We start from the raw sequence: 65,035 nt of genomic DNA, 5'->3' as shown, positions 1-65,035 counted from the left end.
ACCTTGGGCGTACAGGTATGTCCTGGTGATAACGAGCTGTGCCCACGAGATCACCATTAGGAGCTTGGCTTACATGACAGGCGAGCCTCGGCTGTCATAGCCAGGGCTAGTCCCCGCAACGTTTAACCCCCATATTGCCACGATCAGAGCATTTAGAGGGCTGGAAGAAGGAGTGCATTCCCATCACATTGGTGTCCCTGCGACTTCTTCACAAGGGCCTGATCGTTGCCATGGCGATACAAGGTCACCATGATGGCCTCCAGGTCCCCTAACTACGGAAAGCCAGGAGCATGATCTCAAAGGATGTCAGTGCAGCACTGACAGATATAATGTATTGCAATACAATATATCAGCTATCAGAGCCATAAAAGTTAATGTTCCATATAGTAATTAACCCCCTTCAGCCCCAAGCCTATTTTGACCCTAAAGACCAGGCCATTTTTTGCAATTCTGACCAGTGTCACTTTATGAGGTTATAACTCTGGAACGCTTCAGCGGATCCCGGTGATTCTGAGATTGTTTTTTCGTGACATATTGGGCTTCATGTTAGTGGTAAATTTAGGCCGATATTTTTTGCATTTCTTTGTGAAAAAAACGGAAATTTCGCGAAAATTTTGAAAATTTTGTAATTTTCAAACTTTGAATTTTTATGCTCTAAAACCAACGAGACATATGACACAAAATAATTAATAAATAACATTTCCCACATGTCTACTTTACATCAGAACAATTTTGGGAAAAAAAAAAAATTTAAGGGAAGTTATAGGGGTTCAAAGTTTATGAGCAATTTCTCATTTTTACAACAAAATTTACAAAGCCACTTTTTTTAGGGACCACATCACATTTGAAGCAATTTTGAAAGGTCTACATGACACAGAACACCCAAAAGTGACACCATTCCAAAAACGGCACCCCTCAGGCTACTCAAAACCACATTCAAGAAGGTTATTAACCCTTCAGGTGCTTCACAGTAACTAAAGCAATGTGGAAGGAAAAACAAAAATGTTAATTTAGCCTCAAATATTGCATATGAACAAGGGTAGCAGGATTAAATGAACCCCCAAAATTTGTTGGGCAATTTCTACTGAACACGCAGATACCTCATATGTGGCGAAAAACCACTGTTTGGGCGCACGGCAGGACTAGGAAGGGAAGGAGTGCCATTTGACTTTTTTGAACAGAAAATTAGCTGGAATCGTTAGCCTCACCATGTTGCGTTTGGAGAGCCCCTGAGGTGCCGAAACAGTGGAGCTCCCCCACATGTGACCCCATTTTGGAAACTAGACCCCTCATGGAATTTATCTAGATGTTTATTGAGCACTTTGAGCCTCTGGGGGCTTCACAAAAGTTAATAGAGTTGAGCCGTGAAAATAAAAAAAAACTTTTTTTTTTACCACAAAATTGTTACTTCAACCAGGTAGCTTTTTTTTCACAAGGGTATCAGGAAAAATTGCACCATAAAATGTATTGTGCAATTCCTCCTGAGTACGCAGATACCTCATATGTGGTGGAACTCAAATGTTTGGGCGCACAGCAGGGCTCGGAGGCAAGGAGTGTCATTTGACGTTTCAAACGCAAAATTGTCTGGGACAATTAGCGTATTCCATGCTGTTTGGAGACCCCCTGAGGTGCCGAAACAGTGGAGCTCCCCCACATGTGACCCCATTTTGGAAACTAGACCCCCATGGCATAGAAAAAAAAACAGCGGAAGATGGGGGGGGGCGGCAGATGGGGCGGCAGCAGATGGGGGGGCAGCGGCATATAAAGGGAGCATCTGTGATTGTGAGACGGCGGCTGGGATAGGGTGGGGGCGGATGGGAGAGGGCGCAGTGGATGCAGGAGCGGCAGAGGATGGGGGGAGGGGGCGGGTGGGGGGGATGGGTGGGAAGGGGAGTGGGAGGTGAGATTGGGGATAGTTACCCTACAGGATGGATCTAGGCAGCTGGATCACAGGAGATGAAGGAGGCAGCAGATCGGGGAGGGTGAGAGGTGGGGAAGGGAGCGCAGCGCAGATCATGGAGGAGACAGGTGAGCAGAGCACAGATCACGGGGGTGAGAGGTGAGGGAGAGCGGACAGCAGATCACGGGGGTGACAGGTGAGGGAGCACAGATCACGGGGGTGAGAGGTGAGAGAGCGCAGATCACGGGGGAGACAGGTGAGCAGAGCACAGATCACGGGGGTGAGAGGTGGAGGGAGAGTGGACAGCAGATCACGGGGGTGACAGGGGAGGGAGCACAGATCACGGGGGTGACAGGGGAGGGAGCGCAGATCACGGCGGTGACAGGGGAGGGAGCGCAGATCACGGCGGTGACAGGGGAGGGAGCGCAGATCACGGCGGTGACAGGGGAGGGAGCGCAGATCACTGCGGTGACAGGGGAGGGAGCGCAGATCACGGCGGTGACAGGGGAGGGAGCGCACATCACGGCGGTGACAGGGGAGGGAGCGCACATCACGGCGGTGACAGGGGAGGGAGCGCACATCACGGCGGTGACAGGGGAGGGAGCGCACATCACGGCGGTGACAGGGGAGGGAGCGCACATCACGGCGGTGACAGGGGAGGGAGCGCACATCACGGCGGTGACAGGGGAGGGAGCGCACATCACGGCGGTGACAGGGGAGGGAGCGCACATCACGGCGGTGACAGGGGAGGGGGCGGGTAGCTGACCACGGGGGTGAGAGGTGGGGGGAGCGTGCAGCACATCACGGAGGGGAGGGGGCGAGCAGCACATCACGGAGGGGAGAAGGCGAGCAGCACATCACGGAGGGGAGAAGGCGAGCAGCACATCACGGAGGGGAGGGGAGGGGGTGAGCAGCACATCACGGAGGGGAGGGGAGGGGGCGAGCAGCACATCACGGAGGGGAGGGGGTGATCAGCACATCACGGAGGGGAGGGGAGGGGGCGAGCAGCACATCACGGAGGGGAGGGGAGGGGGCGAGCAGCACATCACGGAGGGGAGGGGGCGAGCACCGATCACGAGGGGGGGGGGGCCGGGCAGCAGATCGGAGGGAGCGGTGGCACTATGACAGATGGAGGAGGACAGGGTGCACGATCCCAGTCCTCCTCCATCTGTCATAGTGCCACCGCTCCCTCCGATCTGCTGCACGGAGGTGAGGGGCCGAGCAGCAGATTGGGGGGAGCGGTGGCACTGTGGCAGATGGAGGGCGGCAGCGGATCGGGAGGTGTGGGGGTGAGGGTGTGGGCAGGAGATCGGGGAGACAGGTGGCAGATCGCGGAGGGCAGCGGCGGATCGGGACGCTTTTCGTACAGTGCAATGGCAGCGCGGCAACGTCCGGGTCCCATGCTCCGGTCTCATAACAGCATGGGACCGGAGCTTGTCGCCCTGCCATTGCACTGTGTACACTCACTGTGTGTGCTGGCGTGCTGCAGGGACGATGACGGGGGCGGTCACCGGCAACAGGTCCACTGTGATTGGAGAAATCGGTCACAAGGCCGATCTCTCCAATCAGAGCATTGGAGCTGGGGGAGGGTGATCCAGTGAGGTCACCCAGCTCCAGCCAATGGCCAGTGCTACAGCTGCACTGGCCAGGGCTGGATTTCAATGTTTCAGTCATTTTAAATGGCTGCAACATTACAGTGGCTGTGATTTGGTTGAGCGGCGTTCGTCAGCCAATCACAGCCTCCGTAGGTCCGGGGAGGAGGCACCACCCCTCCTAAGGTCAGGAACAGGTCCCCTCCTCCCCGAATCTGCGGTTTTTGTTAACATATTGCAGTCACCGGAGGCTCCGGTGCCGCGATTCCGCCATGACGGAAAGATCCGTCCTTGGTCGTTAAGGCCCAGGGCACAAGGACGGATCTTTCCGTCCATGGTCGTGAAGGGGTTAAGTAAAAAAAAAGTAAAACAAAAATTGCACAAATATTTTTCCAAAATCATAAAATAAAGAAAAATTCTACCAATAAGAAAAAAGAACACATACAGTATTTGATATTGTTGCGTCCAGAACAACTCGATCTATAAAACTATCACACTAGTTAACCACTTCAGTGAACATATATACATGTATATAAAAAAAAAGTAGCAAAAACTACGATATGTCTTTTCATTACACAGCTGATAAAAAGGCGGATAAAAAGGCACACGTAAATAAAAATGGTATAGCTGAAAACACCATCTTGTCCCACAAAAAACACGCTACCATAGAGCTTCATCAGTGAAAAAATGAAAAAGCTATAGCTCACACAATACAGCAATGCAAAAACGATTTCTTTTTCTATAACATAGCTTTTATGGTGTAAAAGAGGCAAAACATAAAAAAAATAAATGTGGTATCGCTGTAATGGTACTGACCTGAAAAAAACTGTCTTATCACTTTTAGGACATGGTGAACAATGTAAAAAAAACAATTTCTGAATTGCTGTTTCATCTACATTTTACCTCATGAAAAGTGGAATAGAAAGCAATCAAAAAATTGTTTGGCCCAAAATGGTGCCAATTAAAACTCCAACTCATCCTGCAAAAAACAAGCCCCCACATGACTCTGTCGGCAGAAATATAAAAAACTAGAGCCTTCAAATACGGCAATGCAAAAAAACTTTATGTTGTAACAAAGTGTTCTTTAAGTGTGATAATAGCCAAATAAAGCTGCCCTATTAATTTTACCACAAGGTGAACGGCATAAAAAATAGTAATAAAGCCAATTCTTCATCTGCTGTTAATGTGTTCATTCTGCCTCCCAAAGATTGTAGTACGGCGAGGCTCACATTTATCATGGTCTCTATGCTGAGCTCTTACATCGGGCATTACGTGTAAATCTCTGAAAAACGTGATTCAGACAAAATTTCCAAAGGAAAATTCACTGTAATGAGGCAGACTGAGTCACTTCAAACTCCTGTTTGGCCTGTGGTCCGGCATAACCTTGTATACAGCTTAATTCATACCTACTTCGCAAAGTTTAATTTGCCAAATTTCTAGAGTAAGGTAATCTTCTCTGATGAGTCTAATTTTCAGCTTTGCCCAACACCTGGTCGTCTAATGGTTAGATGGAGACCTGGAGAGGCATACAAGCCACAGTATCTTTACCCACTGTGAAATTTGGTGGAGGATCGGAGATGATCTGGGGATGCTTCAGCAAGGCTGGAATTGGGAAGATTAAACGATTAAACTTTGCAAAGTACGTATGAATCAAGTCACATACAAGGTTATCCTAGAAAAACAGTTGCTTCCTTCTGCTCAGGCAATGTTCCCCAACTCTGAGGACTGCTTTTTCCAGCAGGAAAATGCACCATGCCACACAGCTAGATCAATCAATGTGTGGATGAAGGACCACCACATCAAAACCCTGTCATGGCCAGCCCAATCTCCAGACCTTAACACCATTGAAAACCTCTGGGATGTAATCAAGAGGAATATGGATAGTCACAACCCATCAAACAAAGAAGAACTGTTTACATTTTTGCACCAGGAGTGGCATTAGGTCACCCAAAACAGTGTGATAGACTGGTGGAAAGCATGCCAAGACACATGAAACTGGGATTAAAAATCATGGTTATTCCACAAAACATTGATTTATGAACTCTTCCTGAGTTAAAACATTAGCAAGACAAAACAATCACTGATCTCAGGGAGACCAGCCAGAGAAAACACTGCCGGCAGCTAGCAAAGGCGCTCAACACAGTGAAATCCTAGCCTTGTCATATCTTTAAACTCATCAAAAAGTTGGATATTGACTAAAAGGGCCACTTAATATGGTGGTTATGGTGGTCTCCTTAAAAAGAGGATACCTGGCCTTGGTATTTCCCTTGTCATATCTTTAAACTCATCAAAGAGTTGGATATTGACTAAAAGGGCCACTTAATATGGGGGTTATGGTGGTCTCCTTAAAAAGAGCCGCTCCTTAGCTAGATCCTTCCCGGAGGGATATCTGGCCTTTTTCTGTGTCGAGACTCCTAACAGAGGCTCCACGGACCTTTTTTGAGTTAACAGATTATTAGTATTGCTGTTTCTAAATGATTATGAACTTGTTTTTTTGCATTATTTGAGATCTGAAAGCAATGCATTGTTTTGTTATTTTGACCATTTCTCATTTTCAGAAAATAAATACAAAATGTATAGCCTGGAAATTCGGGGACATGTTGTCAGTAGTTTATAGAATAAAAGAACAATTTACATTTTACTCAAAAAAATATCTATAAAGAGAAAAAGCAGAAAACTGACAAATATATATACAGTTTAACTACCCACAAATACCACATTATATCATCATCCAGACAACATCATATATATGTAATCACTCTGTGACTCCCCTAGAGAAACCACTAAGATGTCTTTGTCTTAAAACTTCATTTTATTACAATATCATTAAAATCAATAACAATATGTGTTTGGCAAAAATAGGGCAGTGAAAATCACAAGTGTGAATCCCTCCTAACAGAGAAGGGGTGATTGCGGGCACACCAAGACATCAGTACAGGGTAATTAGTAATAACAACACATCCCTGCACCGCTATACTGTCAATCACACAGTCCGTTTTATCAGAATAAAGACAGAGTATTAAATATATTTCACAGGCTATGGATTACTGGCACAGCGGTATCAGGCACAGATTATCATGGTCCATTTACTTAGTTCAGTGCAGTATATTTAAGATGGAAAGTACAATACACACATCAATAGCGGGGTTTTTTTTAAAAAATTAAAGTAGACTACAATAATCAATTTAATTTATCTATTCCAACCACATTGGGGTTAACGCCAGCAAAAGTTCACCTAATAAACCACCCATATGGCACTGTATTATCAGCGTTTTTTTCCCCCAAGGCAAACCCAGCCTCTACCACATGAAAACTCAATGAGACCACATGAAATTCAATCCAACACTGTACAGACCTGACTGATATACCAAGGACGCCCGCAGCCGCCTCGACGCGTTTCACTAGCTGCTTCTTCTGGAGGCAGGTGTACTTACATAATGTCCGGAGGTCCTTTTATACCCGTGTCTAATGGATATCTGGGACAGGTGATGTGAAGCGAACACATGTTTCCTTTTCGGCGCGGACGCCACCATGACACCAGGATACCGGAAATGACCCAGCGCTTTGTTCCGGTTGCGGTGCGGAACTGTCAGTCACAGAGACCATGGCAACATAATGCCACGGTCGCCGCGCATGCGCAGTCCGCCGCCGCTTTACCGTACTAGGGCGCTGGGAATCCCGTGTCAGGTTTGGCCGCGCTCAACATGTGTCACGCTACACTATCTGATAGAATACAGCCTGTATAGCGATATAACCTCTAATAAGTCACACCACATGCTGTGAAACAATAACCAGCAAGATATAACATGGGTGACGCTGGAAAATCTTATGGCACACTATCAATATAAATTCTAATAATTTCTACTAGAATTCAACACCCCTTAGGGATTAACCCCACAATACCTAGTGTTCTATAACAAACACGGGGTGTTTTAACCATAATAGAAATAGTGAAAAGAGGCCAATCAACATCTTCAATGCATTAATTCAGATCCCATAGGTGTTAATACATACCAAATATGGACACAAATGATCTATCCATATATATCTCACAGGATTATTATGCCCAACATGTTCGTTCACAGAGATAGACTAAGCATAAATAAATAGTATATAGTCCATATTGGCCAGTGTATAGAAGATGTTGATTATTGTCTTCCAAAGCTGTTTCCAAATATCCTTGATATCCATTTCCCATATGCATGGGTTGCTGGTAGACTCATCCACTTGGCCCCAGACATCATAGATCGTCATAATCAGCACCTCTCTTCCTCCACAGTAATGTCAAAGATATATGTTCTAAAACTCAATAGAGAGAAGAGGGGTGAAATTAGTACACCTATCAGAAACATTTATTAGTCCCCTACCAATACAATATAACAATCATCATTATTGAGAAAACTAATAAAAATATTAAAACTAAAATGCAAGTCTCTCCTGACCAGGAGCCGGCACCAGACCTATAGGAACGCGTTAAAACCAAAACTTTCATTTAAGCCATCCGGAGATACCGTGCCCAGTCGGTATATCCATCGGCTTTCAAGCCGAGCCAGGGATTTTCCTATATCCCCGCCACGCCTATCCACTCTAATTTGGTCAATGGCTTTCACCAAAAATAGCCTGGAATCAGAGTTATGAAACTCTTTAAAGTGGCGGGGAATAGTTTTCAATTTTCCGTTGTCCAAGGCCTCCTTAGAGTTCTTGATGTCTCGGACATGTTCACCAACCCGGGTCTTGAGTTCCCGGGTGGTCATGCCGATGTATAATAAATTACATGGGCATGAGGCCTGATAAACAACTGCTTTAGAGTTACAACTCAGGTATAGCCTGATGTCGTACTCCCTATCTTCCCTAGCGCCCTTGAAAGTCCTGGCTTTGCGCATGTTCGCACATGCCTTACACAATCCACACGGGAAGAAGCCCACTGTTCCTGTTTTCATCTGTCTATTATCCCTTGCCCCATAATGGCTACGTACCAGATGACCTTTAATATTTCTGGCTCTGCGTGCAGTCATGAGAGGGTATGTTGACAAATTTCTACCCAAAATTGGATCAGTTTTTAAAATGTTCCAATGCTTCTTGAGAATCCCGCCTATATCCCTCCAGCGATTGTTATAGGTGGTAATCAATCGCACCTCATTTCCCTTGCATGGTTTTGATTCAAGGTTATTGGGATAAAGAAGGGACTCCCTGGTACACAATCTTGCTCGATCAAAGCCACGTCTTACCATCCTCTTACTATACCCTCGACATATAAATCTTTCAGATAAATCATTAGCTTGTTCAGAAAAGGCCCTCTCAGTGGAGCAAATTCTCCTAGTCCTCAAGAACTGCGCCACCGGGATGCCCCTAATAGTTGCCGGGGTATGAGAGGATTTCGCATGTAACAGGGCATTCGTAGCTGTGGGTTTACGGTATATTTCGGTTTCCAATATTCCCCGATCAGTAACTCTAATCTTTATGTCCAAAAAGTCTATTTCATGGCCATATTTATGTGTAAGGAAGATGTTACTTTCATTTTGGTTTAGTCTGTCTATAAATCCAGTCAACTCCTTGGGGGGCCCCTCCCACAGGAACCAGATGTCATCGATATACCTCATCCAATTATGTACTCTACCGATATCGACATCTGGTTCCGTGAGGAAAATCTGTCGCTCCCAGGCCCCCAAAAAAAGATTTGCATAGGCCGGGGCACAAGCCGCACCCATGGCGGTGCCCCGCCTCTGGATATAGACCGACCCCCCAAAAGTGAACACGTTGTGTGTTAGTACGTATTCCAACAGGGTAAGGAGCAGTTCTATTAGTGCCCTGTCAAGGTTACTGGAGTCCAGAAAATAGGCCACTGCCTTGAGGCCATCATGGTGGCTTATTGACGTGTATAAACTTTCCACGTCCGTGGTCACCATGATGGTCCCTTTATCCAAAATGATGTTATCCAACCTCCTGAGGGCCTCCGTAGTGTCTTTTATATATGATGGAAGGGAGGCGGCCAGAGGCTTCAGATAAAAATCCAGCATCTGGCACACCCCCTCACACAGTCCATCTATACCCGACACTATGGGGCGTCCAGGAGGGTTGGATTGATTTTTGTGCAGCTTGGGTATCAAATAAAAGGTGGGCATCCTGGGATGCTTAATCAATAAGCAATCCAACAGTTTTTGGGAATTATCCCATTTGTACAAGCCTCTTCCAGGATCCCCACCAATTGAATTTGAAACTCCTGTGTAGGATCAGCATATAATTTTTTATAACAAATTTGGTTCCCAAGCTGTTTATTGGCCTCTCTCTCGTACATGATGTTTGGCCAGATGACAAGGTTGCCACCCTTGTCAGCTGGCTTAAACTGGACATCAGTCCACTCCTTCATTTCTTCCAGGGCTTTACGCTCCCGCACACTTAGATTAGAAAACCTATTAGGTTTCCCATTCAAACCCTCAATATCCTTAGTGACCATCTTTACAAAAATGTCCAATGCAGGACACATACTAAGAGAAGGGAACTTCTTGGACCTAGAGTACATATGGACTGGAAACTTACTTATACATGCTCCTGAGGACTCTTCAGCTAAGGCCTCTAATGCTTCTATCGCCTCTTCCTCCCTTTCCACTTCGGTGGGCCCACCTATAGTGGGTTGGGCAAAGATGCGTTTAAACAGCAATTTCCGAGCGAACAAGTGTACATCTTTGATGGCCGTAAACGTATCCAACTGCATGGTAGGGGCAAATGAAAGACCCCTCTCAAGCAGCTGGATATGGGCCTCAGACAGTATATAATTAGAAAGGTTGATTACCTTGAATTGGTCTGTCCTCTCCTTTACTGCCTGAAAGAGGGGAGCCGTTCTCCTAACCCCACCTGACCTTGTGTTGATACTGCTGACTGATGGTAATTCATCTTCTGATTGTTCAGCCTCACTGGCAGTGGTTATCGATGAGAATGATCCTATTTGCGTCCTACCCCTCTTAGATGGCCCTGCTTTAAATTGCCATCTGAAGATTTTTTTGCTCGCATAATCAGACACGTCGCGCTGGTATTTTTTAGACTTGGTCAAACTAATCTCCTTCTCCCACTTTTGCATGTCCTTCTCTACTTCTTCAAGAAATTTCTTAACCGTATCAGGGGGGAGATCTTTCTGTAGGTTATTAGTTAATTCCATCATCTCAGTGTCCAATGTAACCAGCGCCACTTTATTTTTGTCAATTATTATCTGTAGAAAAGCCTTCGAGCATATGGTTGCTGCTTCCTCCCATCTGTTGATGTAACTCTCTTCCTCAAGAGGGAAGGAGGGATATGTTTGAATCCTATTAAGGGAGTGGGAGAAGGAGATTAGTTTGACCAAGTCTAAAAAATACCAGCGCGACGTGTCTGATTATGCGAGCAAAAAAATCTTCAGATGGCAATTTAAAGCAGGGCCATCTAAGAGGGGTAGGACGCAAATAGGATCATTCTCATCGATAACCACTGCCAGTGAGGCTGAACAATCAGAAGATGAATTACCATCAGTCAGCAGTATCAACACAAGGTCAGGTGGGGTTAGGAGAACGGCTCCCCTCTTTCAGGCAGTAAAGGAGAGGACAGACCAATTCAAGGTAATCAACCTTTCTAATTATATACTGTCTGAGGCCCATATCCAGCTGCTTGAGAGGGGTCTTTCATTTGCCCCTACCATGCAGTTGGATACGTTTACGGCCATCAAAGATGTACACTTGTTCGCTCGGAAATTGCTGTTTAAACGCATCTTTGCCCAACCCACTATAGGTGGGCCCACCGAAGTGGAAAGGGAGGAAGAGGCGATAGAAGCATTAGAGGCCTTAGCTGAAGAGTCCTCAGGAGCATGTATAAGTAAGTTTCCAGTCCATATGTACTCTAGGTCCAAGAAGTTCCCTTCTCTTAGTATGTGTCCTGCATTGGACATTTTTGTAAAGATGGTCACTAAGGATATTGAGGGTTTGAATGGGAAACCTAATAGGTTTTCTAATCTAAGTGTGCGGGAGCGTAAAGCCCTGGAAGAAATGAAGGAGTGGACTGATGTCCAGTTTAAGCCAGCTGACAAGGGTGGCAACCTTGTCATCTGGCCAAACATCATGTACGAGAGAGAGGCCAATAAACAGCTTGGGAACCAAATTTGTTATAAAAAATTATATGCTGATCCTACACAGGAGTTTCAAATTCAATTGGTGGGGATCCTGGAAGAGGCTTGTACAAATGGGATAATTCCCAAAAAACTGTTGGATTGCTTATTGATTAAGCATCCCAGGATGCCCACCTTTTATTTGATACCCAAGCTGCACAAAAATCAATCCAACCCTCCTGGACGCCCCATAGTGTCGGGTATAGATGGACTGTGTGAGGGGGTGTGCCAGATGCTGGATTTTTATCTGAAGCCTCTGGCCGCCTCCCTTCCATCATATATAAAAGACACTACGGAGGCCCTCAGGAGGTTGGATAACATCATTTTGGATAAAGGGACCATCATGGTGACCACGGACGTGGAAAGTTTATACACGTCAATAAGCCACCATGATGGCCTCAAGGCAGTGGCCTATTTTCTGGACTCCAGTAACCTTGACAGGGCACTAATAGAACTGCTCCTTACCCTGTTGGAATACGTACTAACACACAACGTGTTCACTTTTGGGGGGTCGGTCTATATCCAGAGGCGGGGCACCGCCATGGGTGCGGCTTGTGCCCCGGCCTATGCAAATCTTTTTTTGGGGGCCTGGGAGCGACAGATTTTCCTCACGGAACCAGATGTCGATATCGGTAGAGTACATAATTGGATGAGGTATATCGATGACATCTGGTTCCTGTGGGAGGGGCCCCCCAAGGAGTTGACTGGATTTATAGACAGACTAAACCAAAATGAAAGTAACATCTTCCTTACACATAAATATGGCCATGAAATAGACTTTTTGGACATAAAGATTAGAGTTACTGATCGGGGAATATTGGAAACCGAAATATACCGTAAACCCACAGCTACGAATGCCCTGTTACATGCGAAATCCTCTCATACCCCGGCAACTATTAGGGGCATCCCGGTGGCGCAGTTCTTGAGGACTAGGAGAATTTGCTCCACTGAGAGGGCCTTTTCTGAACAAGCTAATGATTTATCTGAAAGATTTATATGTCGAGGGTATAGTAAGAGGATGGTAAGACGTGGCTTTGATCGAGCAAGATTGTGTACCAGGGAGTCCCTTCTTTATCCCAATAACCTTGAATCAAAACCATGCAAGGGAAATGAGGTGCGATTGATTACCACCTATAACAATCGCTGGAGGGATATAGGCGGGATTCTCAAGAAGCATTGGAACATTTTAAAAACTGATCCAATTTTGGGTAGAAATTTGTCAACATACCCTCTCATGACTGCACGCAGAGCCAGAAATATTAAAGATCATCTGGTACGTAGCCATTATGGGGCAAGGGATAATAGACAGATGAAAACAGGAACAGTGGGCTTCTTCCCGTGTGGATTGTGTAAGGCATGTGCGAACATGCGCAAAGCCAGGACTTTCAAGGGCGCTAGGGAAGATAGGGAGTACGACATCAGGCTATACCTGAGTTGTAACTCTAAAGCAGTTGTTTATCAGGCCTCATGCCCATGTAATTTATTATACATCGGCATGACCACCCGGGAACTCAAGACCCGGGTTGGTGAACATGTCCGAGACATCAAGAACTCTAAGGAGGCCTTGGACAACGGAAAATTGAAAACTATTCCCCGCCACTTTAAAGAGTTTCATAACTCTGATTCCAGGCTATTTTTGGTGAAAGCCATTGACCAAATTAGAGTGGATAGGCGTGGCGGGGATATAGGAAAATCCCTGGCTCGGCTTGAAAGCCGATGGATATACCGACTGGGCACGGTATCTCCGGATGGCTTAAATGAAAGTTTTGGTTTTAACGCGTTCCTATAGGTCTGGTGCCGGCTCCTGGTCAGGAGAGACTTGCATTTTAGTTTTAATATTTTTATTAGTTTTCTCAATAATGATGATTGTTATATTGTATTGGTAGGGGACTAATAAATGTTTCTGATAGGTGTACTAATTTCACCCCTCTTCTCTCTATTGAGTTTTAGAACATATATCTTTGACATTACTGTGGAGGAAGAGAGGTGCTGATTATGACGATCTATGATGTCTGGGGCCAAGTGGATGAGTCTACCAGCAACCCATGCATATGGGAAATGGATATCAAGGATATTTGGAAACAGCTTTGGAAGACAATAATCAACATCTTCTATACACTGGCCAATATGGACTATATACTATTTATTTATGCTTAGTCTATCTCTGTGAACGAACATGTTGGGCATAATAATCCTGTGAGATATATATGGATAGATCATTTGTGTCCATATTTGGTATGTATTAACACCTATGGGATCTGAATTAATGCATTGAAGATGTTGATTGGCCTCTTTTCACTATTTCTATTATGGTTAAAACACCCCGTGTTTGTTATAGAACACTAGGTATTGTGGGGTTAATCCCTAAGGGGTGTTGAATTCTAGTAGAAATTATTAGAATTTATATTGATAGTGTGCCATAAGATTTTCCAGCGTCACCCATGTTATATCTTGCTGGTTATTGTTTCACAGCATGTGGTGTGACTTATTAGAGGTTATATCGCTATACAGGCTGTATTCTATCAGATAGTGTAGCGTGACACATGTTGAGCGCGGCCAAACCTGACACGGGATTCCCAGCGCCCTAGTACGGTAAAGCGGCGGCGGACTGCGCATGCGCGGCGACCGTGGCATTATGTTGCCATGGTCTCTGTGACTGACAGTTCCGCACCGCAACCGGAACAAAGCGCTGGGTCATTTCCGGTATCCTGGTGTCATGGTGGCGTCCGCGCCGAAAAGGAAACATGTGTTCGCTTCACATCACCTGTCCCAGATATCCATTAGACACGGGTATAAAAGGACCTCCGGACATTATGTAAGTACACCTGCCTCCAGAAGAAGCAGCTAGTGAAACGCGTCGAGGCGGCTGCGGGCGTCCTTGGTATATCAGTCAGGTCTGTACAGTGTTGGATTGAATTTCATGTGGTCTCATTGAGTTTTCATGTGGTAGAGGCTGGGTTTGCCTTGGGGGAAAAAAACGCTGATAATACAGTGCCATATGGGTGGTTTATTAGGTGAACTTTTGCTGGCGTTAACCCCAATGTGGTTGGAATAGATAAATTAAATTGATTATTGTAGTCTACTTTAATTTTTTAAAAAAAACCCCGCTATTGATGTGTGTATTGTACTTTCCATCTTAAATATACTGCACTGAACTAAGTAAATGGACCATGATAATCTGTGCCTGATACCGCTGTGCCAGTAATCCATAGCCTGTGAAATATATTTAATACTCTGTCTTTATTCTGATAAAACGGACTGTGTGATTGACAGTATAGCGGTGCAGGGATGTGTTGTTATTACTAATTACCCTGTACTGATGTCTTGGTGTGCCCGCAATCACCCCTTCTCTGTTAGGAGGGATTCACACTTGTGATTTTCACTGCCCTATTTTTGCCAAACACATATTGTTATTGATTTTAATGATATTGTAATAAAATGAAGTTTTAAGACAAAGAAATATATATACAGTGCCTACAAGTAGTATTCAACCTCCTGCAGATTTAGCAGGTTTACACATTCGGAATTAACTTGGCATTGTGACATTTGGACTGTAGATCAGCCTGGAATTGTGAAATGCACTGCAGCAAAAAAGAATGTTATTTCTTTTTTTTTTTTTTTTTTTAAATTGTGAAAAGTTTATTCAGAGGGTCATTTATTATTCAACCCCTCAAACCACCAGAATTCTGTTTGGTTCCCGTAAAGTATTAAGAAGTATTTCAGGCCAAAGAACAATGAGCTTCACATGTTTGGATTAATTATCTCTTTTTCCAGCCTTTTCTGACTAATTAAGACCCTCCCCAAACTTGTGAACAGCACTCATACTTGGTCAACATGGGAAAGACAAAGGAGCATTCCAAGGCCATCAGAGACAAGATCGTGGAGGGTCACAAGGCTGGCAAGGGGTACAAAACCCTTTCCAAGGAGTTGGGCCTACCTGTCTCCACTGTTGGGAGCATCATCCGGAAGTGGAAGGCTTATGGAACTACTGTTAGCCTTCCACGGCCTGGACAGCCTTTGAAAGTTTCCACCCGTGCTGAGGCCAGGCTTGTCCGAAGAACAACAAGGAAGGAGCTCCGGGAAGATCTCATGGCAGTGGGGACATTGGTTTCAGTCAATACCATAAGTAACGTACTCCACCGCAATGGCCTCCGTTCCAGACGAGCCCGTAAGGTACCTTTACTTTCAAAGCGTCATGTCAAGGCTCATCTACAGTTTGCTCATGATCACTTGGAGGACTCTGAGACAGACTGGTTCAAGGTTCTCTGGTCTGATGAGACCAAGATCGAGATCTTTGGTGCCAACCACACACGTAACGTTTGGAGACTGGATGGCACTGCATACGACCCCAAGAATGCCATCCCTACAGTCAAGCATGGTGGTGGCAGCATCATGCTGTGGGGCTGTTTCTCAGCCAAGGGGTCTGGCCATCTGGTCCGCATCCATGGGAAGATGGATAGCACGGCCTACCTGAAGATTTTGGCCAAGAACCTCCGCTCCTCCATCAAGGATCTTAAGATGGGTCGTCATTTCATCTTCCAATAAGACAACGACCCAAAGCACACAGCCAAGAAAACCAAGGACTGGTTCAAGAGGGAAAAAATCAAGGTGTGGCAGTGGCCTAGTCAGTCTCCTGACCTTAACCCAATTGAAAACTTGTGGAAGGAGCTCAAGATTAAAGTCCACATGAGACACCCAAAGAACCTAGATAACTTGGAGAAGATCTGCATGGAGGACTGGGCCAAGATAACTCCAGAGATCTGTGCCGGCCTGATCAGGTCTTATAAAAGACGATTATTAGCTGTAATTGCAAACAAGGGTTATTCCACAAAATATTAAACCTAGGGGTTGAATAATAATTGACCCATACTTTTATGTTGAAAATGTATTAAAATTTAACTGAGCAACATAACTTGTTGGTTTGTAAGATTTATGCATCTGTTAATAAATCCTGCTCTTGTTTGAAGTTTGCAGGCTCTAACTTATTTGCATCTTATCAAACCTGCTAAATCTGCAGGGGGTTGAACACTACTTGTAGGCACTGTGTATATATATATATATATATATATATATATATATATATATATATAAAATACATATAATTTTTTTTTTAAGGAGGAATAAAAAAAACACCAGAAGGTCTAAGGACAAACTATAATTCCATCAGTAAACGGTATTCCCCAAATTCCATTACATGTGCTGTGTGATAAGGGATTCAATATTGAACTAGCGGAAGGAACTCCAGGAGCTCTAAAGATTCATGGGTGAGGGAGTACAAAATACTTACCTTGCCTCAGGCATTGGCAACCCATACTGCATCACTGGCTACAAGGAAACATTGATGTTTTATAAAAATGGAACACAGTAGCAACTGAATTACATTTCATTTTAAAAAAAAGTTAATAGTGACCACCAATACGACTAAACCTGACATGAGATAAGTGAATAACATCTCCCAATTGTTTAGTCACGATCATTGTTGGTACCGATCAAGATTGTGTGGTCCTGATGGTTGCCATGGCAATTCACATCCAAATAAATGGCCCTAGAGTCTGCCGGCTATAGTGACCTGTTCAAAAGTTAGGAACATTTAGGTGGCAAAAATATTTTTTCTTTTCTGTCATGCAACTTTGCATTAACTCTTGAAAAGCAGCTGAAGGGTTAATAAACTATCCAACAGCAGTTTAGAATATGTCGAGGGGTGTTGCTTTTAAAATGGTATCACTTTGGGGGGTTTCCTATATATAGGTCCCCCAAAGTAACTTGAAAACTAAAAAGGTCTCTAAAAAGATAAGCTTTGTAAATTTCTTTAAAAAAAAAAAGAAAAATACTGCTACAATTTTAAAGATTCTACTACCCTAAAAACCTAATAGAACATTTTACACATGGTGCTGAGGTAAAGTTTATTTTTTAATTATTTTGTGTGGTGTGACCATCTGGATTAAAGGGATAATCATTCAAAGTTTAACAATTGCTAATTTATAGAATTTTTTGTCAAATGATTGATATTTTTATAAATAAACGCAACACATATCGAAATAAAAATGTACCATTATCATAAAATATGTGTCATGAAAAAAATAATTTAAAAATCCCTGGCATATGTTGAAACATTGCAGTTATTGCCTAATAAACAGACACATGCTTGATTTGAAAAATTTGGCCTGGTCATTAAAGAGTTAAATAGTGGATGCCTCCACCACCATGGACAAAAGTTATGTTAACATAGCCTGACAGCTGATGACCTTATTTTGTCTAGCGAGTATCCCATAATCCCTAAACTGCATCTTTGGGGCTATAGAAATGAGTATCAGCAAGTAAACCATAAAGCAAATTTTAGGAGTAAAAATGTTAAAGTGTTGCTCTTTCTACTCCACCACTAGGCCATTGCTATGTCTGCATCAATGCTGCACAGCAACACCAACATTGAAAATCAAACAATGTGGTCATTCAGACAGCTATTTTTTTATTGTACATGAAAAAAGCAATTATTTTCATGTGTTTGGTCAGCTTTACTCATCTGTATTTCACCAGTTTTAACGAGTGAAAAATAAACTAATGGAGGTTTCTTAAACTTCTAGTAAACTATCAATGAAGAATAGACAGAACATTTGAGGCAACTAGTATGATGTTACGATGTGACTGTAGAAAAAAGAGGGAGAGGGGCTCCTATGCTGTTTTTCATGCTAGGGATCCCTAGTCTACATGCCTAGCTATGTTCCTGACCAAAACGAATCTGATTCCCCCTCCCACCATTTAAGAAAGGGGCAGGAGTGAGATGGAAACACAGATAAAGACAGGCAGGGGGAAACCAAAACTCTTACACACTAGAAACTCACAGGAACAATCAGTGACTCATGTGAAAAGCAAGAGCAGGTAGGTGTCAACAAAAAGATCACAACACCTCACCAGACCAGCTTAGATAAACTATAGCTGTCAAGGATCTAGCCAGCATAGATAGGAGGGGAGCAGATGTTATTAGCTCCCCCACAACATGTGATCAAAGGAGACTAATAAGCAGACCAGCAGAGATTAACTCTTGCTAGCCTACCTATAAACTACCAATCTGTTGGTCGACGCTCGAGTCTGCCTGAGCTGATCACAGACATCATAGACGTTATCAGGCAGAGTGTCAGAATCCGTAGTCAGAACAGATCCCGTCGCCTCTGTGTGACAGATGAGATCTGTGCAAATCTTTCTTAGACTTATATTTTTAAGTTTGATCTGATATTTGATTCACAAACAAAAGTGGACATTTGGACAGCAATATAGAATATGTTGGGTATGTTAAAACAAACATCGGAATGAGGTCTTACAGAAAGTTGACAGTTTAGCTAGACGGAGTGTATGGTAGATAGTGTTTTAGTAGCTTAACACCAGACTGGGAATCTGTAGTCTTTCTGATAGCAAGGCTGGAAATTTAAAGTGGTATATCTATCTGGCATATGTTTGGCATATCCATTGGATATGCTATAAATACAGTTAGGTCCAGAAATATTTGGACAGTGACACAATTTTCACGAGTTGGGCTCTGCATGCCACCACATTGGATTTGAAATGAAATCTCGACAACAGAATTCAAGTGCAGATTGTAACGTTTAATTTGAAGGTTTGAACAAAAATATCTGATAGAAATTGTAGGAGGTCAAAAGTAATTGGACAAATAAACCAAACCCAAACAAAATATTTTTATTTTCAATATTTTGTTGCGAATCCTTTGGAGGCAATCACTGCCTTAAGTCTGGAACCTATGGACATCACCAAACGCTGGGTTTCCTCCTTCTTAATGCTTTGCCAGGCCTTTACAGCCGACGCCATCAGGTCTTGCTTGTTTGTGGGTCTTTCCGTCTTAAGTCTGGATTTGAGCAAGTGAAATGCATGCTCAATTGGGTTAAGATCTGGTGATTGACTTGGCCATTGCAGAATGTTCCACTTTTTTGCACTCATGAACTCCTGGGTAGCTTTGGCTGTATGCTTGGGGTCATTGTCCATCTGTACTATGAAGCGCCGTCCGATCAACTTTGCGGCATTTGGCTGAATTTGGGCTGAAAGTATATCCCGGTACACTTCAGAATTCATCCGGCTACTCTTGTCTGCTGTTATGTCATCAATAAACACAAGTGACCCAGTGCCATTGAAAGCCATGCATGCCCATGCCATCACATTGCCTCCACCATGTTTTACAGAGGATTTGGTGTGCCTTGGATCATGTGCCGTTCCCTTTCTTCTCCAAACTTTTTTCTTCCCATCATTCTGGTACAGGTTGATCTTGGTCTCATCTGTCCATAGAATACTTTTCCAGAACTGAGCTGGCTTCATGAGGTGTTTTTCAGCAAATTTAACTCTGGCCTGTCTATTTTTGGAATTGATGAATGGTTTGCATCTAGATGTGAACCCTTTGTATTTACTTTCATGGAGTCTTCTCTTTACTGTTGACTTAGAGACAGATACACCTACTTCACTGAGAGTGTTCTGGACTTCAGTTGATGTTGTGAACGGGTTCTTCTTCACCAAAGAAAGTATGCGGCGATCATCCACCACTGTTGTCATCCGTGGACGCCCAGGCCTTTTTGAGTTCCCAAGCTCACCAGTCAATTCCTTTTTTCTCAGAATGTACCCGACTGTTGATTTTGCTACTCCAAGCATGTCTGCTATCTCTCTGATGGATTTTTTCTTTTTTTTCAGCCTCAGGATGTTCTGCTTCACCTCAATTGAGAGTTCCTTAGACCGCATGTTGTCTGCTCACAGCAACAACTTCCAAATGCAAAACCACACACCTGTAATCAACCCCAGACCTTTTAACTACTTCATTGATTACAGGTTAATGAGGGAGACGCCTTCAGAGTTAATTGCAGCCACTAAAGGGATATGCCGTAACTGTTTGAGATTGAGAAACTGTGTAACATCTGCAGCCCAAGGATCAGTAATCCAGCTCAGTGTATAAGCATCCATTTGGTCTTTGCTTAAATTGGCTACAAACTAGTCAATGCGATCAAAGAATCACAATATTGCTCCAGTTGTTTGCACTTAATGTGGGACCACAAAGTAATTTATCACTAAATGCTCCCAATCATCTGATTTCTCCTTGTTTTTTTTTTTAAATAAAGGAGTACAGATGTGCCTACCGTTACCTTCCCCTCACGTGAATTAGGTTAAGAACTCCAATATCTCACACAGGCACTTATAGCATAAATAGCAACTGATAGAGTAACAATATTTTAGTTTTCAGAGCTAGTCATCTTTTGCTACTCTTAAAACAGTTACATGCAGTCAATATATTGCAGAAATCTCTGTCCTATTCATCTAAATAGAATTTGTAAAGTTCTGAGCACATGCTGTCTAAATTATCCCCTACACATCTATGGAATTGCTTTTAGCTTCAGAAACTTTGGAAGCAAAAAGTCTTGTGAGAGTATTCTTGAATTTACTCAACTCTCCATCAAATCAATCACTGGTTTTAAAAAGTGTATACGTCTTATGCGGGCGTCACACGAGACGAGCTATCGCGCAATGCATCGTCGGGGTCACGGTTTTCGTGACGCACATCCGGCATCACTTGCGACGTCGTCTCGTGTGACACCTCCTAGCGACACAGAATCGCTCATAAATCGTGAGTCGTGTACTCGTCGCTTATTTTTAAAAAAATGTTTATTTTTAATGGCGCCGGTTGTTCATCGTACCCGGGGCAGGACACATCGCTCCGTGTGACACCCCGGGAACGATGAACACAGTTTACCTGCGTTCCGCGACTCCCGCCGGCAATGGGCGGGATGTTATGTCCCGCTCATCTCTGCCCCTTCGCTTCTATTGGCCGGCCGCTGTGTGATGTCGCTGTGACGCCGAACATCCCTCCCCCTTCAGGAAGTGGATGTTCGCCGCACACAGCGAGGTCGCTCAGCAGGTAAGTACGTGTCCTGGTGGTTTAACGACTTTGTGCGCCACGGGCAACTAATTGCCCGTGACGCACAAACGACGGGGGCGGGGACGATCGCTCGTGCAATCGCACGATAGATCGTACCATGTGACACCCGCATTACACCACACCTCATCATAAGACTTATGGGGAGTGTTTAAGGATTTTCTAAACTACAGCTAGATGACATTCACAAATGATATTACACACATAAAAGTAATTCATATCATTGCACCAAAACAATAAAAATAATGTATAGATCAAATAGGCTCCGGTTCACACTGACCCAGAATAAATAGAACCTCACACTATTTTTTTGTTTCCATGTCGAAGAAGAAGGGAATTTTGTTACTTACCGTAAATTCCTTTTCTTCTAGCTCTTATTGGGAGACCCAGACGATTGGGGTATAGCTACTGCCCTCCGGAGGCCACACAAAGCACTACACCAAAAGTGCAAGGCCCCTCCCCTTCTGGCTATACCCCCCCGTGGTATCACGGGTACTCCAGTTTTAGTGCCAAAGCAAGAAGGAGGAAGCCAACAACTGGTTTAAACAAATTAACTCCGATTATCATCGGAGAACTGAAAAACCGTTCAACATGAACAACATGTGTACCCGCAAACAGCAAAAACAATCCCGAAGGACAACAGGGCGGGTGCTGGGTCTCCCAATAAGAGCTAGAAGAAAAGGAATTTACGGTAAGTAACAAAATTCCCTTCTTCTTCAGCGCTCTATTGGGAGACCCAGACGATTGGGACGTCCAAAAGCTGTCCCTGGGTGGGTAACGAAATACCTCATGTTAGAGCTGCAAAACAGCCCTCCCCTACGGGGATGTCACTGCCGCCTGCAGGACTCTTCTACCTAAGCTGGCATCCGCCGAAGCATAGGTATGCACCTGATAATGCTTGGTGAAAGTGTGCAGACTCGACCAGGTAGCTGCCTGACACACCTGTTGAGCCGAAGCCTGGTGCCGTAATGCCCAGGACGCACCCACGGCTCTGGTTGAGTGGGCTTTTAGCCCTGAAGGAACCGGAAGCCCAGCAGAACGGTAGGCCTCTATAATTGGTTCTTTGATCCATCGAGCCAAGGTAGCTTTAGAAGCCTGCAACCCCTTGCGCGGACCAGCGGCAAGGACAAAAAGTGCATCGGAACGGCGCATGGGCGCCGTGCGGGAAATGTAGATCCTGAGAGCTCTCACCAGATCTAGCAAACGCAAGTCCTTTTCATACCGGTGAACCGGATGAGGATAAAAGGAAGGCAAGGATATATCCTGATTAAGATGAAACGAGGATACGACCTTAGGGAGAAACTCCGGAATGGGGCGCAGCACTACTTTGTCCTGGTGGAACACCAAGAAGGGAGCCTTGGATGACAGAGCTGCCAGCTCAGACACTCGCCGAAGCGATGTGATCGCAACAAGAAACGCCACTTTCTGTGACAGGCGAGAAAAAGAAACTTCTTTGAGAGGCTCGAAAGGCGGCTTCTGGAGAGCAACTAGTACTCTGTTCAGATCCCATGGATCCAACGGCCGCTTGTACGGGGGCACAATATGACAGACCCCCTGCAGGAACGTGCGCACCTTAGGAAGACGTGCTAGACGTTTCTGAAAAAACACGGATAGTGCCGAGACTTGCCCTTTAAGGGAGCTGAGCGACAAGCCCTTTTCCAACCCTGATTGCAGGAAAGACAGAAAAGTGGGCAATGCAAATGGCCAGGGAGACACTCCCTGAGCAGAGCACCAGGTTAAGAAAATCTTCCACGTTCTGTGGTAGATCTTAGCAGAAGTTGACTTCCTAGCTTGTCTCATTGTGGCTACCACTCCCTGGGATAAGCCTGTTGACGATAGGATCCAGGACTCAATGGCCACACAGTCAGGTTCAGGGCCGCAGAATTCTGATGGAAAAACGGCCCTTGAGACAGCAGGTCTGGACGGTCTGGAAGTGACCACGGTCGGCCGACCGTGAGATGCCACAGATCCGGATACCACGATCTCCTCGGCCAGTCTGGGGCGACGAGTATGATGCGGCTGCAATCGGATCTGATCTTGCGTAATACTCTGGGCAAGAGTGCCAGAGGCGGGAATACATATGGGAGGCGGAACTGCGACCAATCTTGCACCAAGGCGTCTGCCGCCAGAGCTCTTTGATCGCGCGACCGCGCCATGAATGCCGGGACCTTGTTGTTGTGCCGAGACGCCATTAGGTCGACGTCCGGCACCCCCCAGCGGCGACAGATTTCTTGAAACACGTCCGGGTGAAGGGACCATTCCCCTGCGTCCATACCCTGGCGACTGAGGAAGTCTGCTTCCCAGTTTTCTACGCCTGGGATGTGAACCGCGGAGATGGTGGATGCTGTGTCCTCCACCCAATTCAGAATGCGCCGGACTTCCTGAAAGGCTTGCCGGCTGCGCGTCCCTCCTTGGTGGTTGATGTATGCCACCGCTGTGGAGTTGTCCGACTGGATTCGGATCTGCTTTCCTTCCAGCCACTGTTGAAAGGCTAGTAGGGCAAGATACACTGCCCTGATTTCCAGAACATTGATCTGAAGGGTGGACTCTTGCGGAGTCCACGTCCCCTGAGCCCTGTGGTGGAGAAACACTGCTCCCCACCCTGACAGACTCGCATCTGTCGTGACCACTGCCCAGGATGGGGGCAGGAAGGATCTTCCCTGAGACAATGAGGTGGGAAGGAGCCACCATTGTAGAGAGTCCTTGGCCGTCTGGGAAAGAGAGACTTTCCTGTCCAGGGAAGTTGTCTTCCCGTCCCATTGGCGGAGAATGTCCCATTGAAGTGGACGCAGATGAAACTGCGCAAAGGGAACTGCTTCCATGGCTGCCACCATCTTCTCTAGGAAGTGCATGAGGCGCCGCAAGGGATGCGACTGGCCCTGAAGGAGAGATTGCACCCCTGTCTGTAAGGACCGCTGCTTGTTTAGCGGAAGCTTCACTCTCGCTGCTCGAGTATGGAACTCCATGCCAAGATACGTTAGTGACTGTGTCGGTGACAGATTTGACTTTGGAAAGTTGATGATCCATCCAAAAGTCTGGAGAGTCTCCAGCGTAGCATGTAGACTGAGTTGGCATGCCTCTTGAGAGGGTGCCTTGACAAGTAGATCGTCTAGGTAAGGGATCACCGAGTGTCCCTGAGAGTGCAAGACTGCTACCACCGCCGCCATGACCTTGGTGAAGACCCTGGGGGCTGTCGCCAGACCGAATGGCAGAGCTACGAACTGAAGATGGTCGTCTCCTATCACAAAACGTAGAAAACGTTGATGTTCTGTAGCAATTGGCACGTGGAGATAAGCATCTTTGATGTCTATTGAGGCAAGGAAGTCTCCTTGAGACATTGAGGCAATGACAGAACGGAGGGTTTCCATCCGGAACCGTCTGGCGTGCACATGTTTGTTGAGCAGTTTTAGGTCCAGAACAGGACGGAACGAGCCGTCCTTTTTTGGCACCACAAAGAGATTGGAGTAAAACCCTCTCCCTTGTTCCTGAGACGGTACAGGAACCACTACTCCTTCCGCTCTTAGGGAGTCCACCGCCTGCCGCAGGACATCTACACGGTCTGGATGTGGGGAGGTTCTGAAGAACCGAGCTGGAGGACGAGAACTGAACTCGATTCTGTACCCGCGAGACAAAATGTCTGTCACCCACCGGTCTTTGACCTGTGACATCCAAGTGTCGTAAAAGCGGGAGAGCCTGCCCCCGACCGGAGATGCGGAGGGAGGGGACTGGAAGTCATGAGGTAGCCGCTTTGGAAGCGGTTCCTCCATTTGCTTTCTTGGGGCGTGAGTGAGCCCGCCAGGAATCTGAGCTTCTTTGCGTCCTCTGAGTCCCTTTGGACGAGGAGAATTGTGTTTTGCCCGAACCTCGAAAGGACTGAAACTTCTGCTGCCACTTTCTCTGCTGAGGTTTGCTTGATCTGGGCTGGGGTAAAGAGGAGTCTTTACCCTTGGACTGTTTAATGATGTCAGCCAATGGCTCGCCAAACAGTCTATCTCTAGATAAAGGCAAGCTGGTTAAACATTTTTTGGAACCAGCATCTGCTTTCCAGTCCTTTAACCACAATGCCCTGCGCAAAACTACCGAATTGGCAGACGCCATTGAGGTGCGGCTGGTAGATTCTAGGACCGCATTGATAGCGTAAGAGGCAAACGCAGACATCTGTGAGGTAAGGTGCGCCACTTGCGGCACCGCTGGATGTATGATAGCATCCACTTTTGCTAAACCAGCTGAAATAGCTTGGAGTGCCCATACGGCTGCGAATGCTGGAGCAAACGACGCGCCGATAGCTTCATAGACAGATTTTAACCAAAGGTCCATCTGTCTGTCATTGGCATCCTTAAGTGAAGCGCCATCCTCCACTGCAACTATGGATCTAGCTGCAAGCTTGGAAATCGGGGGGTCCACCTTTGGACACTGGGTCCAGCGCTTGACCACATCAGGTGGGAAAGGATAACGTGTATCCTTAGAACGTTTAGAGAAACGCTTTTCTGGATGAGCGTCGTGTTTCTGGATTGATTCTCTGAAGTCAGAGTGATCCAACAGAGCACTTAATTTACGCTTGGGATAGAGGAAACGAAACTTCTCCTGCTCTGCCGCTGCCTCTTCTGCTGAAGGGACTGGGGGAGAAATATCTAACAGCCTATTGATGGCTGAGATAAGATCGTTTACCATGGCGTCCCCATCCGGGGTATCCAGATTGAGAGGGGTTCCAGGATTAGACTCCTGATCACTCTCTTCAGACACATCACATGGAGACTGATTGCGCTGAGACCCTGAGCAGTGTGATGACGTTGAGGGTCTTTCCCAGCGAGCCCGCTTGGGGTGGCTGGGGCAATCATCTGAGTCATTGTACTCATCCTGAGAAGCCGGGGACCCCCTTGCAGTCTGGATTAAATCCAACTGCGGAGGATTAGAGGACATAGACCTCGCCGTGTCCATAGACTGAGCCCCAGGCATGGATTGCAAAGTTTCCAGGATTTTTGCCATAGCCACAGACATATTATCCGCAAAAACTGCAAAGTCTGTCCCTGACACCGGGGCAGGACTTACAAGCGTCTCAGCCTGGGTCACTACCTCTCCGGACTCCGGCTGGCGAAGCAGCACCGGATCTGAGCATTGCACACAATGGGGGTCATTGGAGCCTGCTGGTAGAGCAGCCCCACATGCAGCACACGCAGTGCACACAGCCCTAGCCTTGGCAGCCTTGCGTCTTGTGGATGACATGTTGCTGCCTCCTCAGAGCGATCTGGGGTATTCAGCCAGGAAGCGACCTCACAGTGCAAGAAATCAATAAATATCTATGTCCAGTGACACAGTACACTAATACACAGTAAGGCACTAGAGGGGCCAGCTGAAAAGCCGCTTACCGCCCGCTTAAGAGCGGGTGTGTGGTCTCCCAAAGCCCCTCAGTCTAGGTCTCCCAGAGCCTTGCGTCCTTCCTCCAGCCAGACATGCATGTAATGGCTGCCGGCGTCCTGAGAGAGGAAGGGGGGCGGGCCCTGGGCGTTCCTGACCAAGAGCGGGAAGCCTGCTTCCCTCTGTGCATAGTGAGAGGGCTGGAGCATGTAAATCAGGCTCCAGCCCTCGTCGCTGCCGTGAAACAGCGTCTCTCCCCTACCCTGATTGACAGGGTGGGGGCGGGAACGATCGGAGCTGCCGGCGTCCTAGGCCCAAAAGCCGGGGACTAGAGTTATAAACGCCCCCGCCGTAAAAGCGCGGTCGGCGTATCCCCGGCGCACCACAAGTCACAGCAGCGCCGCCGGTCCAGTGAGGGTCGGCGCTGCGTTCCCAGAACACAAAGTCCCCCAGATAACTGTAGGAACACCAGCTCAGTGTACGGTCCCCGGCGCACTACAACGCCCAGCCAGCCCGGAGTGCGTCTGTGCCTGCCGGGGACACAGAGTACCTGTATGATGCAGGGCCCGGTCCCTGATGGTACTCCTGCTCGGCATCCACCAGGTTCTATGGGTCTGTGGATGGAGCCCGGCGTCAGAGCTTTGAGGCCGGCAGGATCCCACTTCCACAGAGCCCCCAAGGGGATGTGGAAGGAAAACAGCATGTGAGGCTCCAGCCCTGTACCAGCAATAGGTACCTCAACCTTACAACACCATCCAGGGGTGAGACGGGAGCATGCTGGGGGCCCTATATGGGCCCTCTTTTCTTCCATCCGAAATAGTCAGCAGCTACTGCTGACTAAAATCTGTGGAGCTATGCATGGAATGTCTGACCTCCTTCGCACACAAAGCTAAAACTGGAGTACCCGTGATACCACGGGGGGGTATAGCCAGAAGGGGAGGGGCCTTGCACTTTTGGTGTAGTGCTTTGTGTGGCCTCCGGAGGGCAGTAGCTATACCCCAATCGTCTGGGTCTCCCAATAGAGCGCTGAAGAAAGAAAAAAATATGAATTGAACATTTACTCTACTATTTTTGCTGTGATTGCTGGAAGAAAAGCTTGAAGAAATTCGGGAAAGAAGATTTTGTAGTATAGTACACATTTTGATTAAAGAGATAAGCAGACCGTGATTTTTCTCTGCAGTCTGGAACTTATTATTTGCATATAATAATGTTATAATCCCTCCACTCATACAGTACAGTGTTAATAAAATAGATGTAATTGGTAATACAAAACACTAGATGGCAGTATTGTCCCATTAAAGAAGTACAGCATCCTAAAACCTTTGTAATGTCTCTAGATCAGAGGCGCACAAATTTTTTATGGTCTGAAAGCCACAGTGCCATTTAGCACATACCCCACTGGCTGCAATAAAGCACCACTGTATAAATAATAGGTGCTAATATCAATTTTTGGACTTTCACTTATCAAGAGAACAGAGGTCTCCTTCTCTCCTGTCCACCATCAAGAAAGGAAGAGGCCATGGATTCAGCTTTCTGGACTGTAGCTGATGCGAGACACTGACAGTCACGTGATTCCCGTCTCCCAATAAACTTCAATAATTATGGTCGCATTCTTGCATGGCCACTTTTTTGCTTCATCTATTCCTTAGCTACATAATGACATGTCCCATGATCACAGACGTGTCCGTACAGTGTACCTTTAATAGTCACCCATCCCTACCACACTCCTCTACTCCCTAAGTGCTCACTCAGACAACCGTCCCATTTTTCCTGTTACTTTCCTTTTTTTTGCAGAGCAACTGACAAGACCATCTTTTTCTATGTATTTTGTGTAGAAGCGATTGGCACACGGAAGTGCTTCAGTGTGTCATTCCTGTCCCCGTGTGTCCGATTCGTTATTTTGGAACATATCCTATTCTATTGCTCAAATTGCAGAACGTGGACCAATAGAAGTCAATGGGTCTGCAAAAAAACAGAAGCCACACGGAAGCATTTCCATGTGGTTCCACATATATAATGTCCCACTCCCCTGCCCAGCCCAGGTCACTGCAGGGGCTCACACAGGAGTGTGTGAGCAGTTGCAGGGATGACGAGCACCGACATCATGAGGTTAACTCAGTTTATTACCTGTGGTGAAGAACTCTGCTGATCTTATGATGTCACCGCTCGTCACTGAATTTCATGACCACGCCGTTATCACGCAAAGTATCATGGGCGGCCCCTGATGTCACCGCTCGTCACTGAGTTCTCACATCAAGTATCACGGGAACCCGCAATGTCTCAGCTGCAGGCCGTCCGCGATAGTTGATGTAAAAACGCGGCAGTCATGAAACTCAGTGAAAAGTGCTGATATGATGAGTTCAGCAGAGTTCATCGCTACAGGTAATGAACTGAGCTAATCTCATGACGTCAGCGCTTATCATGCCCGCGGCTGCGCACACACTGCTGTGTGAGCCCCTGCTGTGACCTGGGCAGGCTTCATGAAGTTCTCTCAGGTCATTGCACTGCTTTCGCAGCCAATGGGGAACATTCTGTTCTTCACTGTCTGGGACAGTGGGTATGGATCGTCGTGAGTCCCCCATTCTTGATTATGCCGAACCCGGATTAGGTATTTTGCAGGGGAATAAATTGGTGAATGAGGATGTCTGTTGTCTTTATTTCTTTAATAATTTTCTCTTTTGATGTCTTTCAGGTTCACATTTGGGAATCACGTCGCTATGGATTACGTCGGACACTTTCTTTAAAAAATTGTAATAAGTTAGTGAAGGAGGGATGTAGTCGGAGGGTGTTTGTCCAAATAAAATTTATTTTTCTTTGTTCAGCAACTGGATTAGTAATGGGGGGTATCTGATAGACACCAACCCATGACTAAATACCAGGGCTTGATGTCAGCTGGCAATTCACAGCTGACATTAACCCCATGTATTACTCTGTTTGCCACTGCACCAGGGCAACGGAAAGAGCCAATACGAAGTGCCAGGATTGGTGCAGCTAATGGATGTGCCACTTCTGGGGTGGCTGCGGCCTGCTAATTTTAGGCTTGGGAGGGTGCAATAAGCATGGGCCTCCCTAGCCTGAGAATACCAGACCACAGATGTTCTCTTTAAGTGGATGGTGATCCAATTTGGGGGGGACCCCACATTTTTTTGTTTTAAATTATTATTTAGTTTAAAATAACAGCGTGGGGTGTCCTGTGTTTTAGATTATCAGCTAAGGTGAAGCTGCCAGCTGTGGTATGCAGGCTACAGATGTCTGCTTCACCTTGGCTGGCTACAAAAATAGGGGGGACTCCACATGGTTTTTTGGGGGATATTATTCAATTTGGAGCTAAAAACAAGGCTAAACACCCTTTAGTGCCACATCAAAGGCACTAAAGGATGCAAGCTTACAAAATGCTGGAGAGTGGGACATTATATATGTCTTTCTTATTCATCTATCTAATCAGTGTAATGGATCCTGGATACACTTATGGCCCAATCCCTCCTTTTGTTTTTTTTGCAGTCCGCAAAAATTGGAAGGCACACGGATGGAAAATGGACCTATATGGAACGGATGCGGCTGTCACAAAGGATGCATAAGTGGAAAAGCTGATCTGTTTTTTGGGGACTGCAAAAATAGGATGGTCATGTGAATTTACCCTAAGCTGTAAAGTACATATGAGCAGCCACCAGACATGGTCAGGTATGCCTGTGGCCAGATAATTGAGCATCTCTTAGAAAGGGGAAGGCCATCAGGTTGTGCACCCTTGGTCTAAATAAAAAACAAATTAACAAAAAGTACCTAAAACCGTAAATGGATTGTTCAGACATATGATATTGATGCTGTATCGTCAGGGAACAGTGACAAGCAAAAGGGTATCAATGTGTTCAATTTTTGACTTTCAGGCTCCATATCTCACCATCCACTACAGCTTCGAATGTAAAACTACCTTCATTTTTATAAACAATCATCTTGGCTATCTCATACATAAATTTGATTTGAAATAATGTTGGGTAATCTCAAGAAAAACTCCTTCTTTAGGAAGTATTCTATCTCCCAGTTCTTTAAATACAACAATCACTGCTAAAAACAATTTGGTAGAGACAAAAGCATTTTACAAATCATGGCCATGATTAAGAGCCTTTTTTTGCTTGAAACGCGTTGACGTTTCTTCGCTCTGTACCCGCCCTAACAATTTTTCTTATGGGCTTTTTAATTATGCTTAAATTAATTTTTACATTTTATTTGCTGGTGCTGGATTTTTTCATCTCCTATTTTGTTCTTCACCTGCCAGCCGAAGCAGGTTGTCCGTGCACCACCACCCTCAATTTTCTCCAGTGAACTGTGCATTTCTCCTTTCTCTGCTATTGAGTTTGCACCTAATAAAAGAATTGCCTTTTCCATGAAGCTATGCTACCTTTTTTCTTCGTCTGATTTGTGGCGTACAGGTGGCAACGCTGTTTGTGCTCCGGATCACAGCACCTATACGCAACGGCAAGCTGGATTAACTCCTTCATTTCCAAAATATGCATTACACTAGAAACTCATGTTTACATGGTAACACCCATGGTCATGGATACCTCATGGACCTGTTTATATTGCCATGGATGAATAAACCTGTTTTAGTAGTTGTAACTTGTTGCGATAAGGAAAAGAAATATTGCTATGGAAACATGCTGCCATGGACACAGAAACTGTAATGAGGACATGTTACCATGAGGATAGTTATTGTCTTAAGGACATGTAGCCATGGATATACATTGCATCGTTATGGTAACAATGGGATATACACGTTACCATAGAGACAGGTTGTTAAGGTTTTTTTCCTACACTTTATTATTGTTGGGTTATCCTTAAAATGTCTATGAATATCAGATCAGATGTTTACACTGTAGATCTGTCTTAAGACAGTTAATTTTGGGTACATTTATGCCATTTATATATTTGGCATAGCACACAAAATCTGAAGGGTCACATACTGATACACAACAGGACATAGAAGAGTGCAGTAAATAAGACAAGTGACGTGAAGCAGAATGATCAGTATGGCAAGGGGAGAGACAGTTGTGGCAGGAGATATAGAAGACATTCATAGATAAGCAGTGTGAAAGTTTTATTGTCCGCTGCTTGTGATGTCCCCAAATGCTCTGAGGAGCACATTCCATAATTGATGTAGAAAGACATAAATCCATGCGATACATTAATGCTCTGAGTGTGAGAGGTTGAAATGAATTTGTATTCCCAGACTCTTCTATCTCTATGAGATTTCATCAATTAAGGTGTTATTAGACAAGTATGATTTTTTAATGATAACCATTGCCGAGCAAATACTTATCATGCGTACAAGCTCATTATTAGGAAAGCAAATAATCGCTCGAAAAATCACTGTTGCGGTCGATAGAAAGTCGCTAGTCGAAAGCATGTATTACAGCTTAAAATCAGACCAGGATTTTAGCACTTGGGTTTGGTGTCTATGTGAATTTTGGGTCTGTGTATTGTAATGATTGGGGTGTATAATGCGAAAAAAGGAGGAATCTTTGTACGCACAGTATACAGTTGAACCTTGGTTAACAAATACAATCCATTCTGGGAGTGTGCTTGTTAATCAAATTACTCGTTCAGCAAAGCAAGATTTCCCATAGGAAATCATTGCAATGCAGACAATTCATTCCACAACTTGTTAAATGTCCCATCCTGATCACCTATTGTGCCATTCCACACACGCACAAACACACACAAACACACACAAACACGCACGCACACACACATACATATATGTATTATGCTCACCTTACCTTCTGTTCCATCGCCGACCTCCTGGAAGTTGTAGTTCGCCGGTACAGGATGTGTATCGGGTAACCATCGCGACGAGGGAGGAACTTCTGCTGCCAGAGCGTTGATGTCAAAGGCAGGAGCCGCTTGCCTCTGATTGGCCAGCGCGCCGCCTTTGAGCAGCGGCTGACAGCGGAAGTTCCTCACTCGTCGCGATGGCTACCCGATACAAATCCTGTAGCAGCGATCTACAAGAACCATGAGGCCGGTGTTGGAACGGAAGGTACACACATTATGCTCACTTTACCTTCCGTTCCATCGCCGGCCTCATGCTTCTTGTAGTTCGCCGGTACAGGCTGTGTATCGGGTAACCATCACGACCCAATACACATCCTGGATCGGCGAACTACAAGAAACATGAGGCCGGCGATGGAACGGAAGTTAAGGTGAGCATATGTGTGTGTGTGCGTGTGCATGTGTGTGTTTGTGTGGACTGCATGAGCGGGTTAGAGCGCGGTGGATGTACGGAACCGGAAGTGTGTGTGGTGAGTATTTGCTCGTACAGCAAAGCTTGCTCGAAAATGAGTTACAAATTTACAGCAAGCTGTGCTCGTTAAGCGAAATACTCGCTAGCTGGGTTTTTTTTAAGCGAGGTTCCACTGTATAATGAATCCAATTCTCCAATGCAATGTGTTAATGAGTTCTTAGCGACTTATTACAAGGTGAAATTTTATGCCGACAAGCGATAATTTTTAAGCTATTTCACAGATCTGGTTTCATGACAATCGAACAATATTACTATCTCTGGCAACTATTACACATTGCAAATATCACTGTCTTTAGAACGATATTGCAATCTTATGCACGATTTTTGCCCCGTCTAATAAGGGCTTAACCGTTTCATGTGAATGATGCTTAAATCAGGGCTTCATTATGTACACAGCTCTCAATGAAAAACGATGTACAAACTTAAATGTAGCTCTGCCTCTAGCTCTTTCCTTGTTCTCCTCTCCTCTACATAGAATCTTATCAGTGGTAACTGCCATCTCCTATCTCAGTAATGCAACAATCTGTCTTCACTGATACAGGCTTGACCTGTGAATTGAGGACTTTGAAAATGAATGATTAGTCCAGGGGGAGATAGCAGTTTTCTCTGATAAAATATATTAAAAAGTTATTTATTTTCATGCGTACTATTGAAATAATAAATAAATTTTAAGAATATTTTGGTGATTTAAAATGTTTGATAACAAGATTGCCCCAAAAAACATAAAGTAAATGCCATTAGAGGCAGCACAGTGGCTCAGTGGTTAGCACTGGGGTCTTGAGTTCAAACCCCACCAAGGACAATATCTGTAAGGTTGTAGATTGGACTGGAGTGTGGGTTTCCTCCCACACTCCAAAGTAGGAATTTACATTGCGCAAGTGGGGAAAGTAATGATGAATTAAAGATGGGGAAATAGTAACTATTCATGTTCAGATAATGGTTACCAAATATTATTGCAGTATTCGTCACAACAAGAAAAATGCTTCGGTTCCCCAATGACTTGCGTTAGGTTCGTTATTCATGACAGATTCCAAAATAGTACTTTGGGATTCATTACAAATAATCTGAACACTAATAGTGACTATGATGATGTTTTTAAAGTGTTGTGGAATATCATAGTGCTATATAAGAAAGCATAACTAAAAAAAAACCCTGCCCATGGGTCTCCGGCCCAGTATCGCATTCTCAATTGCATTGACATCGCAGATGGATTATACTATATGGAAGACTATGGGAGCTGCGTAATACTATATGGGGAACTATAAGGGGTGCATTATACTATATGGAGGACTATGGGGGCTGCATTATACTATATGGAGGACTATGAGGTGCATTATACTATATGAAGGACTATGGGGGCTGCATAACACTATATGGAGGACTATGGGGTGCATTATACTATATAGAGGACTATGGGGGCTGCATTACATTATATGGAGGATATAAGGGGTGCATTATACTATATGGAGGACTATATGCGCTGCATTATACTATATGGAGGAATATAAGGGGTGCATTATACTATATGGAGGACTATGGGGGCTGTATTATACTATATGGAGGACTATGAGGTGCATTATACTATATGAAGGACTATGGGGGCTGCATAACACTATATGGAGGACTATGGGGTGCATTATACTATATAGAGGACTATGGGGGCTGCATTATATTATATGGAGGAATGGAGGATATAAGGGGTGCATTATACTATATGGAGGATTATATGCGCTGCATTATACTATATGGAGGAATATAAGGGGTGCATTATACTATATGGAGGACTATGGGAGCTGCATTATACTATATAGAGGACTATGAGGTGCATTATATTATATGGAGGGCTATGTGGGGTGCATTATACTATATGGAGGAATATGGGGGTGCATTATGCTATAAGGAGGACTATGGGTTGTTCATTATGCTATATGGATGACTATGAGCTGTGCATTATACTATATGGAGGGTACATTATATTACATGGAGGAATATGTGGTGCTTTATACTATTAGGAGGACTATGGGTTGATCATTATACTATATGGATGACTATGAGCTGTGCCTTATACTATATGGAGGGCTATGGGGGTGGCTTATTACTATATGGAGGACTATGGGGTGCATTATACTATATAGAGGACTATGGGGGCTTCATTATACTATATGGAGGAATATAAGGGGTGCATTATATTATAACGAGGGCTATGGGGGTTGCATAATAATATATGGAGCACTATGCGATGTGTATAAAACTATATGAAGGACTATAGCGCTGCTTAATACTATATCAAGAACTATGGGAGCTGCATTATACTATATGGAGGACTATGGGGCTGCATTATATTATGTGGAGGACTATAGGGGAGAACTATAGGGGTTGCATAATACTATATGGAGGGCTATGGGATGTGCATAATACTATATGGAGGACTATGGGGGCTGCATTATACTATTAAGGAGGACAATGTGAGGCTGCATAATACTATATGAAGAAATATAAGGGGTGCATTATATTATATGGAAGACCATGGGGGCTGCATAATACTATATGGAGGACTATGGGGGCTGCATAATACTATATGATGGACTAAGGGGCTGCATAATACTATATGGAGGACTATGGGATGTGTATAATACTATATAGAGGACTATGGGAGTGCATTATATGATATGGGGGACTATGGGGGGTGCAATATACTATATGGAGGACTATGAGGGCTGCATTATACTATAAGGAGGACTATGTGGGGGTCACAGTTGGGGATAATGCAGTGTTGGGGTTCACCATACTTTGCTGGAGTAGTTAAAGGGGGTACAGTAGGGACATTAAACTGTGCATGTGGAGGGTACTGTGGAGGAAATTACTGTGGGGTAAGTGTGGTGGGCACTTTTGTTGCCATACTTTATGACTGCAATGAAAGGGGAATCTAGGGGCTTCAATAGGAGGAAAATCACTTTGTAAGGGATGTAAAGTTGTGCAATATGCTCTTATGTGACCCAGATGAGTATTATTTTTTTTGGGGGGGGGGGCAATTAGATACCATACTCTATGGGGCCTATGAAAGCGCAATCTGGGGCTTTAAAAGTATGAAATTTACTTTGTAAGGGCTCTAAAGTTCTGTGACCCAACGGAATATTATTATTTTAATTTTTTATTGGTGGGTGAAGGGGGTGGTGGAACCATCTAGAAATTCTGGCCCCATTATTTCTATGTAAGCCCCTGCTTGGTAGTTTTTGCTTGAAAAATAAACGCTCCAAAATTGATCACTCAATCAACAGAGGCAGAAAAATAACTGTAGATTTTGTACAGAGATGAAAAATGCACATGGCTCCCCCGACTCAGGGCGTCCGGTGAACAGAGAAGGAGGCGGGAGGCACGGCTGCACCCCGTGGCTGACGTCATCTCTGTGCACTGCTCAACGCCTCCTGTGGCTGACGTCATCACGGTGCGCTCACCGCTGCCCGGCCACTGCTGATGACGACGCTGTTGATGGATTCTATCTAGCAGCAGTCATGGCGGAGGCTCCACAAGTAGCTGCAGAGCTGCGGGAGAGGAAGACGCACGGTGCGGGTGAAGCAGAACCGCACACTACAAGTCCCAGCATGAGCGCGGCGGAGTACTCCCGGCGGCTGCAGGAATGGCTGTGGCAGTGTTACTGCGGCTCTCTGTGCTGGCACAACAGTTGCGCTACCGCAGCGGCTCTCGTCATGATGAATGCAGGCAACAGCGGGGAGCCGAGGACTGGCAGAGCTGCCCCCAGCACAGCGCCCGGCAATGCCCACTCTGCGCCCACGGCCCCGCCGGCTGCAGGTGAGCGCCCCACATAACGCACAGTGTGGTTAGGGCCGGACATATGCGGCTCCATAAGGTCACTGCCTCCTGCACAGGGTTAGCAGCTTTGCATGTTCCATCTGTGACCCAGAGCTGGCAGGGTTTAGGGATAGTGTTATTTTAGGTGCCAGATGAGTGCCCACTAATAGGTGGCATGTATTGGGGCATGTTCACATGCTGGGCATTATTCCTGATTTCTGCTATATGCTGTAGCCATACGATTCTGTCTGCTATTCTGACATTAGTCTTTTAGTAGATACTGTGGCTGATCTAACGATAAGGCTCCGGCTACACAGCGATTTGTGACCGTATGACGTTAGGATCATAAATGTGGCGTCACCAGTTGCACAATGATTTAATAGTTTGTTTCTGCCAACTGTCAGGATATGGCAAGTGACAATGTGACTGTATGCAGTAGAGTGACCGTGTGATTGTAAAGGGAATCCATCAGCAGAATTTTGCTATGTAATATGAAGACAGGAGGAGATAGGGGCTGAGACACAGAATTCAGGGATGTCACTTATTAGGCTGTGTGCTATTGTTTACCTACAGTAAAGGTTTTATCACTAGGACATTATCATAGATGTGACCACACGACCCCTCCTTAGAAGCTTACTGTATATAGACAATGTACACAGTGAGCCTGGTGTTGGCTGGGTTAGTTTTCTGAGCTCTGCTGCATCTGAGTGAGCCTAGTGTAGAGAGATCCAGATTCTGGCTATTTGTCACTTATTGATGGCTGCTTGCAGTATATTATCACAAAAGGATTAGTAACCCCCCTGTCATGTAGTTCTCCTTATTCGTGAGCTCTGTACAACCCATCCCATCAGTGATATTCACCATTCTGCCTATGCACAGTGTACACGGGATCTACCAATCAGTGGTGTGGGCAGGGTTATACAGGGCTCTACTTTCAGAGAACTGGTAGAGCTGCAGCACAAAAAAACTGATGTTATCAAACTGCGCAAGCAGCCCAGTAAGTGACTCATCCCTGGAATCAGTGTCTCTGCCCCTTAATCATGCCGCTCTCAAATGTTGTAGAAAAAGCCTGGAGACAGATTCCATTTAAGGGGAATCTGTCAGTGAGTTAAACCTTCCTCCTACTGTTAGCACCTTATGTTTTTGAGTGTTTGGGGTTTTAACTCATGTTTATGTTCCAACGGAGAACTTAGTAACAACATCCTATTAGTTATACAATGTATTTATTACTGTGTAAGCTCTGCTTATCAAAGAGAATAGATTTGAAAATGACATTAAGGCTTTTGTGATTTTGTGATTGCATTTTTATTTTTGAATTTTTTTTTGTCCCTCATATTACAATTTTATATTAAAAATGAGAAATCTTGAAATTTCCACACTGACCAGGGGGCAATTTTAGACTCTTACTTTCTGTTGTTTAAAGGGAACCTGTCAGCGGAAATTTTGCGATAAACCTAAGATTCCCCCTCTGCAGCTCCTGGGCTGCATTCTAGCAAGGTTCCTATTGTTATTGTGCCCCCTTTGAGACCAAAATAAATACTTTATAAAGTCTTACCTTTTCCTATGCAAATCTTTTTTTATGTACATGGGTGCGGGCTGTCTTGCGTCCGTTAGTCCCCCATCGCTCATTTCCATAACTGAGGCTGCCGCCCAGTGCTCCCGAGGTCTCGCGCATGCCCAGTGCCACTCTCGCGGGACTGAGCACTGTGCACAGTGTGACCGCTGGTGACGTGATTGCGCAGGCGTGAGATTATGGGCGGCGCTGTGATTGTCATCAGTAAGTACCCGACCATAATCGCGTGCCCGCGCTTTTCACTGTGCCTCCACCGTTATGCTGCTCCGCTCCTCCAATCTATTTCCTGCTCCAGGGAAAGATGGGTAAGAGGTGACGTGGGTTCATCTGGCCAGCGCTTGCGCAGAACGGTGGAGGCAGAGGGGGGACGGCGTAAAGCGGCAGGAGGGCGACTAACGGATGCAAGAGAGCCCGCCCCTGTCTACATAAAAAAACATTTGCATACAAAAAGGTAAGACTTTATAAAGTATTTATTTTGGTCTCAAAGGGGGCACAATAGAAACAGGAACCTTTCCAGAATGCAGCCCAGGAGCTGCAGAGGGGGAAACTTTTAGGTTTATTGCAAAATTTCTGCTGACGGGTTCCCTTTAAGAAAACAACACATGCACGTACATTGCCACAATGAACAGGCTCAGACCCTCTGTTGTATGGAATCATGTAATGAGTGTATGCAAAGGTGATTGTGAAGCCAGATGGAGTAGGGTCAGGTGTGACATTTCTCATTTGCGATTGGTGGATCAGGTGTTATCCATTATTGTGCCTGTGATGATAATGAAACTGCTGAAAACTTCCTGAGAAGACATGAAGTACATGTTTAAAAATACCAGAGTGGTCAGATTACAAATTTTTGTTTTTTTTAATGTCGCTTGTGATAAGAAAAAAATATTATTTCCAAAAAATGTTTAGAGGACCTTCCACCAAATTTTTCATGTTTTGCTGGACACATGATGTAATAGAGCGTTATTAAATCATTTTCACTCGTGTGTGATTCGTCAGATTGTATGATATTGATCAATCATAATTAGGCAGCAACACCACAGAAAAAGAGTACACCCTCACCGTAAGTTAAAGCAGGGTTCTCACTGTGTGAGATATAATGATACAGCTCTAATCTCCTGGTCTAACCTCCAGCATGACTGGAAAGTGCAGCTGAGTTTAGCTGTGTCACATTACAAACCCTTCTATCAGCTCTCTGCCTATCATACCACAGTCACCTCTCCTGGACAGCATCCCCCACTGACTACAGAGGTAGTGTAAATCATGTAGAACAGGAGAGTATGTCAGTCATTACATGCAGGGCTGTGGAGTCAGAGTCGGAGTCGGAGCTCATTTTGGTGGAGTCGGAGTCGGTATAAAATGCACCGACTCCGACTCCTAAAATATATAATAAATTGGGGACAGGAGTGCAATGCAGAATGTGCTGAATATTTTACTAAATAACAACATTTAGTATAATGCTTATATTTAAGTGAAAAATTTATTGTAGTACAATGTGAACATCAGACATTTAATTGTTTTTATGATACAATAATCAAGATATTTGGATAGAACATAAAATATTTATTGGAATACAACTTTAGAACACAAAAAAACTAATAAATTGTAAATATGTAATATATATAATATATATATATATATATATACAGTGTATATACACACACACAAGATATATATGTAATCTACTGTATATTACATAGTGTATTACATATTTACAATTTATTACAGTTTTTTGTGTTCTAAAGTTGTATTCCAATAAATATATTTTATGTTCTATCCAAATATCTTGATTATTGTATCATAAAAATTATTAAATGTCTGATGTTCACATACACATATTCATGTACTACAATAAATTTTTCACCTAACTATAAGCAATATATGTAGGAGCCGGAGTCGGAGTCGGAGCCGGAGTCGGAGTCGGAGCCGGAGTCGGAGTCGGTGCAAGAGAATTTGAGGAGTCGGAGTCGGAGTCGAAGGTTTGGCTTACCGACTCCACAGCCCTGATTACATGTCTCACTGATTCCTTCTTTTCTAATGGGCTCTGGAGGCAGATCCTTGCAGAGATTTATTTCCAGTTCATAGATCTTAACAGCTAGTTTGCATATTGAGAAATATGTGCCTTACTCTGGAATAAAACGTTGGATCACAAATATCAAGATATCATTTTATTCAACCTTCTATGACCTACTTTTCTATATAGACGGCTTAGGCAGGTTGATCCTAATAACAGTTTTAAAGCACCACTCCAGCGTCTTTTTTTTGTTTTGTTTTATTGGACTGCCGGAGTGGTGCTTTAAATGCACTGCTTCTTGTGTTAAACTCGCCTTCCGATGTCTTCATCTTTTTCTAGTGTCGCTCCAGTTGTTCTCCTGTGACTTGTGACCTGCCAGCAGCTCCAGTGTTTTATGGAGCACACTGAAGGTCACAACTCACTATATCTCTGAGAGCCATGTTATGGTTTTCATAGACTTGCATTGAGCACTTGTGACTATAGTTGAGCGGATTGCTAATAATCCGGGTCTGGCGGATCCGTCGCGGGTTGCCCCAGAGGTCCGGATACGATCCGGAATCCGGCCCAATGTAAGTCAATGGGGGAGCGGAGAGAGAGTGAGTGAGAAGAGAGAGAAAAAAAAAATAATCGGACCCAGATCGGACGCTGAAACCGCGCGGATCCGGATTTTTACAGTTTGGATCCGCTGAACACTACTTATGACGTAACTTCTCACTTCTGGCTAGTCAGAAGCTATGGGTACAAGATGGCGCCGTGGGATCGGAGCGGCAACTGAAAACGATGAGGCCACCGGAGTGTAAAGGCCCTGTCACACACAGAGAAAAAGCTTTGGCAGATCTGTAGTTGCAGTGAAATCATGGACATATTGTTCCATTTGTACAGAGCCACAATCCTGACACTGACTGTCCACAATTTCACTGCAACCACAGATCTGCCGCAGATTTATCTCTGTGTGTGACAGGGCCTTAAGTATAATACAGAGGGAATAAGTGCCACTCCAGCACTGGAAAAAAACATGCTGGCATGGTGCTTTAAAAACTAAAAATTGGGAGCAAGGGTGCCTATGGATCACATCATACAAGTGACTTTTCCTGGGATATCTTAATGTCGCTGTGAATGCCATTTTAGTTCATTGCAGCGGTATTATGCCAGGTTTATATGACTGAATAACAGTTTAGCCACATTTTTGTTTTCTTGAGGAGATGCCAGATATGTTTTAAGATGGAATTTTCCTTCAAATTAAAGGGTGTTTTATTTCCCCTAATGGTGGGTGCCCACGATCCGGAATAGCAGCGTTTTGGAAGTAGCGGGTTTTCTGCTGCTTCCAAAATGCTGCGTTGTGCATTAAAAGCACAGTGAATGGGATTTATAGAAATCTCATGCCCACTGGGGCTTTTTTCTTCGCAGCGTAAACGGACATGGGGCGCAGCTTTCTGAGCCACAGCATGTCAATTTATGGTTGTGAGAACAGCAGTGCCCAGCACCCTGATTGTACACTGCTGCCATTCCACTTCAGATAATACTCGCGGCTCCACACAAGATCACACACTGCGTCCTGGGCAGATCGTAAGCACGTACCCGAAGAGTCAATTCACACCAGTCTTACAATGCAGATTTTTTTTTTTTTTACACAAAATGCTGCTAATAAAAATCAGTACAATTCATCTGAATGGAGTTGTGTAAGGCCTAAGCCACACGGCCAGAAAAACAGTGCGAGTGGAGTGCGATAAAACATCGCATTCCCCTCGGACCAATTCTAGCCTGTGTGTCAGCACACATGAGCGATTATTTTCTCAGCCCTAATCGGACAGAGAAAACAATCGCAGCATGCTGCGGGTGCAATGCGAGACTTTCTCTCGCACCCATTCAAGTGAATGGGGCGAGAGAAAAATCGCACTGCACTCGCGGTACATCGGTGTACCGCTAGTGCAGTGCGAAAATGGCAATAGCCGACTACGCAGGAGAGAGGGAGAGAAATCCCTCCCTCCCCTCCTGAGTGCCGGCCCACCCCCCGCAGCTGAGGTCTGCTCGCACGAACGGACCTCAGTTGCAAGGACACACGCATGACACTTGGCTCTGCTGTACTGCCAGCATGAGCCGAGTGTCATGCAAGTGGATCGCAGTAGTCCCCGTGTGGCCCCAGCCTAACAGTAGAACTTTCTGCAGCAAAATCTGCCGTGTGTGAATTCACTCTAAGGCTGCGTGCCCACTATCAGTGTTAACAGCGTTTTGGACGCAGTATGTTTTCACTGCGTCCATAACGCTGTGTTGTGCAGTACAAGCACAGTGGATTGGTTTATAGAAATCCCATGCCCACTGTGCTTGTATTTCCCATAGCGTAAAATGATAAGCGATACGGCTTCCCAAGGTGCGGCAGGTCAATTTATGCTGCGGAGCCACAAGTGTTCTCCGTAGGGAGAACAGAGAGAAAGTCCATGGCTGTCCAAACACGGATTGGATTGTGGGCACGGGCAGCTGCGCAGAGCACTCGAGGCCCCGCAGGGGAGGACCTGCTGCGTCCAGGACGCAACCTAAGGTATGTGCCCACGGGACATTGTACCTGCGGATATATCCACAGGTTTCCCACAGCAGCTCCCCGGAATCCGCTGCTATCCATTGTTGCGGGATTCCAGCGATTATAGCTGCGGTAAACCTGCGGACATTCGTGCGATTTACCTGCGGATGTCCCGGCTTCTATCTCCATAGTGGAGGGCCGGCATGTCCGCAAGTATTTCCACAGGAATAATTGACATGTAGTTACATGTGGATGTGGGACATCCGCAGCATATTCCGCAGCCGCACATACCGCAGCATGGACACAGCACTCCCCATGTCCCATAGGATAACATGGGGAGTGTCTGTACTTGCTAAAATCTGTGGATTTATCTAGAAAATCCAGATAAAGCCGCAGGTTTTCATTGGCAAAATCCGCAGGTGAGAGCTCCCATGGGCACATACCGTGGGAAATACCGTTTCAAGGTTCCCAGCTGAGCATGTTATCATCTATGCAGAGTAGGACAAGGGAAACTTTCCGCTGCTCAGACCTGGCTCTGATATGTTCAGAATAGGCAGTGGCTGCCATCGCCCTATTCACTGTTTGTGGGACTGCCAACGATATCAGTGTCCTCCATTCTAATGGAGCGTTTCACATTAATGGATGTCCACCAAGTGCAATCCCCAGTGATCAGTAACTTATCACCTATTCTCAGATGGGAGTAATCCTTTACTGTCTGTTATCTGTGTGTGTGTGTGTGTGTGGTTTTTTTGGGTTTTGGTTTTTTTTTTAAGTTAACAATGTGTTTGTGATGTACTTTTATCTTCAAAGTGCCCCAATTTGATGACTCCAGCAGCTATCCAGGGGTCAATAGTTTCACTTAATGCTTGATACATGTAGTTATCAGTGTGACAAGTGAAAGATGCTGGCTAAATCATCCCCCTGCTGTGAAAGCATAGCCTGTGATGATGGGGGCTGTCTTGGCTAGTATAATGGGCTAATCGGCCAGATGCATAGTACTGAGAACCTGCTGATATGGGAAATGTAGGGTACCGTCACACTTTAGCGACGCTCCAGTGATCCCACCAGCGATCTGACCTGGTCAGGATCACTGGTGCGTCGCTACATGGTCGCTGGTGAGCTGTCAATCAGGCAGATCTCACCAGCGACCAGCCCCCAGCCAGCTATGCTGCGCTTGGTAACTAAGGTAAATATCGGGTAACCAAGCAAAGCACTTCGCTTGGTTACCCAATATTTACCTTGGTTACAGCTTACCAAGGCTGCACATTCAGATCGTTGCTCTCTCTCTGTCAAACACAGCGATGTGTGCTTCACAGCGGGAGAGCAACATCCAAAAAATGAACCAGCGCTGTGTGTAACGAGCAGCGATCTCACAGCAGGGGCCAGATCGCTGCTCAGTGTCACACACAGCGAGATCGCTAATGAGGTCACTGCTGCGTCACAAAAACCGTGACTCAGCAGCGATCTCGCTATGTGAGAAGTACCCCTTACACAGGGTGGAGGCCACATGTGATGTTTCTTCACATATAAAACTCAATTTGTTTTTAGTGGCATTCCTGTAACTTTTTGCTTAAAATACAATTGACGTGTGTTCACATTATTAGTAAGGACCTATATGTTTATAATTTAAAACGTAATTAACTAGAGTTATGTCTCAATGTAGGCCGTGAATATATTATCCCGTCCTTGGCACAAAGGTTTCGAGCGGAAATGGTGGATTTCTTCATTCTGTTTTTCATCAAAGCAGCTGTTATATTGACCATAATGCACTTAAGTGGCATCAAGTAAGTGTATGTTATAGGTGTCTTGTTTTTGATGAGATATGAATTTAGATGTATCAATAATCATATATAGGTTTTGTCCCATCTATCACTTATCTTTCCTCCTCATTCTCTAACAATTAGCAAATTATTATTATTATTATTATTATCATTATTATTATTATGTACATTTATTTCAAGGGAAATATTGATAATCTAAAAACGCTTGTTGTTTTTTTTTTTTTTTTTTTAATTTAATTGTCTACAAACTGGCAAATTCTCACCGATGGTTTAGGCCAGGGGTGGGGAACCTTTTTACTGCCGGGGGCCATTTGGAATTTCCTACTAACCTTTGGGGGCCGCACAACATTATCAACCTGAAAAATAACCCTGCTATATTTGGTCAAACGATTAATTAACTCACCCCTATTGTGGTGGCCAGAGCTGCTTCTCTTTGGTGCGATTGTGATGTTCGGTGATATTGATCATCTTGTTTCTCACAGCTGCTTCTCCAGGTTTGTCTCTGTCTGGAGATGCTGGGGGCATACACATCACAGGAGGGGCCAGGGCGCATAAATTACAGGAGACACTGGGAGTACACATCACAGGAGGGGCTGGGGCATATACATCACAGGAGGGGCTGGGGCATATACATCACAGGAGGGGCTGGGGCATATACATCACAGGAGGGGCTGGGGCATATACATCACAGGAGGGGCTGGGGAATATACATCACAGGAGGGGCTGGGGAATATACATCACAGGAGGGGCTGGGGCATATACATCACAGGAGGGGCTGGGGCATATACATCACAGGAGGGGCTGGGGCATATACATCACAGGAGGGGCTGGGGCATATACATCACAGGAGGGGCTGGGGCATATACATCACAGAAGGGGCTGGGGCATATACATCACAGGAGGGGCTGGGGCATATACATCACAGGAGGGGCTGGGGCATATACATCACAGGAGGGGCTGGGGCATATACATCACAGGAGGGGCTGGGGCATATACATCACAGGAGGGACTGGGGCATATACATCACAGGAGGGGCTGGGGCATATACATCACAGGAGGGGCTGGGGCATATACATCAGTAGGGGGCATGGACAGCCCTGGCGGTGGACAGACATGACTGGGGACACGCACTGCACTGGGTGGCAGCACGCACTGCACTGGGTGGCAGCACGCACTGCACTGGGTGGCAGCACGCACTGCACTGGGTGGCAGCACGCACTGCACTGGGTGGCAGCACGCACTGCACTGGGTGGCAGCATTAGGGAGACAGACAGGTCTGGGGGAACATAGACATCAATAGGAGAGCACGGACTGGGGAGCATAGAAAGCAGTGGGAGGGTACAGACAGCAGTAGCGAGTTAAGAGCACTGAGGGGTGGCACACAGCACTGGGGAGCATGGACAGCATAAGGGGGGCACAGGCAACACTCACCGTCGCATGGACAGCACTGGTGGCAGCATGGACAGCATTAGGTGGTGCGTACAGCACTGGTGGGGGGCATAGACATCACCCAGGGGGTACAGACAGCACTAGGGGGGGCACGGACAGCAGTGAGGGGTTACACCGCGCTGAGGGGGTACACAGCACTGGGGTGTACACAGCACTGGGGTGTACACAGCATTAGGGGGTACACACAGCACTAGGGGGTACACACAGCACCTGGGGGTACACAGCACTGGGGGGTACACACTGTACTAGGAGGTACACAGCATGAGGGGGTACACATAGCACGAGGGGGTACACACAGCACGAGGGGGTACACAGCACTAAGGGGTACACAGCACGAGGGGGTACACACAGCATTAGGGGGTACACACAGCATTAGGGGGTACTCACTGTACTAGGGGGTACTCACTGCACTAGGGGGTACACACTGCACTAGGGGGTACACACTGCACTAGGGGGTACATAGCACGAGGGGGTACACACAGCATTGGGGGGTACATACAGCACGAGGGGGTACACACAGCATTGGGGGGTACATACAGCACTGGGGGGTACACACAGCACGAGGGGGTACACACAGCACGAGGGGGTACACACAGCACGAGGGGGTACACACAGCACGAGGGGGTACACACAGCACGAGGGGGTACACAGCACGAGGGGGTACACAGCACGAGGGGGTACACAGCACGAGGGGGTACACACAGCATTAAGGGGTACACACAGCATTAAGGGGTACACACAGCATTAAGGGGTACACACAGCATTAAGGGGTACACACAGCATTAGGGGGTACACACAGCATTAGGGGGTACACACTGCACTAGGGGGTACACACTGCACTAGGGGGTACACACAGCATTGGGGGGTACATACAGCACGAGGTGGTACACACAGCATTGGGGGGTACATACAGCATTGGGGGGTACATACAGCATTGGGGGGTACATACAGCATTGGGGGGTACACACAGTACGAGGGGGTACACAGCACTGAGCGGGGGGGGGCAGCGATGGGTTGAGTACTCGCAGTGAGGGGGAGGGAGAGTCACACACACACAGCACAGTTTGGGAGGCTGGTAAACCTGCTGCAGCTCTTCTGTGTGACTTTATCGCAGCGTGCTGCTTACCCGCCCACCAGAGCACACAGGCCGGGGATAAGCCTAGAATGTATGGGCTGCAGTCAGGTCCTGGAAGTCAGGATCTGGAGAGAGCCCGTACATTCTAGCATCTACCCACAGGGCATCAGGCAGTGGGATTTAAAGGGCCAGCAGCCGGGAAAAGCGAGGCTGCCACCAAAGCACAATGGTCCCCGGGAATGTGCCCGGGGGCCGCATAAAAAGTCGTCACGGGCCGTATACGGCCCGCGGGCCGGAGGTTCCCCACCCCTGGTTTAGGCGTTGCACTTGTTTACACTGAATAATGGCAGTAAAGTTACTAGATAATGCATTATTATGAAAGCCACATAAAAATAAGGCAGGATGGACAGTCTCCTGCACCAGCAGGGCAGGACGGACAGGCAAAGTCACAAACGTGCCCTTGTGGCATCACACAACTTGGGGCTTGTTCACATGAATGACTTGTAACAGAATGGTTCCAGTGATAGAATTGTTTTCAGTGGTTATTAAAGGGAGTCTGTCACCCCTATAATGGAAACTGAACTAATTAAACAGTTAAGTAGGGGTCTTTGCATCTATAAAAATCATCCTATCAGTATAAATGTCACTGTTGTAATTACTTTGATAACTTTTTACATTACATATGTAAATGTGGGGGATTTGGTGTACCCTTGGTGTGGCCAAGAGCTTTTTGCACCATTACGCCTCTTGTCTGCATACTGACTCTTGACAGCATTCACTTGGCCAGAGCACTGCCTGAACCCTGATTGCGCTGCTGTGCGTGCACACCACTATGCAGGAGTCTGCGGCACATACACAGTATGGTGCCATTTTCATCATTGCCTCCTGTCATGGCTCCGCAGTTTCTATACCCAGGATTGCATTGAGCAACTTCAGAGGGGAGGAGAGATCAGTTACCTGCTATGTTCAATATGTCAGACTTGGTCGGCACCGAACAAATCTGATCTCTAATACTGACGACATGGTTTTTATAGGGGGCAAAGTCCCCTACATAACTATTTAATTAGCTCAGTTTGCACTTTGGGTGTAACAGAGTTTGCCATCAGTTTGTAACTGACCCACTTGCCAAATACTGGTCACGCTGCTAGATTATTGTTTTCCTTTTCAGCTAATTTGGCCGACGTATCACAGTGGATGTAAACGTTGTCAGTGTTCTGTCCCTGAAGTTTTTGTCTGACCCTGTCATCTGCCTTGTTAGAGCATATGAACAGCATAGAGAAGGGGGACATAACATTTTTTGGTCTAAGGGCCACATTGCCATACTGAACCAATACCACAAAAAAAATTTGAAGGGGTATTTGCATGCATGCATACATACATCATCAGAACCACCATCATGCATAAAGGGGTTCTCCCACAAGCAAAGTTGATTTTAATCAATAGATCTTGGAATAACAATAATTTCCACAATTGAATGTGTTTAAAGAAAATGTTCCTGTGCTGAGATAATCTTATAGAAAACTCAAACACATTCGGTACTTGTATACAGCTTCAAGAATAGTGCAGCAATTACACATAGTAAAGACGCCATGATTAGATTTCATGCCCGGAGCTCATCTCTGCAAACCCCACTCACACTGGGCCTGTCCATAATATCACCCCCCCCAATACACTGTTCATCTCCAAAGTATCCCCCCCCAAACTGCCCCTACTCATAATATTCCCCTCATACTGTCCCTTTTGCATAAAGTCTCACTGCCCCTCACTTTATTGTGCCCCATCTAACAATCCTACCTCCCCCATATTGTGCCTTGGGAGTATCCCTAATCCCCCCCCCCCCCCTCGATAGTTGGACATTTCATCTTTTGGCTCCTCCACGAAATGCTTGCCAAAACTAGATGTCTCAGACACCTCTGTGGTGCCAGCAGCAGCGTGATGACGTCAGCAGCGTGATGACCTCATCGTTCTGTTGCAGATCGGGGCCGGATTTTCAAAGAGCAGACTAAAACCATCACTCCCTAGCTCAGTGATCACATGGGTGTACAGGCACGATCATTGTAGCACAGTAAGGGGTACTTCTCACATAACGAGATCGCTAGCGAGATCGCTGCTGAGTCCCAGGTTTTGTGACGTAATAGGGGTCTCACCAGCGATCTCGTTATGTGTGACACTAAAGCTGTGACCTGGCCCCTGCTGATTGTTACACACTGTTCTGGTTTATTTTTTTCAAAGCCGATGTCCTGCTGGGCAGGACGCATCGCTGTGTTTGACACCTACCAACAGCCTCCTATACAGGTCGCTCATTGTTATACAGGTTGCTGATCGTTACTGAGTCGTTCGGTAAGGTCTGACTGTGTGACATCTCACCAGCGACCTCCCTGCGACTTACCAGCGATCCTTATCAGGTTGCATCGTTTTCGGGATCGCTGGTAATTTGTTAAATGTGACCAGGGCTTAAACAAAGACTGAAGAGATCCAATGTTTTATCTAATGACAATCTGTCCAATGTTAGGTTATGAAGATATTGGGGTGGAGGTCAGCTAGGAGCGCTAGGAAGCAGGAGGACAGGGAGGATTAAGATTACAAACCTTTTATTTAATTTAAAAACCCTCTAATGACCACTATGCGTTTCAAAAGCTGATTGCTGTCTTCATCAGGTGTTTAGTAATGTTAGGTTATTGGACAGTGCAATTAAGCAGATTTGTTTGCAGCATGCTGTGATTGGCAGCGTGACTCGGATCATGCACATCCATTCAAGTCTATGTGTGTGACATATCTGACTGCACTCAGATGATATCCAAGTGCATACTATATACGGATAAGGCTGCACATCAAACTTAGATAATAGTATAATGCCTCAAGCATATGGACAAATATTGGAATATACAATGAAAAATGCTACTTGCTAATTTGAACATGTGAATAATGAATTGCATACCTGCCATGAATATTAGGAAAAAAGGAGATATTTAGCAATCGCATTGATCAATGTAACTGAGCCCCAAGGCCTCGTCAAGGCATATCTCTATATTGGGGTCCCTAGCTCTGTGACCCTAACTGTGTGTCATCTCATTGCAATTAAAAACTGCTATGGGTGGAGAGGGGTAACTAAGGACTTTCTTATATAGGAGATGGAAAAAACATGGCCGAAAGGGGCGGAGCTGTGTTCACATTCAGAAAAAAACTACATATAACTGAATAGGATAACTGAAGTGAGCACTAATATATATATTATGAGTGCAAGCCAAAAATTACATACTATATACGGATAAGGCTGCACATCAAACTTAGATAATAGTATAATGCCTCAAGCATATGGACAAATATTGGAATATACAATGAAAAATGCTACTTGCTAATTTGAACATGTGAATAATGAATTGCATACCTGCCAAGAATATTAGGAAAAAAGGAGATATTTAGCAATCGCATTGATCAATGTAACTGAGCCCCAAGGCCTCGTCAAGGCATATCTCTATATTGGGGTCCCTAGCTCTATGACCCTAACTGTGTGTCATCTCATTGCATTGGGGCTCAGTTACATTGATCAATGCGATTGCTAAATATCTCCTTTTTTCCTAATATTCCTAATATTCATGGCAGGTATGCAATTCATTATTCACATGTTCAAATTAGCAAGTAGCATTTTTCATTGTATATTCCAATATTTGTCCATATGCTTGAGGCATTATACTATTATCTAAGTTTGATGTGCAGCCTTATCCGTATATAGTATGTAATTTTTGGCTTTCATTCATTTCCATCTCCTATATAAGAAAGTCCTTAGTTACCCCTCTCCACCCATAGCAGTTTTTAATTGCAATGAGATGACACACAGTTAGGGTCACAGAGCTAGGGACCCCAATATAGAGATATGCCTTGACGAGGCCTTGGGGCTCAGTTACATTGATCAATGCGATTGCTAAATATCTCCTTTTTTCCTAATATTCTTGGCAGGTATGCAATTCATTATTCACATGTTCAAATTAGCAAGTAGCATTTTTCATTGTATATTCCAATATTTGTCCATATGCTTGAGGCATTATACTATTATCTAAGTTTGATGTGCAGCCTTATCCGTATATAGTATGTAATTTTTGGCTTGCACTCATAATATATATATTAGTGCTCACTTCAGTTATCCTATTCAGTTATCCAAGTGCAGTCTGATTTACATGGATACGAACAATGGAAAACTGTAGTTCTCCATCTTCTACGGCCCTATGCATGCAAGAGAATCGGATCAGAGTATAATGGCACGCTGCTCAAACTCTGATAGGAATTTGATCAGTGTGTCGTTAGCATAATCCACCCGATTTTCTCACATGAGAGAATCTACAGCCGTGTGAGCGAGCCCTAATGGCAACACTGGAACAATAAGGAATTTATCAAGTGACTAATGCTTCTTCTACTTCATACCCTTTTTCCCCTTTTGGTAATTATTTTTATTTTTTTTTTCTGATCCTGGGCACCCTTAAAGGGAATCTGACGTCATCAGAAATTAGATTTCCCTGCAGACATTGGGGAATGGCATTAAAACCCTGTATAGCCGGCTGAGTTGGAGTGTGGCTACACAGAGAAAATTAAGTTTTAATTACTGGTTGCAGAGCAAGCTGTCACTCAGTGCCGTGGTGATTACAGCTGCGCTCCCAGTATACTGTGACATAATCACTCTGCTGCGCTGTCCCAGTTATTTTGGAGAGAACCTTTACACTGTGATTACAGCTTCATTTTCAATGTTTAGCTGCACTTAATGACAGTTGGCTTCTCATTGTTTTAACGCTATTTACCTGTAGATTAACCCCATATTTGCACGTAAATAGCGTTTGTCAGATTACCTTTAATTTCAATTGTAACTGTGTAATGTTTATTTCGCCTATGGTGACACTGCCAAGAAAGAAACATTTGCTGCCTTTAATCTCCTTCATGTAGCCAGTTCTTTTTTTCTTTAAAGTTCTTCTTTTAAATTCTCAGGGATATTTCTAAGTTTGCAATGCACTATATAATTGAGGAAGTTGATGAGGACACATCAATGGAAGATTTACAGAAAATGATGGTCGTAGCACTCATCTATAGGCTTCTGGTCTGCTTTTATGAAGTGAGTAACTTGCATAGTTCACTTGTGTAAAGCATGAATAGGATAGTTTTCACTATTAGCAGACCCATCACTGAGCTACAAGTGCAGGCTTCTTCCAGCCTTCTAAAATCCATTCTGTGTTATCATACCTTTATAAGTCTTTGGTATTAATCTGACCTGGTTTTAGCACCAGTTCATTGCCCCCATATCCGTCATAATACTCATTACTGCAATGCATGTTGTAAATTGTTAGATTAGACTGGTGTAATAGTTTTACTAGTTGGGCAAGGTTCACATTTCTGTGTATGTGCCAGTTCTGTATGACAAAAAACCCCATTCAAATGTGTACCATACCTGCAGGTACATAGACAATGTCTGGCTCATTTTAGTCTATGGATTCACCTCCATACATGTCTGAATACAGTAGGTGTATTTGCACTGAAGAAATGTGAATCTAGCAATTGTACTTTTTTATTCTTTTATTATTTTTTTTTTATAGATTTATGTTATAGAGAAACATATCTTGTAAGATATATATTTTTTTTCTTTTCATTTGTAAGATTATTTGCATTTGGGGAGCCGGAGGAGCAACTCCTGGAAAGTTTCTTCTTGGTCTTCGTGTTGTGACCTGTGATAGCTCAGTGCTGGTTGCACCAAACCGAGTTTTAGTGATCCCTTCCACAAATGTAAATATGACTGCGTAAGTACTTGCTTGAATTTAATTTCTTAAGGCATTATCAAATATGGTATGTGCGTTTGTCTGAAAGGTTTTGCCAACAGCACAAGTGTGTATTGAAGTGGAGTGAATATACCTTGAATGAAAACAGTGGTGTGAAGTAATTGTCACCAAGTGATGTAAATATATCAAAAAGACTGACTCGCACATCCAACTGGTGTGAGCAGGCGCTAGCTGAAAACACACAACTACAAAACATATACGGCTGCACTCTAAAATGCTAACAATGAATAAGGGAACTATAGTACTGCATTACTGCTATAGGAATATTTGAAAAAAAAGAGATTTAGCTTATGTATTGGCCAATGCACATGAGTCCGGTCACTACGGCATGGTATATCTGTATATACTGGGAACCTAACTTGAAATGCCACTGAGTTAAATACCTACATGTTTGGGCAGCTAGACTCCTGCTATAAAGGGGAGTGAACACAGCCTGGTTACAGAGCAGAGTGCTCAATCAGAAAAACCAGGTTGTGTTCATTTCCCTATATAGCTGGAGTCTAGCTGTCCAAACATGTAGATTTTTAACCCAGATAATGGTAGTCAGTCAAGTCAGGTTCCCAGTATATAGAGACATACCTTGCCGTAGTGACCAGGCTCATATGCATTGGCCAATACATAAGCGAAATCTTTTTTTTTTTTTCTTTTTCCTTCAAATATTCCTATAGCAGTACTGCAAAACCAAAGTTCCCTTATTCATTGTTAGCATTTTAGCACGCAGCTGTATGTGTTTTGTAGTTACCAAGTGATGTAAGTTTGTGTCAGTGGCAATTCTGCTACTAGTATATACAGGGTATACTCTTCTTTGACAGGCTATTACAGAAGAGATTCAGCCATCTCTAATGAAGAGTGCACCGCATTTTGGAAATGTTACCATTAATTGTGTACAAATGTGTAGCTTTGACAATATATCCATTCCCCCTTCAGCTGATAATGAACATTTAATAAGCATTTGGCTAGTAACTAGTGATGGGCCAACCCAAACTATAGTTTTGGGGTCAATACTGGATACCTTGTATCCGTGCACCTACCCCCGAACACGGATATCTTGGGGAACTCCATGTAATTGTTTTGGATTCGGCCACCCAAATAATTAAAACAATATATATTAAGGACAACGAAAATAGGGAATAAAGCAGGAGCGTTATACCTACCAAGTCTCCCGCACAGCTGTAAAGCCCTGTGTCCACGCTGCGGATTTTGACGCAGATTTTCAGAAATCTGCAGCAAAATCTGCATGTCCATTGTGAAGCCAGCAAAGTCTATGAGAATTCAGAAGTGCTGTGCCCAGGTTGAGTATTTTTCCCTTGCGTATTTGGTGCAGATTCCTTTTTTTTCTGCACCAAATACGCAAGGGAAAAATAAGCAACGTGGGCACAGCATTTCTGAATTCTCATAGACTTTGCTGGCTTCACAATGGACATACAGATTTTGCTGCAGATTTTTGAAAATACGCGTCAAAACTATACTGCATGGGCACTGGGTCTAAGGCTGGACTCACACGAGCGTATGGCATCCGATGCGAGAGCATCGGATGCGATATGCTAATGCCCCCCGGCTCAGGCTCTGCTGCGAGCGTGAGCCGAGTGTCATGCGACTGTAACCCGATCTTGCGATCGGGTCACAGCTGTGAAGCTGAGTGCGGGCGCTGCGGAGGAGAGGGAGGGGTTAGTCCTCCCATCTCCTCCACTGTCAGCCTGTGCGTATATCGCACTGCACTGGGATGACATCCGAGTGCAGTCCGATGTATCTCTCGCATCCATTCACTTGAATGGGTGCGAGAGATACGGCGGTAGCAGCAAAACGCAGCATGCTGCCGCTTTTCTCACATCCAGAATCTGGATGCGAGAAAAGCTGACCAGCAGCTCAACCTCATTGCCTAACATTGGTCAGAGTGCAATGCGAGAATTTCTCGCATTGCACTCGTCCGATTTTTCACGCTCGTGTGAGCGTACCCTAAGGCTACTTTCACACATCCGGTTTGAGCACTGCGGCTCAATCCGGCTGTGAAAACTATGCAACGGATGCGGCGAAAACACCGCATCCTTTGCATAAGTTTTTACATGCGGCCCGTCCGTTTTTTTCCGGTTGCGGCATGCTACTGAGCATGCGCAGTGGAAAAAACCGCATGCGGCGAGCGGATGCGTTTTTTTCCGCATTGCGCCGCATCCGGCCTCCATAGGTATGCATTGAAAAATGCGCCGCAGCGGCTGGATGCGGCGCGATGCGGTGTTTTTTGGCGGAGCAAAAAACGTTGCAGGGAACGTTCGATCTGGCCGCGGCATCGGCTAAATCTGCCGCATGCGGCAAAAACCGGACCGAACGCAAGCCTCTGTGGCACAATACGGCACTAATGTAAGTCTATGCAAAAAAACCCGCAACCGGCGTTACAAAAACCGATTGCGGTTTTTCTGCAGAACGCCGTATTGTGCCACAGAGCAAGAATCCGGATGTGTGAAAGTAGCCTAACACTACTTCCGGGTCCGATAATTAACTCTCATACATATTCACTGCTTCCACCAGCAGTCCCAACATCTGTGATTTGTTGCAGTCAGACCATGCCCCCACCCTTTGTGACAGCGTCTGTGATTGGTTGGAATCACACATGCTGTTTGTGTACATGTAGTGTAAAAATAAATTGGCATAGGGTCCCCCCATATTGTGATACCCAGGGCAGATAAAGCCAGCCTATGGCTGCACCCCCTAGCTGTGCGCTTATCTTGACTGTGTATCAAAATAAGGGGGACCCCATGTGTCTTTTTTAAAAATTCTTTAAATATTTATTTATTTTAAAAGCGGTGTGCAGTCCTACCCCAATTTTGATACCCAGCCATGATAAAGCTGACAGATGATATTCTCAGGCTGGGGAGGCACATGGTTATTGCCCCTCCCCCTTCAAGACTAAAAATAGCAGGGGGCTGGGAAGAAGGAGGACAGTGATGGCAGCAGAGAGTTGACGCCCATTAGACCCAACCGCCCCCTAGGGGAGTATAATTAAAGCTGTTCTTTAAGTTATATAGAGTGGCCTGGGCACTTATATACAGGATTCTAGAATGCTGTATGTAAGAGCTTACTGGTGGTGGCCGCAGCTTATAGGGGTCAAATCTGGTGACAGGTTCCCTTTAAAGGGAACCTGGAAGTTGATACATGCTGCCCAATCCACGGGTGGCATGTTTTAGACACTGATTGCATGATTTCAGCCAAATATGTTTAACTCTGAAACACTGTAGCATTTCAGAGAAAAACCTAACCCACAAGCTACCAGGGACTGAGCCGCACAAGAGACTAGTCAAATAGGCAGGTCCTTAGTAACTTCTCGCTGCCTTATCCACCTGAGTGACAGGTCTCTCCCTATACGTAAACAGAGATACCCATCACTCAAAGGGAGCCGGCAGGGAGAAGCCACCAGGCGCCCATCTGTATGGCTAATCTTCCTTGCGGCTTGATTCCTGACAGCTTTTAAAGTATGGCGCTGAAACATGCAGAGAAAACCATATCTGGCTGAGATCATGCAGCTGGTATGTGATGCATGCTGCCCGGTTTCCTTTGTGACAAAAATCTGGTGACAGAAGCTTTTTAAAGTCATAGTGCTTATCTCCCCATCATCTGTCAGGGGTGAGTCAGAGGATCCCATACACGCCAATCTCACAGAAATTGTCGGGTCCCGCCACCTTTTATCTAATGTGTATGGGGGACATTAGCGCAGGATGTAGTTTAATTTTTCCTCAATGTATCTTTTGTTAACTCATTGACAGTTTACTGAGGCACATGCTAACATATTACTTTAAAAGTATGGGGTAGGTGTGGTTTTGCAATTGCAAATCTTTATTTCGTCAGTTAGCTCAGCTTCGTATCCTCACCAACATAAAAATAACGCTTAATCTTACATCACCACTTCCTTTTTTGTGGAACATATAGAGTGGCTTCAACTTACTCTTAGACTATTGCTTAACCAAAAAAAAAAAACCCTTTTTTATATAATATGATTGATTAGGATTATCAAAGTTATGAGCTTTTGTAATACACTTCATTATCATGTTTTGTTTCATTCTTGAAACCATGATGCTGCAGTGCTCTTTGTGTCCTACTTCTTTTGAAGCTCCAAACTTTTTCTACTCTGCAAGATTCCTAGGTTGCAATTTATCAGTCATTATTCATTTTAAATGAATGGGGTAGAATAGGAAAGTAATTTGTCTTTCTGCAATGTGTGTATTATACACACACTGCTCTGGTAAATGCACAGTTACACTTCCATGCACAGTGAGGGCTGATGCGCACGTTGCAAAATTGCATGCATTTACGATGCGTATAGCACTGCAGCGTAAATGCATACGTCCTTCATCCCCTGCACAATCTATGAAGATTGTGCATGAGACGTGTGCACGATAGTTTAATGAACGCATTGATTTGGGTGCTAAAATTTTGACCCAAATCCGTGCGTTCATAAAATTAGCATGTCAATTATTCCGTGCGGTATGGATGCAGCTCCCACTCAGTCTATGGTGGGGGCAGCAGCCAGAGCACATGAAATCGGCTTTATTTGTTCAGAAAAACTGCAACCATTATGCAGTGTTTCTGCAGCGATTTGACGCGCACATGTGCTGTCAAATCGCTGCTGAATATTCAGTAGTTACGTGCCCATGAGACCATTATACTTCCATGCACAGCTTTGCTACATGCACAGTTACACTTCCATGCACAGCTTTGCTACATGCACAGTTACACTTCCATGAACAGCTCTGCTATGCACACACAGTTAACATACTTAAAACTGCAGGAGCATTTGTGACGCCCTGGACTAGCCAGGTAGTCACAGATAGGGCCCCGCATTACACCAGTCCCTAACTAGATAACATCAGCCAACCACATAAAACCCTAGTCACCTCCCTCAGGGCTGGATGGACACACCAGGGGGCAGAGCCAGGCGGTTGGCCACGCCCACCGAGGAGTTCAGAGAGCCTGAGGCAGGAAAACACAGATCGGTTTTGGAGGTGAAGTAAAGTGGAGGCAGGCCTGTGTGACAGGTCTGCGACAGACTGACAGGTGCCAGGGTTGGAGCCCGGGCACCTTTGCCTAGGAGGCATACGGAGGCCTCTGTCTGCAGGAGCCGGGAAGACGGCTCGGTGGAACCGTGGTGGACAGGGGAACCGACTCTGAAACCGGAGCACAAGAGGGGACACTCAGACCCTGAAACGAGGTCTAGAAACTACTGGACTGAGTTAAATAACTGATTACGGTCTGGACTTTAGGTGCTTTCCCACCCAAAGTCCCTCATAGAAGACAACAGCCCAACGAGGGGGATAGAAAGCCACCGCCAAGGCTCAGAGATCCCACGGGCCAGCGTCTGCGGGCAAACGGGCTCTTCCGAAATCCACAAGCCGGGGAAGCGGACTCCTGACGCTGCAAGCGTACACAGCCCAACAATTCAAACAGGTGCAGGAGAAAGGCAGAGACCACCAACCGGGTGGGGGATCCTGACTGCAACCGGCTGCGGGTACCGACCACCATCATCTTGGTTTACCAGAGACTCGAGTGTTTCATTCTAATAGTGAGTACACCAGTGCCCTCCGGCTGCTCATCTCCCTGCACCGCCAAACACCCCCAACGGGTCCCGGGGCCACCATCCCTGCCCACGGAGGGGTTAACAACTTGCTGCATACCATCTCCCCCGGGTGCCTCGTAACTGCAGCGGTGGTGTCCACCTTCACCACATCCTGTGGGTGGCGTCACAAACTTAAAACACGGCTCCGGCCGTACACCTACGTCCCCAAACCGCCAACCCCCTTTTAGATCGGAGTGACCGGAGGGGCCCCTGTGTCCGGAGACGCTCGAGCCACTCACCAGCGAGCCCGGATCCGAGCGGCTCGGTTGCAGTCGAGCACGAGGCGGCATACACCCACATGATGTGATTAGTCACCTGACCTGAAAGATCATTGAATTACTTGTGTGAAAGGTCCTTCAGCTGGTGCACTCTCCGGACAGCTCACTCTCCTGCTCTCTACCGATTACCTAGATCAGTGTCAGACAGGAGGGGAGAGGGCAGGGTGATCAGGGTGGACGTGGTGTCGGCGTTCTCCTTCACCACAAGACGTTACTTCCAATCTATAAGACACACACTTTTAGCAGGAGTTTTTCCTGTTAAAGAGTGTTTTATAACACAAAAAACACAGGATATTACAAAAATTCTTCACATTATAAGGGCTCATATTGAAAAAAATAGTTTGGTGACTAAGAATAAAAAAACCCTACGTGAAGCGCTACAAACATGTGATAAATTAGATATTTACAGGATTGGCTTACCATGAAATATGGCAATTGTTTTAGTAATCAAAGAAGATTGGACACATAATGAATACATTATACTTTAAGGGTATGTCCATTAAAAAATATAAAAAAAAAAAATATTAAAAGACTAAAGACCACATTAAAGACATTAAAAAATACTTTTTTTTTTATATGGATTTTGAAATGAACATTCACATTATTGATCACATAGTAAGTTTTTATGACTATTTTCTTTATGGTTTTAAAAATTTCAAGGGGAAATAAAAGATGTAATATGGATTTTTCATTGAATCCTCTCGGAACTTGGTATTGCCAAGTTAAAAGCCTGCTAAAAAATGGGGGGTGGGGCTGGGGAAATGTCAGGCCTAGAAACTGAGACAAAAACTGCTTGGCGTCCCTAACTGCGGCTCCACTCCCATAGACTCTGATGCTGGTGTATATTTTAGTGCTTTGAATTAGACTTATTTTATGATTATTTTTTTTCCTAGGTCGACTGTGCGAGCTCTGATCAAGAACTTCTCCATAGCGTTCTTCTTCCCTGCCTTCATTACCTTGCTATTCTTTCAGCATAACAGAACAGCATACGACATTGTAGCAGGCACCATCGTTGTAAGACGCAACATGAGATGATGCAAGCGGATGAAAATGTGTTTTTTCCAACACTATGAGCAATTGGATCATTTATTGCTGAATTCCTCTGAGAGGCTATTTATTGTCAAGGGCTTTTCTAAATCTTTGCTAACAGAGGTGTTATTGATTGGTCATACACAAGGTAATCTTCATACAAATACTTGAAGAATGATCCTCATCATTGTCACCAATCCCTTCAGATGATCAGTATTGTGAAGTGAGAAAAGTACTAAGAACTATGATACATGGAATGCTTTCTCATTAAGGACCTTCTCAGGGTTTTTACAGAGAGCATGTAGAATGGAGGCGAAAATCCTGCAAGTTTTGTTGTTTTAAAGAAGAAAAGAAAACATTTTTCGAGAAACAATGCACATATATTTAATATGTAATACTCACCACATGACAGTAAGATTACGTGTAAATTATATAATAATAAAGATTATTTTTAGCACATGTCTTCTGCAGGCAAAATCAGTATTTTTCATCTAGCACTTGTTGGCTGTAAGGGCACTTCTTTAAAAGGACACTAGATGACCCATCAAACCAAGCGCAGGGGCTTAGTGTACCCTGGTGTGGCCAACCAATTCATTGCAGCTTACCAAATACTTGGTTTTATCTATCTCCTCCCTCGTCTTCCTTGATTGACAGCTTTGCCTTTAGAGGAAGGCGGAGACAGGTGGGAAACAAGTAGGTGAGAAGCTCTTGTGCTTGGTTTGAACAGTCATTTTGTGCTAACACTCCTCAGAACTGTCAGCGCTCTTGTCCTGTTTTACTAATAGAGGTTTTCCATTGTTCTTTGTTTAGAACTGTGTATTGTGCTGTTCTTTGGCAATTCATCCTGGAAATGTGTAAAAAAAAAAAATAATAATAATTGAAAACTGGGTGCTACAATTTAAAGGGGTTGTCCGCTACTTTTACATTGATGGCCTATGCTTAGGAGAGGTCATCAATATCTGATTGGCCGGGGTCCAAAACCCGGGCACCCCACCCCAATTGGTTGTTTTTGGTGTCGGCAGCAGGAGCAGGCACCCGGAAATGCTCAGTCCCGGAACTGCCTCGTCAACTTCGTGGCCATGGCCAGATGTTGCACATTCACCTTCTATTGATTTGAATGTTAGGTAGACGTTGCCGTACCCGGCCACGATCAGTTGATGGGGGCAGCTTTGGAATTGAGCATTTCCGGCTGCCTCCTGCTGCCGCCGCCGCCACCAAGAGCTGTTGATTAGCGGTTGTGCTGGGTGTCAGACACAGGCCAATCAGATATTGATGACCTATCCTAATGGATAAAGCCATCAATATAAAAGTAGTGGACAACCTCTTTAACTTAGCATGTCCCTACAGTATGAAATAATTGCATATTGTTTAGTCACAGGCTGTTATCAAGAATTGTAATGCACAGTTGCCTATTAAAGTTTAAAAAAGGAATGAATTTAGCAGGGTGCTAAGAAAAAGCTCTTCAGAATTGCTATTCTATGGGTGAGGCAAGTATTTACTAAAACACAAAAGCTGACAGATAAGGCATGCTATCATTTTATTTTTAGTAAAAATACAATAAGAATACAAATCAAACATTTTTTTTGTTCATGAAATTAGGAACTGCGCTTGTTACGGACCCTAGGATGTTTCCTTATCTCATAAGGCAGAGATCATTTCAAACTAACTCCAAGGTGTCCATGAATGAGATAACTAGTGAATGGTCAGGACCTGGACTCCTCGCTGAAATGGACATTTCTCACAAGCAGTTTAAGGATACACTGATATGTTAAAGGCACACTCCGGAGAGATAACCCCTTGTTCCTGGGCGGCAGAGAAGCAGCTATTATCAGTGAGCTGACTGTTACTGACAGCACAGAGCAGGCCCCCTGATGTGTGACGTAACGGCCCGGAGGAGAGTAGGAGCAGCTCCTGTCACATTGACTTACAGATATTGTAAGGATAATAGAACAGCACTGTAGATCTCATCTGAATAGTTTATCAGGTTTTTTTTTTTTTTTTTGTTCCCCTGCAGTACCCCTTTAACTGTTCTCTGATAATCAGCATTAGGGCGGTATACATGACAATATAGCAGTGGTGTTTTCTTGTCTTTATTGTGTAATTCCCAACTCGACTGCAAGTCTTGTGACCTGAATTAAGTAATATATGCTTTTTGAATCTATTAGATTAGCTCAAGAGATCTGCTGTCAATTATGGGTGAGAACATATGGCTGCTACATGGTTGTATGGGCAGCACGGTGGCTCAGTGGCTGACACTGCAGCGTTGGGGTCCTGGGATCAAATCCCACTAAGGCCGGTGTCACACTTGGAGAGTGCCTCGCGTGTATCTCGCGCAAGTCTCGCATTGCATCACCCGGCACGGCGCACACTCTCCAGACAGAAGCGTCTCAGCTGCGTAGAGATGCATGCAGCCGACCCGCTCCTGTGAGAAGAGTGTGAGTCCGTACTGGGTGATGAAACGCGAGACTTGCGCGAGATACACGCGAGGCACTCGCAAGTGTGACGTCGGCCGTAGGACATCTGCGAAGAGTTTGTATGTTCTCTCCGTGTCTGTGTGGGTTTCTTTCCAGTACTACGGTTTCCTCCCACTCTTCAAAGACATACTGATAGGGAATTTACATGATTGTATAAACCTTCACCTTGGGTCTCATCAGCATTGCAGTTTTAATCTGCTCAAGGATCACATATGGATAACTGTGATTTGGATTTACATAATTGAATGGGTTTTTGACCACATGAATTATGTTAACATTTAAGCACATATAAAACAATCTACATACATTTAAAGGGGCTCTCCAAAAACAAAATAACCTTATTCAAACGGTAACCGGTGCTAGTCACATGTCAGGACGGGCTGCGGTCTGAAGAAACGGCTCCCGACACCTGAGTCTCAACTGACAAATGTGCTTATGATACTGGTTTTCTGTGAGCAGAGAAGAGCTGTGAACTAAAATAATAAATCTTCTACGTCTTCAGTTACCAGTCACAGGATCGTGAGCTGCGGCTGTACGCATGCCACGGCAGTTTGATTTACAGCTTGGGCTGCAGCGCATATGTACAGAGGAAGCGGTCAGTTGGGACACAGCACTTAGCAGTGACTGTAACCTCTGCAGTCAAGCTTCTATAACTGAAAAGTCGGTGGCTCCTGCGAGGATTAAAGTTCGTTTCCTCCTGGTAGCTGCGCTTTCTGTAAAGCATCCAGACAACATTGGAACACTATTAACCTGCAAATTAACCCTATATCGGCAGGTTAATAGCATTTGGGGACAAGACTGGTTTCTTTTTTTAAAGGTTTTTTTCAGGCTTCTGCTTCATATTTGCAGTCACTGTGACTACAGATTACTGGATCCTCACAGTGTGGAATGTGCAGTCTGGATTCTGCTGTTGCCTGTGCTTCCACATATACAATTTGCATAGTTGCAGTCATATGTTGACCAGTTTCTTATCTGATGAGAATCCTGACTGTGCTGAATCCTTAAGGTGGTGTCACACACAACGACATCGCTGCTAAGTCGCCATTTTCTGTGACGTAGCAACGACCTCAACAGCGATGTCGCTGTGTGTGACACATAACAACGATCAGACCCTTTTTGCGAGATCGCTGCTCGCTCTTGAATATTCCAGGTCATTTTTTAATCGCTGCTATCCCGCTGCGTTACATGCATCCTTGTGTTTGACACCGCAGTAGCGACGGTCGCGACGACTTTGAAGGCAGTGACGTAGGACTGAAGGCAAGACAAGGGCGTGTTTTTGCGGTGTATTTTACAACGCCCCCACGACTCCGATTGGTGGTTACAACAGCGTTCTGATTGGGTAACTTGCCGAAGGCGTTACAGTGATTTCGTTCTTTAAGTTCCATTCTTTGTTCCACATAGTAGAGTCTCTGTCTGGTGTCACTAGTGTGTCGTTCTTTTTTGTGTCTTCCTTTGTTTGGCACGGTCACCCAATCAGGCGCCGCTGTAGTGATCAGTCGGAACAGAGGGGCGTGAAAAAGGCAACGGAAAGGCGCTGTAGCGATCACCAATCGGAACAGAGGGGCGTGAAAAGAGGCAACGCAAAACATGTCTAAGGGGTAAACACCACGCCTCTATCACTCTATCAAGGTCTGAGTCGTCGCACAGCGACGCGTGTGACACGTCCCAACGACCGTCGAGGTCGCTGTGATCGCTGCTCCGTCGCTGCTTAAAATTACATGTTTGACAGCTAACTAGTGATCATGTAAGGTCGCTGTTACGTCACAGGAAATGGTGACGTAACAGCGACGCTGTTGTCTTCGTGTGTGTGAACCCAGCTTTAAGGTACCGTCACACATAACGAGATCGCTCCTGAGTCACGGTTTCTGTGACGCAGTAGCGATCTCGTTATGTGTGACATCGACCTGCGATCAGGTCCCTGCTGTGAGATCTCTAGTCGTTGCAGAATGGTCCAGGCCATTTTCTTCAAAGGCGATGTCTTGCTGGGCAGGACACATCGCTGTGTTTGACACTCTGTGACAGAGTGACTGCTGAGATCGTTATACAGGTCGCTACTGCAACCTGTATCGTTACTGCTTCGTTGGGAAGATCTGACTGTGTGACATCTCACCAGCAATCCCTATCCGGTCGCATCGTTTTTGGGATCGCTGGTAAGTCGTTGTGTGTGACTGGGCCTTTACAGTTTTTGGAATGTGCAATCTGTAGTAACATGGAATGATTTCAGAAATGTAGCTGAAGCCTGGAAAATATCTTTTAAAGGGGCTTTCTTCTGGAGCACATTGCTCTACTGCCTCCTGTGTTCCTGAATATTGACAGCTTTGGGCTGATGACATGGCTGATTTGCTGGCCTGATCAAGCCGTCTTCAGAGCAATGTGTACAGGCTGCAAACCTGCACTTCTTGCCTAGGAAACCGGCTACATCCAAGGTGG

The 65,035-nt window shown here is 45.2% G+C and overlaps 1 protein-coding gene across 1 annotated transcript; it reads left to right on the top strand.

Moving 5' to 3' along the window:
- The first annotated feature begins 36,643 nt into the window (after positions 1–36,643).
- On the top strand, positions 36,644–60,590 carry FAM8A1 (family with sequence similarity 8 member A1). Its single transcript, XM_075314721.1, has 5 exons — positions 36,644–37,002; positions 44,765–44,885; positions 52,381–52,504; positions 53,044–53,183; positions 59,996–60,590. The coding sequence occupies exons 1-5, from the start codon at positions 36,705–36,707 to the stop codon at positions 60,135–60,137; spliced, it is 825 nt and encodes a 274-aa protein (XP_075170836.1). The 5' UTR covers positions 36,644–36,704; the 3' UTR covers positions 60,138–60,590.
- Positions 60,591–65,035: the final 4,445 nt, after the last annotated feature.

The sequence above is a fragment of the Anomaloglossus baeobatrachus genome, chromosome 6, assembly GCF_048569485.1.
Source record: "Anomaloglossus baeobatrachus isolate aAnoBae1 chromosome 6, aAnoBae1.hap1, whole genome shotgun sequence".
Lineage (NCBI taxonomy): Eukaryota > Metazoa > Chordata > Amphibia > Anura > Aromobatidae > Anomaloglossus > Anomaloglossus baeobatrachus.
This window is presented reverse-complemented; position numbering and strand designations above follow the sequence as displayed.

Coding starts and splice junctions, on each gene's coding strand:
- FAM8A1 (XM_075314721.1), top strand. CDS start 36,705: ATGGCGGAGGCTCCACAAGTAGCTGCAGAGCTGCGGGAGAGGAAGACG. Junction 37,003..44,764: donor CACGGCCCCGCCGGCTGCAG/GTGAGCGCCCCA, acceptor GTCTCAATGTAG/GCCGTGAATATATTATCCCG. Junction 52,505..53,043: donor TTCTGGTCTGCTTTTATGAA/GTGAGTAACTTG, acceptor TTCATTTGTAAG/ATTATTTGCATTTGGGGAGC.